Source organism: Boleophthalmus pectinirostris, unplaced genomic scaffold (genome assembly GCF_026225935.1).
Source record: "Boleophthalmus pectinirostris isolate CB_2022bp ecotype Guang Dong unplaced genomic scaffold, ASM2622593v1 HiC_scaffold_10, whole genome shotgun sequence".
In the NCBI taxonomy this organism is placed as follows: domain Eukaryota; kingdom Metazoa; phylum Chordata; class Actinopteri; order Gobiiformes; family Gobiidae; genus Boleophthalmus; species Boleophthalmus pectinirostris.
In genome coordinates, this window is record NW_026570971.1 from 5,800,252 (window position 1) to 5,865,976 (window position 65,725).

At 40.3% G+C, this 65,725-nt stretch overlaps 2 protein-coding genes across 2 annotated transcripts; both read left to right on the forward strand.

Annotated features, from left to right (window-relative positions):
* Positions 1-4,238: 4,238 nt before the first annotated feature.
* Positions 4,239-6,821, forward strand: bdkrb1 (bradykinin receptor B1). Its single transcript, XM_020928439.2, has 2 exons — positions 4,239-4,295; positions 5,721-6,821. The coding sequence occupies exons 1-2, from the start codon at positions 4,239-4,241 to the stop codon at positions 6,819-6,821; spliced, it is 1,158 nt and encodes a 385-aa protein (XP_020784098.1).
* A 25,538-nt stretch (positions 6,822-32,359) lies between these two features.
* On the forward strand, positions 32,360-53,176 carry LOC110163491 (B2 bradykinin receptor-like). Its single transcript, XM_055159328.1, has 2 exons — positions 32,360-32,425; positions 52,126-53,176. The coding sequence occupies exons 1-2, from the start codon at positions 32,400-32,402 to the stop codon at positions 53,141-53,143; spliced, it is 1,044 nt and encodes a 347-aa protein (XP_055015303.1). The 5' UTR covers positions 32,360-32,399; the 3' UTR covers positions 53,144-53,176.
* The last annotated feature ends 12,549 nt before the right edge of the window (positions 53,177-65,725 follow it).

Here is a 65,725-nt window from a genome sequence, read left to right on the forward strand (position 1 = left end):
GTTATGATTTCCTGGTCTTTGCTTCTCTACAGTAAACAGTTGCTTATTCATGGAGACTTGGGCTCAACAGAGAATTTGAAGAGAACAAGAATTTTCAGGACGTGGTTGGTACATTCATGTAGTTTTAAAAAGCATAACAATATCAAGTAATCCAAAGTAATCAGATTATGTTACTCATTTTAAGTAATTTAATGGATTATGTAACAAACTACATTTTGGGGTATGTAATCTGTAATCTGTAAGGGAATACATTTTAAAAGTCACCTTCCCAACACTGCGTATGGGGCTACTACCAAGTGAAGGATAAAATATAATGTTCATTTTAGGGTCCAGGGTGGTCTTCAGCGCATCATCTGGTGGAGTGGTGGCCCTGTGAACGAGCTGCTGCTTTGTTTTACTGTGTTTTTAGATTTTAACCCTCTCTAGGCAGGCGTTGTAGATTTGCAACAGCTAAATGCCAATTACCTACTAACTCCAAATCCATATTTTATGAGCCTTTTTTACTCAGGAGCCTTTTCTCCCATCCATGCTGATAAACATGGATGATGCAGACTGTATGAATGAATGTAAGAATGACTACACACAAGTGCAAAGTACTTTTATTGTTTACAAAAGATAAAAATTGTTGCTTGGAGCACCACACGAAAAAGTGATGTTGTTTTGCCGCTGTAAAGCTGTTACACTGTGCTTTATGTTTTCATTGTTATGAAAAATGATATACACATAAAGTTAGTGTTCATATCATTTTCAGTCTTCAGTTTTAATTTACCACACCGGACCAATGCTGCAAATCTAAAACATCCAAGAACGCACTGGATGTGAAGGTCTCTCAAAAAAAAAAGTCAGGATTGTTTATTACTACCGCATATGATCATTTTCCCCAAATATCAGATTTTTCCTGATACTAAAAATTATTTTAAGGACAAAGTCATCGTACAGCTGCTTTTGTGACTCTTTTAATCAGCAGTCATGTAAACAGTCCTTGTGCACATTCAGAATTACTGTTGAAGTTTCCTGTCTAGAAGTAATTCAGCGACCGACGCGTCAGTTTTTAGACCCTTCGTCTGCTTCGGTCGCGCCATCGCTGGACGAGATCTCCAAGAATCACCTCAGTTTGGTTTTGCTCCTTTTCTCCTTCTCTTCTTCTTTCAACGACCTCAAAAACGGACTTTCTTTTGCGGCGAACCGGTCGTGGATTCTCGTCCACCGTCGCGACAAACTTTGTGCGAAATGCGAGGAAGCGACAGTTCGAAAAAGCCTCTAAGAACCGCTGCGTAAACCACGTAATCCCTGCGCTCCGACGAGTCAGTTACACTAGGGAGTTTGATTGACAACCTAACAGCCAATAGAAAATGAGGAAGCCTCGTTTTCTATTGGCTGATGTTTATCTGGCCTCACTACGTCCACAGTTGATAGATTTTCGTTCTTTTTTTTTTTTGGTCATCATAATTACAAAGCTGCTGCGTCTCTGTAATGGTGTTTTAATCTTTCACTGACAGTTTGAAACAAAAAAAAATCCTCCATACAACCTTTAAGTTAATCTATAAGAAAACAAATGAGTAATGGTAGTAATAAATGATTTCATGTTTTGTAAATCACTTGTCTCTGTCTGTCAATTAACGAACCCGTGAGCCTTATTTTAGTTTAGCAAATTTAGTTTCTGGGCTGTCTCCAGTGGCGTTGTTGGTTTTGTTAAATTGTATTACGTTGGGTTTCTCTTTTACCCCCCTCCCATACACCCCTCCCACTACACTTACATCAGCAGGGAGGAGTTAACTAACTGAAACTAACACACACACTTGTTTACAGTTTCTGTTTGTTAGTTTGGCCTAATTAGTGGGGTCTAATTAGCAGAACAATTCATGTCCATAATGGAGCTTCCACACCTCTGAACCTGACCTGACTACATCTATTGTTCTCTTGTTTGTTTTGATTTAGGTTTGAGGATGGAGTTGTAAATAGGAGATAGATGGCGTGGTGTCTGAGGCAAAAATGGCTTCTTTTACTCCCCTCTCAAACCAATTCTTTTCTCTGACTAAAATCCGTACCTCGCTGTCCTCAAATGAGTGGCCCGTTTACTGATCACTCTGTTTGACATGAGCCTCACACCTGTCGTCCACCACCAGTGTATAAAACCTGTCTGTGCGCTCTGTGTGTGTTTGTATTAAACCTTCAGAAAACGCCTTTGTGGTCCTCACCTCTTTTTTACTTCTTTTCTTTTGAGGACATCACAATCGCATTAGACAAGCCAGATGCATTTGCTCTGAGTGTTTTAGCACAAGTGTTAGTTTTCAACACGTGTCCATATAAAAATATAAACTACACGCATAAAAACAGAGAATACAAGACAGATAAAATATATACAGTGCATTTTCAGTGGATGCAGTTTTGATTGGAAACATACAATAATTTTAATTTCCTTTTAAATTTGTTGTTATTGGTTTCCAATTTTAAATGAGCTGTTAAACCGTTCCACAGACTGGCCCCTTTAAAAGAGAAGAGGACTGACCAAGAGTTTGTCCTGTACCGAGGAACAACACAACTACCACGAGTAGCGCCTCTTGTGTTCGCTCTGTGTGAACATTTTATGGTCCTGGCAAATTCTGAGTGTAATGGTGTATCGCAGTTAAGACACTTAAAAAAGAATTTAAGATGATTAAAACTGATAACATTTTCAAAGTTAAAAAGTTGATGTTTCTTTATAATTTCACAGTGGTGCCAGTGTTTGGGCTTTTTGTCAAGGATCTTAAAGGTTGTATGGAGGATTTTTTATTTGTTTCAAATTGTCAATGAAAGTTTAAAATACCATTACAGAGACGCAGCAGCTTTGTCATTATGATGACCAAAAAACAAAGAAAGAAAATCTATCAACTGTGGACGTGTTGAGGCCAGATAAACATCAGCCAATAGAAAACGAGGCTCCCTCATTTTCTATTGGCTGTTAGGTCGTCAATCAATCTCCCTACGTTTCTAAGGTAACTATGCAGCAGTTCTTAGAGGCTTTTTCTAATTGTGGCTCTCTCAGTTCGCATAAAGTTTGTTGCAATGTCGGACGAGCATCGACGACCAGTTCGCTGCAAAAGAAAGTCGGTTTTTGAGGTCGCTGAAAGACGAAGAGAAGGAGAAAAGGAGCGAAGACGAACTGAGGTGATTCTTGGAGATTCCTTTCAGTGACTGCACGACTGAAGCAGACAAAGGGTCTAAAAACTGAGGTGTCGGTCTCTAAATTATTTCTAGAGGGAGCTGTGGAGGAGGAAGGTGGTGTCAAGGACCGTCGCTGGATTTTTCTTTCCTTAAAAAAATCCTCTATACCACCTTTGAGGGTCAGTTTGTAAAATGAACAAAGCGGTTTCAGTGTAGTTGAGGAGGCCTGGGACCATGAGGTGATACAATAAGACAGATGAGAGAAGATCATTGTGTTCATGAATAGTTTAGAGGTGTGGAGCGATAGATCTTTACGTATGAAACGAAAGCAACTGAGACTAGTCTTAATCTTCTTCGCCAAGTATTTTGTGTGACCGGTAAATTTTAAATTTTCATCTAGAATGAGGCCAAGGTATTTGACTTCACTGACTGCTTGAATTTTCTCATTGTGCATAGTCACTTCAAAGTCACAGGTTTTTGTTTGTGTACAGCAACTAGAAACAACTAGAACAGCAACTAGAAACTCATGACATCACTTCATCCTCCTCCTTTTGAGCATCAGGTCCCAAATATCCACATGTCCTTGTTGATGTTGGTTGGTTGTACCTTGCTCAAACAAAAATTAAAAAAATAAATGAAATGGGGAAAAAAAGGAATCATTTGAAAAAGGAATTATTATTTCTATGTAATCTTGAAGGAGAGTATGTTCATTCCAAACAATTTAATTCCGAAAATTTCATTTGGAATTAAAAAACATCATGTAAACGTGGCCATTTCAGTCGGTGTACTATTCGTTCTTTTGAATTTCAATTAAAATCGAAAAACAATAAAATGGGAAAACAGCTTGTTATTTTATTATCCCTTTTTACTGTCAAAAAAAAAAAAAGAAAAGATTTCGACCTCTATTTCCAATATTTAATTTAATGTTCATTTCAAATAAAAACCAATATGGATCATTTATTGTTTCTGGTTTATTTTTTCAGGAAATTCTGCTGCAGTTTCAACTGTGGGTCTACAATACAAACTATTTTTATAATAGTTCTGAGTCAACTGAACAAAAGAGTTAATCACCTCGCTGCTTCCTGTTTCTAATCATGGCGTTCAACGATGACTTTCTAAGACGTGAAAGTGAACTCGTTGCTATAAAAGAAGTGACATGTTTGTCCACAAAAATGCAACGATTTTTCAGTTAAATCCTTCCAGCAGCTGAACCTCTGGGGCAAATAAACCAGAAGAAACCCTGTTTTACTTGCAAAATGTGAGATTTATTAGGATAAACTGTGCAACATTTGTGCAGGATTTTTCTCCATGTTCTTGGGTCGCTCCGTCTCCTCCAACGCACCCGTCTCAAGTAACTGATGGGCAAAGGTCTCATTCTTTTATATGATTGGTGTTTTCTGAAATAAACTTTAAATTAAATATTGGAAATAGTGGTTAAAATCTTGACACTAAAATGGAAAAATGAAATAACAAACTGTTTTCCCATTTTATTGTTTTTTGTTCTTGATTGAAATTCAAAAGAACAAATGTTACACAAACCGAAATGACCATATATGATTTTTTTTTTTATTCCAAAATTAAATGTTCTGAATTAAGTAGTTCAGAATTAAAATATTCTCCCTTCGAGTTTACATGAAAATAATAATTCCCAAAGGAGTTTTAAGTTTTAAGTTTTAAGAGAGTCCTTGCCTCAAGTGGAGGAGTTCAAGTATCTCGGGGTCTTGTTCTCGAGTGAGGGGAGGACAGCGCGTGAGAGCGGCAGTTCTGAGGTTGTTGTATCAGACCGTTGTGGTGAAGAGGGAGCTGAGTCAAAAGGCAAAGCTCTCGATTTACCAGTCAGTCTTCGTTAATCCCCTCATCTGTGGTCATGAGCTCTGGGTAAAGGACGAGATTGTGGATACAAGCGGTCGAAATGAGTTTCCTCCGCAGGGTGGCTGGGCGCTCCCTTAGAGATAGGGTGAGGAACTCAGTCACACGGGAGGAGCTCGGAGTAGAGCCGCTGCTCCTCCACGTCAAGAGGAGCAGTTGAGGTGGCTCGGGCGTCTGTTCCTAATGCCTCCTGGACGCCTCCCTCAGGAGGTTTTGGGCATGTCCCATTGGGAGGAGGCAAGGAAGACCCAGGACACACCGGAGGGACTGTGTCTCTCGGCTGGCCTGGGAAGGCTTTGGTATTCTCCCATAGGAGCTGGAGGACGTGTCTGGGGTGAAGGAAGTCTGCGAAGTCCCTGTTTAGACCTTTACCCCTGCGACCCAGCCCCGAAAGAAAATGGAGAAGAAAATTCGATGAGAAGTTCTTTATGGTTTTTTTTTTCTCCATTTCATTATTTTTAATTTAATTTTTTTTTTTTTTTTTTTTTTTTTTTGAGCAAGGTACAACAAAACAACAACATGTACATATTTGGGACTTTTTCTTTTTTTTTTGACACTAAAGTGGAATAATGAAATAACAAACAGTTTTCCCATTTTATTGTTTTTCCTTCTTAATTGAAATTCAAAAGAACAACCCATTTCCTATCCTACCTCCATTTCCTTTCTGAATCTGTAATTTTATTGCTTTGTTTTTCTTTCTTCAACAGCTCATTGTGGAACCCTGGAAGCACTTACCCACCCTGACGCGCTGGACCAACAACACGACCGCCTCCACCCCGCCCGACCTCGCTCTCTCTGCGGACTGGGAGCTGATCTACGCCCTGGTCCCTCCGTACATCTTCACCATCTCCGCCCTGGGCCTCCTCTTCAACAGCTTCGTCCTGGCGGTCTTCCTCGCCACCAGAGACCACCTCACCGTCGCCGAGATCTACCTGAGCAACCTCGTGCTCGCCGACTTCCTCCTCATGTGCTGCTTGCCGTTCTGGGCCATGAACATCCTCGCCGAGTTCAACTGGCCCTACGGCGACGCTCTGTGCAAGACCGTCAACTCCATCATCGTGGTCAACTTGTACGTAAGCATCCTCACGCTGGTCATGATTAGCGTGGATCGTTATTTGGCGCTGGTGAAGACTATGAAAGCGCTGTGGCTACGACGAACGCTTTACGCCAAAATAATCTGCTTCGTGTTGTGGGCGGTCGCGGTTTTGCTCAGTCTTCCGATGCTGATCCACAGGAAGGTCATGTACGTCGAACAACTGGAGACACTTTCATGTGTCCTTGACTACGAACATGAAAGTTCTTGGAAGCTGGCCCATCAGATCCTCATGAACTTGGCCGGTTTCGCACTTCCACTTCTGGTCATTGTTTTTTGCAGCGCCAACATAATCAGATCGTTATCGAAGAGGAGGACGATGGCTTTCCAGGATGTCAGTGACAAGAAGGCCACCGCTTTGGTCTACGCGGTCACTCTGGTTTTTCTATTTTCCTGGAGTCCATTTCAGATCTTCACTTTCTTGGATGTTCTTTGCGATCTGAACGTGCTAGAAGAGGCGAAGTGGTACCACGCGCTGGATATAGGAGGGCAGGTGTCGGTGTATCTGGCGTTTCTCAACAGCGTGCTCAATCCGCTGCTCTACGTGTGCTCAGGGCAGTACTTCAGAAGGAAGGTTCGCGCCATCTGCAGGCGGAGCAGGAGAGGCAGGAGGGGGTCGGACATGACCGTGTACCAGAGGTCGGTCATATCCACGTACCTCAACAGAACGGAGCAGATCAAACCCGTGGTGCTGTACACAAAGGAACATCTGTGAAAAAGAAAGGAAAGAAAGTACTGATACTTTCAAGTACTGTTACTCAGAGGTGGGGACCTGCAAGTCGTGACTTGGACTTGAGTCAGACTTGAGTCACTTTTTTTGAGACTTGAGACTTGGCTTAATAAAGAAGACTAAGACTTGGGACTCGAGTTGGACTTGAAGGTCAGTGACTTGGGACTTGATTTGGACTTTAGGCCTATGACTTGAGAAGACTTGATGCTTCTCCTCAAAAAAGTGGCAAAGCCTGAACCCATCTCAGAAGCTCGGCAGGGCCGGGCCTGGTTAGGACTTGGAAGGGAGACCACTGGGAAAAATCAGGAGCCACCGGAGGCGCCATTCGTTAAAAGAAAAGAAAAAAAAACTGTTGGTGTGTCCTTAGGCAAGGCATTTCATCCACATTGCCTAGTATGAAAGTGGGGTGTGCGTGAGTGTCGGTGGTGGACGGAGGGGCCAATGGTGCAGATTGGCAGTCTCGCTTCCGTCACTCTGCCCCAGGGCAGCTGTGGCTTCAATGTTAGTTTACCATCACTGAGAGTGGAGTGAATGAATAATGCTCTGTAAAGCGTCTTTGAGTGTCCAAAAAAGCGCTGTATAAAAGTGAAGCATTATTATTATTATTGAAAAATATGTTTTTAGAAAATTCTTTTCTCTAAATTTTGCAGGAACAAACTGAAACATGTCCCTCCCACTTTTGTTACTCCAGATGTAACTGAAGTACTGTGATATGATATCCTCAAATGTACTGCAGTAATATACAGTACAATACAGTAATATACAGTAAAACACATTGAACTACATAGAACATGATCCTTACATTTCATGACAAAATAAAATAAGCACTTTTAAATATTAATTCTTTCTATTCTGACTGTAATGATTCACAATAAGATCTGGACAAGACATTTAAAAAGGAAAAAAAAATGCATTTCTACAACACTTATATAAATATATCATGACTTTTTAAGTACAATTTAGTTTAAAAATTCATATAAATTGCAGAAATCTAAGCTATATTTGGTACTTTGGTTTAAAGACTTGAAGCTCAAAGCAGACGACTTGGACTTGACTTGGACTTATGGGCCAGTGACTCGAGACTCAACTTGGACTTGCCTGTATTTGACTTGGGACTTGATTCGGACTTGAGGTCAAAGATTTGAGACCTGCAAAACACCGACTTGGTCCCTCCTTTGCTGTTACTCATGATGCGGAGCAGTGGTGGAAAGTGTCCTGGTCATTTGTACTCAAGTAAAAGTATTGTTACACAGCTGGACATGTTCTCAATTGAACGAACTGCCGCCAGTCAAAAGCTTCAACACTTTCATTTTAGTTTTTGTCTTTATTTTCTTCTTAGAATCTCACTGAAGCATCAAAACTATAAATGAACACAAATGGAAAGTAGGAAACAAATATAAACTCAAAATAATTCAGATTTTTTGATTTTTAAAAACCCAACATTTGCTTTGATCACTAAAAAATAAAATATAAAAAATTGCCTTTACCCTTTGCTTGGATCCCTGGTTTTCACTTTAGGCATTTCGTGACCCTGACAAGTCACAGCTGTGAAGTGAAAACCAAAACTTTATCAAGGCCAAAGGTTTGTGTTGCTAAAAAAAAATAGAGGATGCATCCAGACCAGGCGTCTCCAACCTTTTCCCTCTGGTGTGTGACCTTTACAAAACAAAAATGCCAGAGTGCTACTATTTTTAGAGGTTACAAGAAATGACGTATATTTAAGAGCCACGGCGAGCCTTAAATGACGTACAGTTAGATTCTTATAAAACAAAAACCATTATCCATTTATTAGTGTATAAAGTTAGACATCAAAATGATACTTGTACAATGGTCAAAGTCATTTAATTCATCAGATTTTACTCATTCAGGACAATACGTGTAATTCAGAAATACCTTGAAGACTACAGGTTGGAGACCCCTGATCTAAACTTTTGACTGGCAGTGTAAATACTGTAAAAGTAAAAAAAGTACACATGAAAATAATGTAAACAGAATTAGGTGGTTTTAAACTGTAATCAGTGTATTCAGCTTTGGGAGGATTTGGAGTTACTGTACTCAGTAAATACTATGATTTTAAATTACGATTACCCCCGGAGGAGCTGGAGGAAGTGTCTGGGGTGAGGGAAGTCTGGGTGTCCCTGCTTAGACTGCTGCCCCCTCGACCCGGCCCTGGATAAGCGGAAGAAAATGGATGGATGGATAAATACAATTACAAGTACAAGTTTAACCTCCTAGGACCTGAACTCTTGCATGACTTTATTGATTTCTCTTTGTGGTTTGGACCTGATGAGGCAAAGAACAAAGAATTATATTTTTACTTGATGTAGTTTCTGAGAAAAATGACGTCCACATATGATTTTTAAACATTTATTCATTTTGTTTTAATCATTTTAATGGAACATAATAAAGTCACAATTGAATACTGTTGTTCAAGTGACTTCAAAACTGTAATGTGTTTTTATGATTTGTTACTGTTATTTAAAAGTGATTTATTATATCACAATATTACTGTGTTTAAAATGTAAAATATTACACGACTATTACAGCACTTTAACTCACACCAAAATAACTGTGTTATTATGTCCACCCTACTGTTGGGTGTCATATTGTTTATAAAAAAATAAATAAAAAATCACTTTCAGTACAATCATAAATGCACCAACCCAGTAAAAATCAGTAATATTTGATGTTTTTTACTTAAAATGATGCAGAATCAGATTATTAACAATGATGATTATTAACGACCTTGTCCATTGTGTGACTGACGCCACCAAATGTTAACAAGACGTTTACGTAGCTCTTATTGCACGTGTTCTTTTTGGGATTCCGGCAAAAAGGGACCTAATGTGCTAAACTTTCCCTGGTCACCCATTCCCTCTCAGGCCACCCCACTCTCCCAGTCCACCCGTGTCCTCCCAGTCCACTTTTTCCTTCCCAGGCCACCCCACTCTTCCAAGCCTCCCGTGTCCTCCTAGGCCACCCCACTCACCCAGGCGATCCCACTCTCCCAGGCCACCCAAATCTCCCAGTTCACCAGTTTCCTCCCAGGCTACACCACTTTCCTTGGAAGCCCCACTGTCCCTCCGTTACCACTTGACCGGACCCAGAAGTAAACTGTGAAGGCACTCGAAAAAAGCGTATCACATTCTTCCAGACAAATTCTCTCCAGTTGATGGATGCTGTGCACTTCACATTGTTCTTCCCACTCTTCTAATCGTAACATAAACCTTCTTTCTTTCTCCCATTTTTCATTTTTCATTGTAACATCACTGACCCCACTACTCTGTATTTCTGTATAAAGTTTAGAAAAAACTTTTGATCAGAATCAGAATCAGAATTTGTCATTTCAGTATTGAAAAAAATAGACAGAAACGAAATACTGCACTCAGGTCCAGGTCAACAGCAGCACAGATAATAATAAGAATACATAGTTTAAAATATTGTATGTCAAATACAGATTTTAAAGGGCCCATCTCATGCAAAATCAACTTTTCAGAGCTTTCTACTTTCTAAGAGTGAGTGTGTGTATTTGTCGCCGAAGTGTTTTTTAGATTGATTCGGCATTTTTTAAAACAAATTGCAGCGTATTTCTGCCACCCTCCCACGTGACATCGAACTAAAACTGCTACAACGATGACGCAGCAGATACACCTATGACGCGTTTGACGTAGCAGAAAGCGCTTCACACCCGGCCCCCTCTCCCACTCCACCGCCTCCGCCCCGACTGCAGTGTCCACGATATAATAAGTTTATCTACTAGTGCAGAGGTGTTCACACTTTTTCAGCATGTGAGCTACTTACAAAATGACCAAGTCAAAATGATCTACCTAATACAAAGCCAAGCAAACTGCACTGAAACACTCTGTGCCCCTTTTTTGGACCCTCACCCACAGTTTGAGAACCTCTTCTTTAAGAGAACTTCCTCTGACACTTGTGAAAAAAGTGAAGGAAGATTTTTAAACCTGTTTTTTAAAGTTCCAAACTGGAGTTTCATTCTTTTCTGGTTTTGCAGTGATATTTACCAGCCTCTGCACGTTTACCAAACCAAACGCACATCGTGACAAACACAGATGCATTTGTGCACTTTTGTTAGACAAACTTCAGCCAAATGTGGCAGTAGGTCTGTTCTGTAGATCCGCTCTATGCTGTAGACCTGCTTTGTGCCAACACTGGAACACAAATTTAGACTCGTTTTTGCTTCACGTTTGGTCTTGTTCTTCTAATCAGCCGCACTGTGGGAGGGGCTTGTGTTCGCTGTACGCAGGAAGGAGCGAGAGCGTGAAAAGGCGAGGGGCGGCGTGCTGACGTGAGGCAGATGGACAGGTAGGATGTTTAGGAAGTTGAACCTGCCCTGTGATGCACGCTGGTACACGAGGGCACACGCTGTCGCAGACGAGCCGTGCATAGGGAGCGTGTGTGTTTGTGATGCGCCGTAGAGTCTCCGCGGGTTTCAAATGAGCGCACAGGCTGCACTGAGACGCCCACACGCTCCTGCACCCGCTACAAGTTTATTGACAACAGCAGTAATGAAATATGATCGCACTTGTTGAGTGTCAGACCTCGAGTGAGAGACAAGACCGAGTCCAAACGGCGTCGAGTCCGAGACGAGACACGGCGATCTACCCACACGACCTTGGCGATCAACTAGTAGATCGCGATCGACGTATTGGGCACCCCTGTACTAGTGTTTATTGATATTTTATCAATCAGTGATGTTCAGCTGATGTCAACGCAATGCTTGAGCTTCGTGCTCCTCAAAGTCCTCGTCCGATTCCGGGTCCAGCACATGCGGCTGAACACGCCGTATCACCATGATGAATAAAAGTTTATTCCGACCGCTATCAGGGTGCACGCCTGTCTCCCCCTCCCTCCCTGAGACGGGCGGAGGAAGGGCGGCTCACTCAGCGTTTGGAGGGCGGAGCCTGTGCTTTCTCAGGACGGGCGGGGGATGAGCAGTAGTCGGTCTTTCATAGTTCCTGGTCTGTGACACCTCCAAGAAATCATCAATCAAGATTTCATAACTATTGTGTAATGGATGTTCCAAAACCCAAATTGTGCTTGTTTATGTGCAGAAGATACAATGTGAAAAGAGTTATTTTGCATAAGATGGGCCCTTTAAAAACAGCGTTCAAGTCAGTGCTGTTTTGTAAGGGGCATTGGTGTCTGGGCTTTCTGACAGAATTGGCACAATCTTCTGCCTGATGGAAGAGCTGTAATAAGTCCATGTGCTGGATGGGTAGAGTTTTCCATGATGCGGTGAGCTTTTGTCCTGCGCCTGCTGATGCAAAAATATTAATATTTTATTACAAAGGTTAAAAAAATGAATTACAAATAAAAAAAAGGATCCTATATAAAAGCTGTTTAAAATGTATGATGATGTAGTCCTGGTTTAGTCCTGATGTAGTCCTGGTTTCGTCTTGATGTAGTCCTGGTTTAGTCCTGATGTAGTCCTGGTTAATCCTGATGTAGTCCTGGTTTAGTCCTGATGTAGTCCTGGTTTAGTCCTGATGTAGTCCTGGTTAATCCTGATGTAATCCTGGTTTAGTCTTGATTTAGTCCTGGTTTAGTCCTAATGTAGTCCTAGTTCAGTCCTGATTTAGTCCTGGTTTAGTCCTAATGTAATCCTGGTTTAGTCCTGATGTAGTCCTGGTTTAGTCCTGATGTAGTCCTGGTTTAGTCCTGATGTAGTCCTGGTTTAGTCCTGATGTAGTCCTGGTTTAGTCCTGATGTGTAGTCCTGGTCTTTAGTCCCTGATTTAGTCCTGGTTTAGTCCTAATGTAGTCCTGGTTTAGTCCTGATTTAGTCCTGGGTTTAGTCCTAATGTAATCCTGGTTTAGTCCTGATGTAGTCCTGGTTTAGTCCTGATGTAGTCCTGGTTTAGTCCTGATGTAGTCCTGGTTTAGTCCTGATGTAGTCCTGGTTTCGTCTTGATGTAGTCCTGGTTTAGTCCTGATGTAGTCCTGGTTTAGTCCTGATGTAGTCCTGGTTTAGTCCTGGTCCTGGTTTAGTCTTGATGTAGTCCTGGTTTAGTCCTGATGTAGTCCTGGTTTAGTCCTGATGTAGTCCTGGTTTAGTCCTGAGTCCTGATGTAGTCCTGTCCTGGTTTAGTCTTGATGTAGTCCTGGTTTAGTCCTGATTTAGTCCTGGTTTAGTCCTGTAGTCCTGGTTTAGTCCTGATGTATGTCCTGGTTTATAGTCCTGGTTTAGTCCTGATGTAGTCCTGGTTTAGTCCTGATTTAGTCCTGGTTTAGTCCTTGATGTAGTCCTGGTTAGTGTAGTCCTGGTTTAGTCCTGATGTAGTCCTGGTTTAGTCCTGATGTAGTCCTGGTTTAGTCCTGATGTAGTCCTGGTTTAGTCCTGATGTAGTCCTGGTAGTCCTGGTTTAGTCCTGATGTAGTCCTGGTTTAGTCCTACCGTAGTCCTGGTTTAATGTAGTCCTGGTTTAGTCCTGAGTCCTGATGTAGTCCTGGTTTAGTCCTGATGTAGTCCTGGTTTAGTCCTGTGAGTCCTGTAGTCCTGGTTTAGTCCTGATGTAGTCCTGAGTCCTGGTTTAGTCCTGAGTCCTGGTTTAGTGTAGTCCTGGTTTAGTCCTGATGTCCTGGTTTAGTCCTGGTTTAGTCTTGATGTAGTCCTGGTTTAGTTAGTCCTGGTTTATGTAGTCCTGGTTTAGTCCTGATGTAGTCCTGGTGTTAGTCCTGGTGATGTAGTCCTGGTTTAGTTAGTCCTGTAGTCCTGGTTTAGTCCTGATGTAGTCCTGGTTTAGTCCTGATGTAGTCCTGGTTTAGTCCTGATGTCCTGCCTGTTGTTAGTCCTGTCGTCCTGGTTAGTCCTGAGTGTAGTCCTGGTTTTCCTGAGTCCTGGTTTAGTCCTGATGTAGTCCTGGTTTAGTCCTGATGTAGTCCTGGTTTAGTCTTGATGTAGTCCTGGTTTAGTCCTGATGTAGTCCTGGTTTAGTCTTGATGTAGTCCTGGTTTAGTCTTGATGTAGTCCTGGTTTAGTCCTGATGTAGTCCTGGTTTAGTCCTGATGTAGTCCTGGTTTAGTCCTGATGTAGTCCTGGTTTAGTCTTGATGTAGTCCTGGTTTAGTCCTGATGTAGTCCTGGTTTAGTCTTGATGTAGTCCTGGTTTAGTCCTGATGTAGTCCTGGTTTAGTCTTGTTCAGATGGGCATGATTAACAGCCTTTCAGGGTCTTGATCCATCGCTGCCAAAACTTTTATGGCTACTTGAGAAAAAAAAAAAGGGAAAAAATCCCACAGGGGACCAAAAATAATCTTGGGATTTTTGCCAAATAAATATGCAAGGCAGTTTAACTAGTGCACATACACAAAATGTCACGTACTTAGACTCAGTAAACTTATTACGCAAGGGAAATAATGACATTATGTTATCTTCATTTATCCTTCTGAGACAAAATCAGTCTATAAAAGTTTAAAAGTCCAACAAGGATTTCCTCTTAACCAGCGTCATGGAACCGACACTGAATCCAGCTAATTTTTCAGTATTAGCTATTAGTAATTTTTTCATTGACCTTTTTATTTTCATACTTGGGGACAGTGGATTTATCTGACAGAAGAAAGGGCCGCAGAAAAGTTAATAGTAAATCAACAAAAAACAAAAAAAACATCATATTTTTGGACTATAAGAAGCAATATCAATAATATAATTAGGGGTGTCAAATTATCGCGTTAATTGCGATTAATTACAGTCATATTTAGCGCGTTATGTTTTTTAATTGCGTTAATCTCATTTTTAATCTCTAACTTTAGTGTTTCTGTATGTGAGTTGCTTTATTATAAAATCTGTTTTTATGTGTTGTTGGGACAACAACACACACACACACAAAAAACACATTTATACATTTTTTTATTTTGGTAATTCCACTCATTGCCGGAAACCCACACAAAACGCGCGCAGTAAGAGCGATGTAAACGTCATGTTAACGCTGGCGGCGTCAGTCGCACAATGGACGAGGTGGAAGAGCCAGTAGAACAGAGCAGCAGTGCACAGGGAAAAACACATTCGTGTCTTGGAAATTATTCTCCCGACGTGAAATATAAAAGAAAATAACAAATATAAAATCACCTGAAAACAACCTGCATAGACTCATGATGTCTGCACTACTGTCATATACACAAACACACACAAACACAAACACACACACACACACACACACACACACACACACACACACACACACACACACACACACACACACACACACACACACACACACACACAACACACACACACACACACACACACACACACACAAACACAAACACACACCTTCATCATCGTCATTAACCTGAGAACGCGTGGACCACGTTTCCTTCCGTAGTTACTGCGCGGACACTGACGTGCTCCCATGCGTTTTCTCGCGTTCGCTGCATAAACCGCGCTTCCTCCTGTGCGCCTCTAAACCAGAACTAACACCAAGACTAAAACCGGGACTAATCCAGTCCAGGACTAAACCAGGACTAAACCAGAACTAACACCAGAACTAAACCAGAACTAACACCAGGATTAACCCTTTCCAGGACTAAACTAGGACTAAAGCAGGTCTAAACCAGGACTAAAACCAGTGATCTCATATATAAAGCATTTCTATCAATAATATTTTTAATATGGTTAAGGAAAGACTGGACTTGTCTTTAAGTCGACAAAAGTTATTATGTTCAGATTTCCTCGTCTTTGCAAACAGTTTCTTATTCATGGAGACTTGGGCTCAACAGCCAATTTGGAGAGATTTGTTAAACAATAAATGACTTTATAAAGTCACTTTTTTTTTTGTTCTATATCAGTCTTTTGATCTGCCACAATAATGTAATAATGAATTTAAATGAAAATACCTCAAATTGAAGGCTTTTCTCAGCAATTTTTAGGTGAGATTAAAAAGAGATTAATTAGATTAATTAATTACAGATCATAATTAATTAATCTCTCAATTTTTTTAATCGCATGACAGCACTAAATATAATATCACTCTCCCAGGTCATCCCGCTCTCCCAGGCCACCCATTTCCTCTCAGGCCACCCCACTCTCCCAGTCCACCCGTGTCCTCCCAGTCCACTTTTTCCTTCCCAGGCCACCCCACTCTTCCAAGCCTCCCGTGTCCTCCTAGGCCACCCCACTCACCCAGGCGATCCCACTCTCCCAGGCCACCCAAATCTCCCAGTTCACCAGTTTCCTCCCAGGCTACACCACTTTCCTTGGAAGCCCCACTGTCCCTGGTCACCCATTTTCCCCCAGGCCACCCCGCTTTCCCAGGATGTCATTAATGGACTAAATGGATCATGGATTAATGGTCCCCAGTGTTATGTGAATGTGATGTGAATTGTTGCCAATGATGTACAAACACACTTCAGAAAACAGATGCAAAAACAATTTGTCTCCTTGTGTCAGTAATTCATTTTTGAATTATTTTGCCAACAATGGCCAATACAGAGAATGAAATACACGAAGATCAGAGCAAATGCAGAGGTCCTGGTGTTCCCCGTCGTCACGTAGCAGCCAGCATTTGTTAGGCTGTTAATGAACCAAATAATTTTATGGCAATAGGTCTATTCATTTGACTCAACTTCAAAAAGTCCCTGTTTTTAGCCTCGTGTGAGAAATACAGTCAGACTAGATCCAAACCAGAGTCCTGAACCAGCGGGAGCAGCTCCGGTTCGGCCCGGGAGTGATGTGAGGAGCCTCGGAGTGAGATGCGCTTTCCCCGGGAAGAACCAAATGCGAGGAAGACGGACGCTCAGAACAACACATAACCAAACTGGATTCACGCTTCTGTCCGGATGCTTTGCACCACCTCGGAACCAGCCGCGGTTCTTGAGCACAGAGGACCAGAGTAACCCATCCGTACCTGTAGTCCACACTGTATTTTCGCTTTCCCCGTACGGAACCAGCTCGCAGAGGACGGACCGTACCCGCTTGGACCCAGTCTACCGCGCTCTGGTCTTGCTTGCTCCCGTCCGGAACCAGCACATGGAGGACGGAACCTCTGGACCATCCGACCTCTGCTCTTGGAGGACGGTGAGCTGCGTACAAAGTTCTACATGTTGCTGTTTTATGAGTTCATGATGATCAATTTGAGATGAGGACGGCCCGTGGTCTTAACAGGAAACATCAGTATTGGTAAATGAAGGTATCGCTGTTCTCCTGGGAAACAGAGGCACGTCAGTCGGACCAAGTTTGGTTGGTTTGCCGGTGTGAAAGGATCACACTGGAGTGTATACGCTACATAACAACAGTTTTATTACCTGCTGCAGACCAAAGAATCGAACTAGCGGTGTGAAAACGCTCACATTCACATCGTAAAATAGCGTAATATGTGCCCTTAAACTTGGACTAGACCTGGACTAAACCAGCACCACAACAGAATTACACCAGGACTACATCAGGACTAAACCAGGACTACATCAGGACTAAACCAGGACTACATCAGGACTACATCAGGACTAAACCAGGACTACATCAGGACTAAACCAGGACTACAAAGACTAAACAGGACTACATAGGACTAAAGGACTAGGACTAAACCATTCAGGACTAAACCAGGACTACATCAAGACTAAACCAGGACTAAGGACTAAACCAGGACTACATCAGGACTAAACCAGGACTAAATCACGACTAAACCAGGACTACAGGACTAAACCAGGACTACATCAGGACTAAACCAGGACTACATCAGGACTAAACCAGGACTACATCAGGACTAAACCAGGACTACATCAGGACTACAGGACTAAACAGGACTAAACTAAACCAGGACTACATCAGGACTAACCAGGACTACATCAGGACTAGGACTACATCAGGACTAAAACAGGACTAGGACTAAGGACTAAACAAAGGACTACATCAGGACTAAACAGGACTACAGGACTACAGACTAAACCAGGACTAAACCAGGACTACATCACAGGACTACAGGACTAAACCAGGACTAAATCAGGACTAAACCAGGACTAAATCAGGACTAAACCAGGACTACATCAGGACTAAACCAGGACTACATCATCATACATTTTAAACAGTTTTTATCCAAGACTCCTTTTTTATTTATAATAAATTTTTTTAACCTTTGTAATACATATTTATATGTTTATTCTCTCTTGATTTTAACAATTTACAGACATTTTAAGTCAATTCGCTTTTAATTTTCATTTTTAATAATAACAATCAAACTTATGTGAATGAAACAAAACACAACTCCGGGTCCGTTTTTCAACTCTGGGAGATTCACCGATGCCGAGACTCATTTTGTGTTATTGGAAAAAATAAAACTCTGGACGATGTTTTCGCGGGGAATGAAAGTCCACACGGGAAACTAATGTGTGCGTCAGGCTGTGGTAATGCGGCTGTGGTCTGGAAGTGCAAACTCCAAAGGAAACATTCGTCCTTCTCCCAGTGAATTATGAATGCATTATGAAGTCATTCCAATTTGGTTCTTCCTCCAAATTAGTGCTAATGATTTCTAATGAAATTTGTGGATGAGGCGATTTGAACAAACGGAGAACGATTTATGTGTCTGAATATTCAATATTATTCTACAACAGAAAATAATTAGACTTGGTTTGGTTCTGTTCTGTAGTCCTGGTTTAGTCCTGGTTTAGTCCTGATGTAGTCCTGGTTTAGTCCTGATGTAGTCCTAATTTAGTCCAAATTTTATCCTGGTTTGGTCTTGCTGTAGTCCCGCTGTAATCCTGGTTTAGGCCTGATGTAGTCCTGGTTTAGTCCTGGTTTAGTCCTGATGTTGTCCTGGTTTAGTCCTGATGTAGTCCTGGTTTAGTCCTGGCTTAGTCCTGATGTAGTCTTGATGTAGTCCTGGTTTAGTCCTGATGTTGTCCTGGTTTAGTCCTGATGTAGTCCTGGTTTAGGCCTGATGTAGTCCTGGTTTAGTCCTGATGTAGTCCTGGTTTAGTCCTAATGTTGTTCTGGTTTAGTCCTGATGTAGTCCTGGTTTAGTCCTGATGTAGTCCTACTTTAGTCCAAATTTTGTCTTGGTTTGGTCTTGCCGTAGTCCCGCTGTAATCCTGGTTTAGTCCTGATGTAGTCCTGGTTTAGTCCTGATGTAGTCCTGGTTTAGTCCTGATGTAGTCCTGGTTTAGTCCTGATGTAGTCCTGGTTTAGTCCTGATGTAGTCCTGGTTTAGTCCTGATGTAGTCCTGGTTTAGTCCTGATGTTGTCCTGGTTTAGTCCTGGTTTAGTCCTGATGTTGTCCTGGTTTAGTCCTGATGTAGTCCTACTTTAGTCCAAATTTTGTCTTGGTTTGGTCTTGCCGTAGTCCCGCTGTAATCCTGGTTTAGTCCTGATGTAGTCCTGGTTTAGTCCTGATGTAGTCCAGGTTTAGTCCTGGTTTAGTTTAAATTCTAATAAGAATGAATAATAATAATAATAAATAAAGAAGAAACAAAATCGAATGCTGCTTGAATAAAAAAAAAAAAACACTTATTCCATTGGTGGATAATTTTACTTGTCAAGTTGAATCGACTCAAATAAAGTCAAACGTTCTTAATTTAAGTCATTTTAACTTACATAGATATTGTTGGGTTTTTTTTTTTTGTTGTTGTTTTTTTTGTTTTTTCAGTGCAAAGTTTAAAATGTGTCTCTGTGAAAAAACAACAAATGTCACAAAATGCTACTGAAAAAAAAAACAAAAAAAACTTAAGCTCAGAGTCTTTGACAAACTTTCCTGATCCACAAGGGAAATTATCTGGAGCTGATGGAGACTCACATGTGGCTCTGGTGACTAGTCTTAAGAGTCCACTTTACTGGACCCGCCCTCGTCAGGTGGACCTGCAGCAACGCCGGGTCGACCAGCACCCGGCACATCGGCCAAGGAGAGGAGTACGAGCGATCGGCCAAACAGGATCTGGGATTCATGGGCAGAATTTGCATTCACAGAAAAAACTACAGTTTAAGATGGGACATAGTTGAACAGAGTTGGGTACAGGCGAGTTTCAGCTGACGTCATTGTTATTAAAAGCCCGCGTTGCATGTTGGGAAATATTTTGGTTGGAGGCAAGAAACACGATAGCGTCAAACAAGTGCGTAACCTCGGGTATTTATCCCCGATAATGGTAAATTCCTGCTGCATTATCGGATGCACAAATAGAAGCACGGAAGAAGGAAAATGTCTTTTTCATATTCTGAGTGAAAAGAACCACTAACGGTGAATTAAACGACTTTCAAACATTCGCAGAACAAACGTAGAAGATCCTAACAAACCGTGGACTCCAACAAGTTCAACAACACATCGAGACTCTTGGAGGTTTTCATCTTTTCTGCTGTGAATGGCCCAGGAGCAGTGTTGGGGAGTAACAGATTACATGTACCGGAGTTACGTAATCAGAGTACAAATGAACTAATTAACAGTAACTGTATTCTGTTACAGTTACTGTTTGAATGAGCGGTAATTGGATTACAGTTACTTTGTTGAAATAAATGGATTATTACATGGTGGTATTTTCCTGTTTTCACATTTTGGGCTAAATCCCTCTTTTTTTTCAGTAATTCCACTCATTGCTGGACACTAAACCAGGACTTAACCAGGACTAAAACAAGGACTAAAACAGGACTAAAAGAGGACTAAAACAGGATTTAACAGGATTTAACAGGACTAAACCAAGCTGTGCAGACCATGTCTCCTCCTCCTCTTCTATCAATAATATTTTTAATTTGGTTCAGTAAAGTCTGGGCTTTGTATTGTCTTTTAGCAGACAAAACTTCTTATGTTACGATATCCTCGTCTTTGCTTCTCTACAGCAAACCAAGTAATCCAAAGTATTCAGATTACATTACTCACCTTAAGTAATTTAATGGATTCCGTTACAAACTACATTTTGGGATATGTAATCTGTAGGGGAATACATTTTAAAAGTCACCTTCCCAACACTGCCCAGGAGTTTCCACCAAGTCATTGTGGATATCGCCGAAGTAAATATTTGTCCAGGTAGTTGGCGATTCTGACCAGAAATTTGGTTTGTTCCACCTTTTGTTGAAAAGGGTGATTTGGCTCCGTCGATGCTTATGACCAATTTCTGGTCAAATCATCTTGGGTCCTCTGCCGTTAGAGTGGATAAATACCCGGGATCAATACCCTTTACATGCTTTCTCGCTCCGTCCATCATGTTGAATTAGTGTTTCTTGCCGCCGACCAAAGTAATTCCCAGCATGCAACGCGCGCTTTTGTCAACAATGAAACTGGCCTATATCACAAGTTTAATCAAGTTAAGTGGGCAACATGTGTGAGCGGCTCTGTTGAGGGTTTGGTAAAAGTGCAGTTTTAGGTCAGTGAAATGTCAGCTTCACCATCCACGTGCCACATGTCCAGGACAAGAATAATCAGCTCACTTTTACCGACATGGTACATTTTCAGCAAACTGTTGTACTAATGATAACAATACAGTCTATTTGGTTTTGTTCTTTATATGGGCCAGTGAATTTAGCAGATAAGGTCTTTCCTGGAAGAAAAAAAACTAGAACTTTATCAGCAACAGAACGTGCGTCCTTTATTGCTGTGTGTTGAGCAGCTCTGGCAATTTTATTTGCAGCTATAAAACGCTTCCAAAAGTGACTCACAATCTAGTACATTGTTTCACAAAGACTGGGTCCTGACCCTCAGGCAAGAGATTTTTTTGGGTCGCCTTGTCACAACCTGCATGTTGGTTTGTGATACACAGTTCTGACACTGATCTGCTGCTGCGTCTCCTCCTGCAGCTGGACTGAAACGAGCTACAAAAAAAAAAAAGACAGACCACCTATCTCATTAGAAATATTCAAATATTAAGACAGGGTTTGAATAGTTATATGAATATATAATCTTTTAGTAATTGTTTTGTTGACTATTTTGTTGAAATATTGCTGGTTCAATTGAATGTTGAAAAGAAAAATAAATGTTCTACATTTAATGTCCAAATAGGCGACTTATGGATCCTTTTATTGCTGCTTCAGTGTTTTTCATTGTATAAACCAGGGGTGTCCAAACTTTTTTCATCAAGGGCCACACATCTAAACACACACAAAGCAGAGGGCCGATCGAGGCCCATAGACCGGTACTCATTACAGTGAATAATTGAAATATGTGCGTATTTAACACATTAGAATGAGACATCAGTCCTTTATTTATGCTAAGATCCTCAAAACCACACACTAAATATTAATTACTGGCTTTATCAAGGTAGATTTTCAAAAAACTTGTAATGAAAAGTAAATTTTTAATTGATGCAAGGTAATTTGGGCCAATTCTCCTGGAAGCCTGAGGGCCAAGAAAAATTTGTCTGAGGGCCACATTCGGCCCACGGGCCATAGTTTGGACATGCCTGGTTTAAACCTTGAGTAATACTAATTGTTCAGAGACACGATCACTCAGTCGACAAAATATCCTCACCAGGCTCGGACTGGCAATCTGTACGACCGTGAAAATGCCCAGTGGGCAGGTCCACGTTTGGGCAGGTTTTCTGTGCTCCTGTCACGTTGGAGATTGTTCATGTTAAACTTTTCAGTTTACCACTTTTAGGGGTTGAAAAGGGTGATTTGTCGTCCGTCGATGCTTATGACCAATTTCTGGTCAAATGGTCTTGGGTCCTCTGCCGTTAGAGTGGATAAATAACCGGGATCAATACCCTTTACGTGCTTTCTCGCTCCGTCCGTCATGTTGAAGTCGTGTTTATTGCCTCCGACCAAAATAATTCCCAGCATGCAGCGCGCGCTTTTGTCAACAATGAAACTCGCCTATTTGTTGCGGCGTTTGCGTCTTTCATAGTTTTTCATCGGATTAGTGTGAACGAACACTGCATCCACAACGAAAACGACTCGAATACGAACTAGTGTGAACGGGCCCTTCGACAAGTTAAGTGTGTGAAGGTGTTGACATAATTTAATAGTTTTTTTTGGTTTTGTTTTAAGTATAGTCCGTGTTAAACCTGCATCACGTGTTTACATCTGGGATTCAGTTTTCAGCACTGTTCACACGTTTTTGTTGTTTTTTTTTTTTAGTAAAATCCGACAGCTCCATAAAGAAACTTGTCTATTTTAATGCAGTTTATGTAGTTGAAGTCGTAACGGGCCCACAGATATACAGAATGTGGCTGCATGTGGCCGCGGTGGTAGCCTGGAGTGATTTACCGCTCTTTCACTCTGACTGATGCTTCCCAGTGCATTAGCTTCTGTTTGTTTTGTCTCCCATTAATGTTCAGTTAAAGAGGATGGTGCATTATGACGTTACCAACATTATGAACTTGGTAAGACGAGAAACGAGAAACTTTTCCACGGAACAGCTAAAAGGTGCACAGCGCACAGGAGGTGATCCGTTTCTCATTCCGTGACTTAAACTGCGATGCCGGACTAAACCAGGACTGAACCAGGACTAAAACAGGACTAAAACAAGACTGAACCAGGACTGAAACAGGACTGAACCAGGACTAAAAAAGGACTGAACCAGGACTGAACCAGGACTAAAACAGGACTAAAACAAGACTAAACCAAGACTAAAACAGTACTGAACCAGGACTAAAAAAGGACTGAAACAGGACTGAACTAGGACTAAACAAGGACTAAAACAGGACTGAACCAGCACTAAACCAGGACTGAACCAGGTCTGAACCAGGTCTGAACCAAGAATAAACCAGGACTTAAACAGTACTGAACCAGGACCAAACAAGGATTAAACAGGACTAAACCAGGACTGAAACCAGGACTGAAACAGGACTGAACCAGGACTGAACAAGGACTAAAACAGGACTGAATCAAGACTAAACCAAGACTGAACCAAGACTGAACCAGGACTGAACCAGGACTAAAACAGGACTGAACAGGACTGAACAAACTAAGGACTAAACAGACTAAACCAGGACTAACCAGGACTAAAACACGGACTGAACAAGGACTAAACAAGGACTAAAACAGGACTGAACCAGGACTAAAACAGGACTGAACAAGGACTAAACCAGGACTAAAACAGGACTGAGCAAGGACTGAACCAGGACTAAAACAAGACTGAACCAGGACTGAACCAGGACTTAAACAGTACTGAACCAGGACTAAAAAAGGACTGAAACAGGACTGAACTAGGACTAAACAAGGACTAAACAAGGACTAAAACAGGACTGAACCAGGACTGAACCAGGATTAAAACAGGACTGAACCAGGAGTGTCGGGAAGAGCCCGGAGGTGCGCCCGTGTAGGTTGTCAGGTGATCAGGACTGAGACTGGGACCAGGACCAGGACTGAGACTGAAACCAGTTTAGTCCTGGTTCAGTCTGTATGCGGCACAAAAGTCCGGCATCGCAGTTTAAGTCACATAAACGGGAAACGGCCGTTATCCGTTTTTTCCATTATCGACTTAAAGACAAAATCCAAGACTGAAAAAAAAACCAAATCATTATCCGTTTTTTCATTTTGGTTTTGGAGACAAATAATGAAGAAAATAGTTTTTTTTTCTTTTTTTTTCGCTTTATTATTTTTGGTTTTATTTTGAAAAACAAATGGATCATACACGGATTGTAACTCTTCATATTGTTCTGTTTTCTGATCCATGTTATAAAGTTCCTCATCACAAACAGACCTGGAGTTGTGTTTTGTTTCATTCACACAAATCCTGCGAACTTAGTTCTTCTCTCAAACAGAAAACACCCTGTTCCAACTTGTGATGTCATGTAGTAAAAGAGGACACGCCCCACTGTGTTTTTAAACTTCTGCTCCTCAAAAACCAGAGGTGGGACCAAGTCGTTGTTTTACAAGTCTCAAGTCTTTGACCTCAAGTCCCAAGTCAAATACAAGGCAAATCCAAGTTAAGTCTCGAGTCACTGGGTCATAAGTCCAAGTCAAGTCCAAGTCATCCCTCTGTTTTACTGTATTGTACTTCATATTACTGTAGTACATTTGATGATACCACGTCGCAGTACTTCAGTTACTGTTGCCGTAGTAACAAACAGAAGTGGGAGGGACATGTTCCAGTTTGTTCTTTTAAAATTAAGCACCGCATTTATCAAGTATTTTCCAAAAACATATATTTTTTGAGCAGAAGCGAGTCAAGTCCCAAGTCTTAGGCTACGTTCAGACTGCAGGGCTTAACGCTCAATTCCGATTTTTTTGTGAAATCCGATGTTTTTGCGAGGTCGTTCACATTTCCAATTAAATGTGACTTGTATGTGACTCCAGTGTGAACATTAAACAGCCCAAAAGTGTCGACGTCAACCGCAGCGAGCGTGTTCTGTGTTTACGGAAGTTGTCCAAACACAGATGCGAGTATTGAGCACCTGGAGATTTTAAAGTTCCTCTCGTACCGGAGCCAGAACATGAACAACTTACTTGTTTTAAGGAGGAGATTGAGAAGGAGAAGGACGAGGTTTTTGGTCGTGGTGTTTTGTGGGGCAGCGGCAGCGACGTCCGTTGAAAGGAACGTGTGGATGTAGAGATGTAGCCAAGAGTGGTGAGTGGTGATGTGCTTCTCTTCAGTGACACAGAGTTCATTAACAATTTTCCCCTACTTCAGCACAGAATAGTGACGTTTGTGGCTTGTTGATAACATGTAGGTCGGATGAATGAGCTTTGGCCGTTCACACTGAAGTCACATGTCAGAAGATCAGATATGAATCGGTTTCAGGAGCACATATCCAAGTGTCCTGAGTCGCATTTGAAAAAATCGGATCTGTGTCGTTCAGACTGTCAATAAAAGATCAAATACAGGTCACATAGAGGCCAAAAAATCAGATTTGGGTCACTTCAGGCTGCAGTCTGAACGTAGCCTTAGTCTATTTTATAAAGTCAAGTCTCAAGCCCTAAAAATAGTGACTCAAGTCTGACTATAGTCCAAGTCACGACTTGCAAGTCCCGACCTCTGTCAAAACTAGACCTGGAGTTGTGTTTTTTTGTTTCATTCACACACACGTTTCAGTAACTCTTTGTTATTTGTCTGATTACATCTCAAAAACTCTAACTCAAGAGGTTTTTAAGTGAACAGCTCCGTTTACCTTTAGTTCAATCGAGAAGGACAATCCCAGGACTGAAATTTTCCAAATGATTCTAGTGAAGGTGTGTGGAGTTTAATAATGAAAATAATAATGATAATTAAAGCCGCGCGCGGCGATGGTGGCCCCCCACGCGACCTCCGGGGACTCGCGACCGCGCCGGCACGCCACCCTCTCTTCCCAACATCCGCCCAGGCCGACAGTTCGTGCGTTAGACACATTACATAATGCACCTTTAAATATTTTTAGGAGTTTTTGCGCCCCTGCTGGCCAACAGTGGAAAATGCACCATGTCCGTTATTTATTTTTGTGCTCATAATCATGCATAGAACTTATTCCCTGAATTTGGTACAAATCCAATAATGTTGACATGTCATGTGTATTGTAGGGGGCGCTATGGAGTTCACTTTTCATTTGTTTTATAGTGTATTATGTTTAGGCCGTGATCAGGCATTAGTGATTCAAATTTCAGCACAATGGGACTAAAACTGTGTCTGTAATCATTTCTTAACTGTTTTTTGGGGGAGTCTGTGCGCCCCTGCTGGCCAGTGGTGGAAAATGCATCATGTCCGTTATGGAGTTTTTGGCCTCTATTCATGCACAGAATGTAATCCTCAAATTTGGTACACATTCGATACTGTTGACGTTTCATGTCTATGCTAGGGGGCGCTATAGAGTTCACTTTTATTAAATTTCATATTTCATCACATTCAGGCCTGTTCACTTTATTTAAATTTCATATGTCATCACATTGAGGCCTGGATCACACAATTGTGATTTGAATTTGAGTTCTCTAGGACAATGCCTGTGGCCGTGACAGGTCACCGGAAAAACAGGAAATGAAGGGGTTTTTCGCCGGCGTGCTACGGGCGAACCGTAAGGAGTATCCCAAAAAAATTTGGCAAATTCAGTGAGTTCATGTCTGTAGATGTGACATGTCAAATTTGAGGTCATTTGGACCAAACCCCGGGGACTTGAATCTTTTTGTAGACACCCAAGTCAAAACGGTGGTGAATCTTTGATCCAATATGGCCGACTTCCTGTTCATCATAGGGGTGCAGAATGATTGGCTTTTTTGCTTGTGTCCTTGAGTTCTATCACTGCTCCGAATTTCGTGACCCTACGCCAAAATTTGCGTCTGAGCCTCCAATTCATTTCAAAATTTTGAAATTTCAAGGTGGCGCTGTTGAGTGGGGGGGCTTTGGGCATTGTCGCGATGCCCATTTTATAAAATTTTTCGCTGGACCGGTCGATATGGACCCCGGTTTGGGGACTTTTCGTCGACGTTCAGGCCCTCAAAATCGCGATCGTTTGCAAGGAAAAAAAATAATAAGAAGAAGAAACCGGCGAAGAACAATAATAATACATGGGACTTATATAGCACTTTTTGGACACTCAAAGATGCTTTATAAAGTTTTACAAAGAGTTTAAAAACACAGTGGAGCACTTTTTGTATTACAACATGACATCACAAGGTGGAAGGGAGTGTTTTCTGTTTGAGAAAAGAACTAAATACGCAGGGTTTGTGTTAAAAAAGACATATTGTGCGTGTGTGTCTGCAGTTATAATCGTCGACACCCGTGGATCATTACGTTATAATTCGCGCAATAAATCACAATCAGATTTGGATTTTTTTTTTCCAGTGACTCATGTGAAATGAAGGAGCTCATCGATCACGAAAAATGTCAAATTTCTCTTACCTCAGATGAACAGTTTAGTGCTTTTGCTCATTGACTCTGCAGAAATCCATCATGTGTTTCGTGTAAAGTATTGAAGAAGTATTCTGGATCTCAGGTGACTCAGGCGTGGAACAGTTTTCACATCTGGCTTGTTTAAAAAGTGTGTGAGGAAATATTTGAAATTTCATGTTAATGTTTGATAATCATTCAGTTGTGGATGTTTTATTGTGTTTTAATCCATGTTTGAATCAAATAAATTTAATCAAAGATGTTTAAAAAGGACCACGACCTGGCCCCGGATAAGTGGAAGAAAATAAGTGGAAGAAAATGGATGGATTTTTAAAAGGAATTTTTTATGTATTTTTTTTATGCACAGCGATAATGTTCAATTTTTAATGTATTCATAAGGTGGAGACTTTAAAATAAGCCATTTTGGGGTTTTTTCCTCTTCCAGCATTTATCTAGTGTGTTTTTTAATTGATTTGTTATACGTGCAAAAATAAATAAATTAGAATTCGTTCGCTCGACAGTTGGCGGATACTTTTTTTATTTAACTAATCGCGGCTATTTGGTCGACTCGTATGTAATGCACCAAATCCTGTAGGAAGAAGGACAATAACGTCTTTCCCTTTGGTAAAATTCACCAAACATTTTCTTTGTTCTGGCTTTAAATCCTCGATCTCGGGAATCGTTGCCAACACAGAATGTCTGTCTTCGTCTGCATCCATCTTTGTTTACTGTTGTATTGTTCCACAAAAGGGACCCAGAAAGACGCGACGAGTTTGACGTCATGGCTTCACAGCTCACAGCTGATTGGCCGGTGCACGGTCTACAACTTCTGGGGTTCTTGCAAATCGTCAAGTGTATTCTGATTCTTGACCTTTCATTTCTCTCCAGCAACTAGGTCAGGAATCAGAATACACTAGACCAGGGGTGTCCAAACTTTTCATCAAGAGCCACATATCTAAACACAGATGAAGCAGAGGGCTGATCGAGGACCGCAGACTGGTGCTCAGTACAGTGAATAATTAAATGTGTGCAGGTTTAACACGTTAGAATGAGCTATCAGTCTTTATTCATGCTAAGATCCTTAAAACCACACACTAAATATTAAATATGAGCTTTATCAAGGGGTCCAGTCAAGTGGTAACGGAGGGAAACAGCGGCAGATTTTTGACATTCAAATGTCTCTTATTCAGAAACTAGAGGGAACTATTGAAATAAGTAAAGTATCAGAATGTAGGAAAGAGTTACACTCCAACAGGGTCAAGTTAAACCTGTGATATTCTTTCAAGTTGTTGACAAAAAATTTAAAAACTCATGTCGGTAACGGAGGGAATGAAATATGCAGCACTTTTTGGGCAATAAATAAAAACAGTGATAACTCTTGGTTCTCACTTACATATCCTTAACAAACTGGTTTGAATATTTGCTTCATATAGTTTTCTACCATATGGTACAAGATTAGGTTGAAAAACCTCTTACTTTTTGAAAAATGAGATTTTTTATTAAGAAAGGTCATGGTAACGGAGGGAAAAGTAACGGAGGGAAAATTGTGCAAACAAGTAGAAGGTGCAGGATTTTGCATAATTTGTCGCTTTTTTCTTCTGAATACTTTAATATTACTTCAAAATGAAAGGAAACTATTTCTATAAAATATGTCAGTCCTTCCAAGCAAATTTTTATCATTTTAAAATAAATATTTTTTTGAAAAAATCATGTACCTTCATCAACAGTTCAAAGATGGAATAACACAAGATATGATGAAATACATCCATTTATTTACATGATTTGCAGGTCTTTGAAATTTGGGAAATAATTTTTGTTCCATGTTTCATACATGGTCTGTTTAAAACATATGTAACTTTAGAACCAAAAATGGTACAGAAAAAAGGTCAACAGTTTCATAAACTAGAGTACATATGTATCTGTTCAATACATTTTTATATCAGATGCATTAACTTGAATTTTTGGCCTTGCTGTTTACTTCTGCTTGACCGGGCACAAAGGTAGATTTTAAAAAAACTTGCAGTAAAAAGTAAAATTTTGTTGATGCATGGTAACTTGGGCCAATTCACCTGGAAGCCTGAGGGCCAAGAAAAATTTGTCTGAGGGCCGCATTTGGCCCACGAGCCATAGTTTGGTCATGCCCGCACTAGACGGTTCGCAAAAACCCCGGAAGTGCGAGTTCGGGCACCAGCCAATCAGCGAAGAGACATTCATTCTGTTTTGTCAACGATTCCCGAGATCGAGGATTTAAAGCTGGAATACAGTGTTCCCTCGTTTATCGTGGGGGTTACGTTCTAAAAATAACGCGCGATAGGTGAAATCTGTGAAGTAGTCAACTTTATATTTTACAATTATTATATCTGTTTTAACCCTTGTATTATGTTACGGGTCAATTTGACCCATTTCAGTTTTTGTTTTGACCAAAGTACTGTTTATCCATTTTTTTTCTTCCTACAATTTTGTGACTTTTTCTCATCTTGGGTCATGAACTCGTGTGTGAAATCTGGACTCTTCGATGTGTAGTACAATGTCTGTGCAGAGTTTTATACAAAGATGATGTTGTGGGTCATTTTGACCCAGACACTATAATGTGGGTAAATAGCTGTTCAGATCGAAAAATAAACATCTCTTTGATGATCTCTTTTTTGATTTACTTTGTTTAGATTGTCTTGAGACTCAGGTGCAAGTAGAGGCAGAACTTTCTCGCCCTTGTCCTTGTCACTCACTGTCTCTGTTCTCATTTCATTTCTTGGCAAACACACCAAAAATGAGCTCCAGAAGTTCTACAGTTCTAGAAACTTTGGCACAGATATTGAACTGGGATGGTGAAGCAGAGGAAGAGATTTCAGAGGCAGAGGATCTTTCAGAGAAGGAGGACAATGTTATTGATGATCCAGATTGTCAATTTTCCTCTGATGAGGAGTATTCAGAGGACGAGTCTGCCATTGTCTCTCCATCAGATGAAGACCAAGGAATGCAGCAATCATCATCCACAGAGGACACATGGGCATCTAAAGATGGTAGGATAAAATGGTCAACATCACCCCACCAAAGTCGAGGTAGACGGTCATCTTTCAATGTCATCAAAATGACTCCCGGTCCCACAAGATTTGCTGTCACATAAGTTGATGATATTCAGTCAGCATTTCAGCTCTTCATATCCCCACCAATAGAGAAGATAATACTGGATATGACCAATTTGGCATTGGAATTCTGATATTAGCTGGAGTGTACAGGTCAAAAGGAGAAGCAACTGCAAGTCTGTGGAATGAAGAAAATGGAAGGCCAATCTTTCGAGCTGCAATGTCTCTGGAGACATTCCACATGATGTCTCGTGTGATCCGATTTGACAATCGCGACACTGGAGCAGGCTGACGGGAAAGAGACAAATTAGCTGCGATCAGAGATGTATGGGATAAATGGGTGAACATTGTTGAACATTGAAAATGAAGCAAGTCGAATGACACACAAAAAAAAAAAAGTGTGAAGAGGGAACACTTTAAATTGTTCTTAAATAGTTCTGTTGAAATTAAAAAGTTATTGTTTGTCTCTTTTCTAAATGTTCATATAATCTAAAATAAAGATGTTATTGGTTTAACCTTTTTTTTTTTACTCTTTTGCATGGATTTACAATGTACGGGTCAAAACGACCCGCAACATAATCAATGTAATTTTTTATCAACATAATACAAGGGTTAAGTCTGTAAAACCCCTCACCACACACTTTATACACTTTTCTCACACAGGACAGTTACAACCTGTTTTACATCCTTCTTAAAACTTACTGCTGCTGTCGTCCTTTTGTTATTTTCCTCCTTCTTTATGTAATGGAGCCTACAGCGCAGAGTCCTGCACATTTTTGGAGACCCGCACACACGCAGTACAGCACCACACCCGCCCGCTGACCTGAGATTATATCAAACTTTTGCGCTGCCTACGCCACGGACTGAACCAAGACTAATCCAGGACTAACCCAGGACTGATTCCAGGAAGAGGAGGACTAAACCAGGACTGAACTAGGACTAAAACAGGAGTAAAACAAGACTAAACCAGGACTAAACCAGAACTGAAACAGGACTCACTGGCGGGACGGGCTCGGAGGTGACCGCAGGAGAAAGGACCGACGGAGAGCTCCGCACCTCACGAAGGTACAAGCGGCAATTTCCAAATCGCGCTTTCCAGACAAACTGCTCTCCGCTCTGTCCCTCAAGTCTGAGATTAGTCCTGGTTTAGACCTGGTTTAGTCCTGCCCCACCCGTGTGTAATTACTACCCGCCCGTAATACGCAATACACGTTCATACACGGGGAAAAAAAAAAAAAAAAAAAACAGGCAAAATTTTACTAAAAGAAACTGCGAGACTGCGAAAGGTGAGAATGTTTGGTGAATTTTATCAAGAGGAAAGACATTATTGCCCTTCTTCCTACAGGATTTGGCACATTACATACGTCACAACCAAATAGCAGCGATTGGTTAAATAAAAAAAGTACCCGCCTACCGTCAAGCGAGCAAATCCTAATGAAGTGAAACCGGCTGATGAATCAGGCCAGTTTACACGTGTGTGAATGAAACAAAACACAACTCCAGGTCTGCTTTAGATAAGAAAACAACACTGCAACATAGATGAGAAAATAGCATTATACAAACCCTTGAAAAATCTTGACACACACACAAAATACCATAAATATTTGGAAGAGACTCATAGAAGAAGGAGCGGTTGTGATTGAATAATAAGGAGCAGCTCACACATGGGACAGGGAGAGGGTGGTGCAGAGGGAGGACCTTTTCCAGGGACGTCTGTGCTGCTCTGGAACTAATAAGAGGCAGAGAGAACAGACCGGAGCAGAGACGCCAGAATCCCAGCTGGAAAACACCTCGGAATCCCAGCTGGAAAACACCTGAGGATGTCAAACATGGACATGCCAACCAGGTATGCAGGTTTTTCTGTTACAGTGACCGGTTTTCATGCTTTGTTTTGTTTTTTTTGTTTTTATTCTAACTTGGTTTGGTGGATATTACCTGTGGTCATAATTTTACATCGGAAAAAAAAGAAAAAAGAAGAAGCATTGTGTTTTAAAGCATAATCCCGGACAGTTTATGCAAGAAGGCGTTTTTCTTAAACCATAATTTAACAAAACAAAGGCGCTGACATTTATGCCAACCAGGTATGCAGGTTTTTCTGTTTCAGTGACAGGTTTTCATGTTTTGTTTTGTTTTTTATTCTGACTTGGTTTGGTGGATATTACCTGTGGTCATAGTTTTACATTGGAAAAAAAAGAAAAAAAAGAAGCGTTGAGTTTTAAAGCTTAATCTCAGACAGTTTACGCAAGAAGGCATTTTTCTTAAACCATAATTTAACCAATAATAATACGGCAATTAAGTTAAACTGCGGCATTCTCATCCATGTTTTCTATTAGCAATAATGAATAACGGCGCCCAGACCATGAAACAGATCAATGAATCAGTTTGAATAACTTTCCCTAAAAGTAAAAACAGGCAGGACACAGCTGAGAGTTTTGCTATATTTTTGTTTTTGCTCACAACTTTCAGCATGCAGTGTGCGGTCTCCTCGCTGCAGCGTTTGATTTTTTCCTCATGTTTGTGGTCCGCACTTTCTCTCTGCAACGTGAGACGGATTTTATGTGTAATGCAGAGTGTTTTTTGTTTTTTTTTTTAAGCACTAAAACATCTGTAATTAGAATCAAAGTTAGGTAGATAAAGTTTAATGTCACACTGTGGAGCATTTCTTGCCCTTTGGTTCCTTTGGAAATGAGTCTATATTAGAATATTAGAATATTAGAGATGTTTTGTTGGTTCTGTAAATGTTTTACAGGGGTATTTTACTTCAGACTAAACACTCTCAGGCTCAAATAAAGTTTTAGTATCAGGAAAAATCTGATATTTGGGGAAAATTATAATATGTGCTAGTAATATACAATAATGACTTTTTTATCCTTTGTAAACAAAAAAAGTACTTTGCACTTCTGGCAGGCCGTTTTCGTGCAGTCTGCATCGCCCATGTTTATCAGCATGGATGGGAGAAAAGGCTCCTGAGTAAAAAAAAGCTCATAAAATATGGATTTGGAGTAAGTAGGTAATTGGAATTTAGCTCTTGCAAATCTGCAACGCCTGCCTGGAGAGGGTTAACAGCTGTATTAAGTGACACATATTTACTGTAATTTTCTGACTATAAGTGTCTCTGGAGTATGAGTCGCACCAGCCAAAAAATGGGTAAGGAAGAAGAAAAAAACCCGTATAAGTCGCACTTTTTGGGGGAAATTTATTTCATAAAATCGGGGATCAGGAAGTGACAATAACTTGAAAGGCAATTTATTAGCCTGATTCATCAGCCGGTTTCACTTCGTAGAAATCGTCTGACCTCGCAGTGTTAGATTTCATTTGCTCGACGGTAGGCGGGTACTTTTTTTATTTAACTAATCGCTGCTATTTGGTCATGACGTATGTAATGCGCCGCGAACGGGGCTAACTGGTATATTAAGCTTTTCCCAAATCCCGTAGGAAGAAGGACAATAACGTCTTTCCCCTTGATAAAATTCACCAAACATTCTCTTTGTTCCGGCTTTAAATCCACGATTGTCGATTGATCCGTTGCCAACACAGAATGTCTGACTCTTTGCTGATTGGCTGGTGCCCAAACTTCCGGGTTTTTGCAAACTGTCTAGTGTATTTTGATTCCTGATCTTGTCGCTGGAGAGAATTGAAATTGAGCAGAGGCACTAGGTGAGCCAGTGTGGCCAGCAAGTTCTATTAATAACAACGGTAACACTTTATAATAACTACACCTTATTTAGCCTTAATAAAGCATGAACAAAGACTTAATTAGTAATGAACAAAGACTTAATTAATAATGATTCATGCTTAGTAACTACTTAATTACTACCTTAATTAGCACTTGCACTTAATTTGCCTGTGCTGTAAATAGTTACTCATAATTATTTCATAATTAATTACTCATGAACTAACCATTTGAGCATTTATTAATCATTAGTAAGCTATGAGAGAATGATTTACTAATAATGCATTGCAATGATAATTCAGGCAGCTGTTATCTGTTAGTTAAGTCTTTTTGAGAGATTTTCTAAAGTGAAGACAAATTATGCTTTATTAAACATTTACTAAGCATGAATCATTATTAATTAAGTCTTTGTTCATGTTTTATTAAGGCTAAATAAGGTCTAGTTATTATAAAGTGTTACCATAACAACAGAATAAAGAACAACAGGCTGTATAGGTGTTCATATGTTAACGTCACACATGAACAGTTCTTCAGATAAACTATAGCATAAACAACAGAACATAAGTTTACCAAACTGTCCTTCTCACTCCAAATCACTAAATCCACTGAATTCTTTATCCTCTGTGTCACTTCTGAGCAACTCCGCACAACTTTGGGTGTTACTAAAGTCCAGGTTTTGTTTATTCATCCAGTGACTTCCAAGAAAGCTGCATGGTGAATCCTCCCAGTTACTGTGAAGCTTTGTTCTCCATTCCCACTTTCCATCACTCCCTCACAAGTTTCTCGCTCACTCCAAACTTTCTTTTTCAGCTGCATATTTCACTACTTGCAGCAGGACTGAGGCTCATTCTGCAGGAAACATGCACAGAAAACTGATACACAAACCTACAGCCTCTCACCGCTTCAGTCTGAAAATTTTAATATACAAGTCGCACCGGAGTATAAGTCGCAGGAAACACCCAAACCATGAAAAAAAGTGAGACTTATAGTTAGAAAAATACGGTAGATCACTATGTTACCTTTTATTGTTGAGTCACTCCCCCTTCAGAGCGCTATCACAACACAAGCATTCCTCTAATGACGCTACAACACATCACATCAGGTTTGTCAAGTCGTATTTAGGGTGACCAGATTTGCAAAATAAAAAACTGGGACATCTCATCTAGGCTGTTTTTAAAGACAATACAGTAATGCTGTCTGTGCCTCGTTTCCTGTTTTCTCTGTCCTCCCTTCCTGATCCAGCGTTTGAACTTGCTGTTTTCCGATCCAATGACCCGAGCCCCGTCCCGATCCATAATGTGTTTTTTTTTCTTTTACAGTGTCTGATATGATGGATGGATTTGAGGCTTTATTGTTCTGCTTTATTGTTCCTTTTTTCTAATGCCCAGCCCCGTTTCCCCTGTGTATGATTTATTGCATAGGATTTCACAAAACGTTCACAAAACTCCGCCAACAGCTATTACACCCCAAAGATAAAATTCCACAAGAACAAAAATGCAGATCATGCGAAATCCCGATTGTTAAGCGAGAGGTGCAGAAGACAAACAGACTAGGGATGGGCATGATTAGTCGATTAATCGATAATTGATCAGTAAGAATTTCATCGATTACGTTAATTTTAATCGACAAACCGAATGTAGGTTGCTGTGTGTAGCGTGACCAAACAGGGGTCTGTACATGTGTCTCTGCACTCAGAAGGAGCGAGACACAAACAGTGGGTCAGTCTGCAACGTACTGAAGTGCAAATGCGAACGATGTGCAAGGATGACTTGCACAAGAAATTACACGCTTTTCATTCTGTTCGGGACACGAGGCCATGTGCACAGTGTTTCGGTGTCCAGTGGGGAAAAGTTTTGCCAGGTGAGAGTCGCGCAATGTCGATGACGAGTCCCCACCTCCCTCCCCCCGTACGGTGTCCTGGTTTTGACAAACACAAATATAGTCACACTAACCTGTATTCACCTGAGTCATGTCTTTTAATCTGACAGAAATTGAACCGCATCAGGGCACAAGAGCTGTAGTTTTACCTTTTCTTATTTTATGCAAATTAGCAATGCGGTTTTAAGTTTTGTTTCTGTGAGAGTTGCGCAAAACTGAATTAACATTATAATCTAAAACGGGCTGACGTGGCTCTAGAGTGTTTACGGTTTATATGTCGTAACATTGAATTTATTTATGCAGATTAGTAGTGCAGATAGTAATAATAATGATGATAATTTTAATATAAAAACGTTAATGATTAATCGATAATCGATCGTTAATTCTTCTGACGATCGATTAAGAAAATTTCATCGAATGCCCATCCCTAAAACAGACTGAGCTGCACTTTCTTGTTCTTTTTTTTTTTATATAACTTTATTTATTCACATTTTCATTTTCATTTTAGAACAAACACTCCCAAACAACAAAAGTAAAAAGAAAATTAGATAAATAATAAAAATAGTCATAATAATATACATATACATATATATATATATATATATATACACACATACATACATACATATACACATATACATATACATACGCATACATTAAATAAACAGAATTTAAATTCACATTCTATATGACTTAAAATAAAAAATAAAAAAATAATTAAAAAATTAAATAAAAATAAACAAACAAAGACAAAAATATAAAACACACAAGCACACATGGGGCACACTCATACAAAAAAAATCACAGAGTATAAAAATGTCTACAGCTACATAATATGACAACATTGTCACCTTTTTCTTGGGGGGCCACTACAGATTCAAATGCTCTAGAATGGGTCTCCATACCTTCTGAAATGTTTGAGGGTTGCCTGACACCTCATACCTCAGTCTTTCAATATGCAGCACTCCCATCATTTCTCTAAGCCAGGCTTCAAATTTGGGCAGAGAATCTGATTTCCAGAGTTTCAAAATACATCGTTTAGCAATCACCATGCCGTAAGTTACTACTATGGTGACATCATGACCCGTATTTTCCAAGATGGCAGAGAACCCCAAAAGAGCTGTTTCAGGGTCAGGGTCCATAGTTACCTTGAATACACGGGAGAACCATTTAAATATTGAGCTCCAAAAATCTTGGATTTTTAGGCATAGCCAGAATTGATGTGCCAGAGAACCATTAACTGTCTCGCACCTATCACAGAGAGGTGATGTTTGAGGAAAAATGTGTTTAACTTTACTTTTGAATAATGCAGCCTATGTATGACTTTAAATTGTATCAGCTGCAGTCTGGCATTAATAGAACAGTGATGAAGATCATTTAACGCCCGTTTCCATATGTCATCTTTGATTTTAATATTAAGATCCTCCTCCCACTTTTGTTTAATTGTCATTGCAGGTTGAGCAATATTATGTTGAAACAGTTTAACTAATGATGAGATTATACTCTTAGCTTCTGAAGGGCCCAATAAAATCTTGAACAGAGGAACACAGGAAGGGAGTCAAAAGTCGGGATGTTCTGTCTTACATAATTCCTTAACTGTAGGAATCTAAAAAAATGAGTTTTAGGCAATATATGCTTCATTTGTAATTGATCGAATGAACAAAATTGTTTGTTTATATACAGATCTTTTATGAATTTCACACCCTTACGACTCCATTCCCTAAAAACCCCATCCATGAGTGAAGGCTGGAAAGCGCGGTTATGCCATATAGGAGCATGTACCCAAGTATTTGGAAGTCCACAAAATTTTCGTATCTGTAACCAGATTTTCTCAGAGTTTAATAGAATAAAGTGTCCCCCTCTTCGAGAGGCCATTGGCCTAGGTGATGAAAACAGAATTGATCTCAAAGATGTTTTTGAAACTAAACTATGCTCAATTAACCATGAGGGAGTTTCGTCTATTGGCTCCTGGTCTTGAACTAATTGCCAATATACCATTACCCTCACATTGGCAGCCCAATAATAATGCAAAAAACAAGGTAGACCAAAACCACCACATTCCTTTGGCTTTTGGAGATGTTGTTTTGATATCCTGTGTGTCTAATAACCCCAAATAAAAGGCAAGACAACAGAATCAATAAGTTTAAAGTAAGATTTGGGTATGTAAACTGGAATATTCTGAAATAAATAAAGAAATCTTGGCAGGGAGACCATTTTAATTGTATTTACGCAGCCAATCAATGACAGAGGTAATGTCCTCCATTTTTCTATATTCTGTTTTAGGGTATTTAATCGCTCAGTGAAATTTGATTTAAAAAGAGAATGTGGGTTTTTTGTGATCTTAATGCCTAGATATTTAACTGTATCTGAGATTTTAAACTGAGTTGAAGCTACAAATGCAGGGTCCAAATCAGCTGTAAGTGTCATAATATCACTCTTCCGCCAGTTAATAGTGTATCCTGACACATTGCCAAAAGCGTTTATTAAATCCAATAAATGAGGGATGGATAACTCAGGGTCTGACACAAAAACTGCAATGTCATCAGCGTAGAGCGATATCTTATGATCAACTCCACCAGTTATTATTATAGGTCTGATCAGTGGGCTTTCTCTGATGCTGATTGCTAATGGCTCAATGGCTAATGCAAATAACAGCGGGGAAAGGGGACACCCCTGACGAGTGCCCCTTTCAAGTACGATGGGTTGTGACCTGTCCTGATTAGTAACCACAGAAGCCGTAGGTTTTCGATATGCCAAGCGTACCCAAGAAACAAAGGAATCACCCAGACCAAACCTTTCCAAAACTTTGAACAGATACCCCCACTCCACTTGATCAAAAGCCTTTTCGGCATCTAGGTATAAAATTGCTTGTTTTGAGTGTGCAGCGAACTTGTAATATGTAATATTTAACCCCCTTCTACCTTCTAGTATTATAAAACGAATACCTGTTAGGGATGAACCCAGACTGATCCTTATGCACGAGGGACTCAATACAGTCATTTAACCTGTTAGCAAGTATTTTAGTAAAAATCTTACAATCAAGGTTTAGCATAGATATTGGGCGATATGATGCTGGATTGGAATCATCTCTATCAGGTTTTAGTAGAAGGGCAATATTCGCATTATATAATGTAGAAGGAAACATTTTGGCTTCAGTGGAATGTGACAACATTCTGAGCAGGAGAGGGGATATTTGCTTAGCAAATTTTTTGTAAAATTCTGTGCCAAAACCATCTGGCCCAGGTGCCTTCCCATTGGTAAATGACCTAATTGAGTCTAGCACCTCATTTATAGTTATCGGCTGATTCAAAGTCTCACGTGAAGTGTCATTCAATCTTGGAATGGGGACATCATTGAGCCAGTCGTCCACGTCTCCACTCGCCTTTGAACTATATAACTCCTTATAAAAATCCATAAAACATTTATTTATTATTTTAGGGAGAGTGACAATATCCCCAGTGTTAGATTTAATCCTGTGTATTGCCCTGCTATTCTGTTGCCCCCGGAGTTGACGAGCTAAGAGCGTATGTGGTTTGTCTCCAAGCTCAAAATAACGCAAACGGAGCCGAGACATCTGATCACTGACTTGTTTAGTTAAAATAGTATTGTATTCATATTTAAGATTTAGAATCTCCTGTAGAATTTGATTATCACTGTTCTGGCTCTTAAGTGTTTCTAATTGTAATAACTTATCATCAATTTCTCTTAACCGTGAATTTCTTAACTTCTTTTGTGAAGCTTCATATGATATAATATGTCCTCTCATGACCACCTTAAAGGTTTCCCATAAAATGGAGTCTGATGTATCTTAAGTATCATTAGTGAGTAAAAATTCCTCCAATTTACTAGATAAATATTTACAAAAAGCAGCATCATTAAGTAGGTACGGCCGCAGCCTCCAAGTAATGTCTTGTTTTGGTAGATTAAGGTCAAGAATAATACTAGTAGGGGCATGATTGGAAATCACAATATTATGATATTTACTATCAATTACATTGGGCAGAAGTTTAGAATCTAATAGAAACAGATCAATTCGCGTATAAGAATTATGTAGTTTGGAGAAAAAAGAATACTCTCTATCCGTTGGATGTTGTAAACGCCAGATATCCACTAAATTTGTTGAAGATATAAGACTATTCACAGTTACTGTAGCGTTTGATGGTGCAGGTTGTTTCCTCGAGGATCTGTCTAAATGCCAGTCTAGAACCACATTAAAATCTCCAGCAACAATAAGAGTAGTACTAGTCAAAGATTTTGCGAAAAAAACCTGCATCATCAACATTCGGACCATAAATGTTGACCAGAGTAACATGCATAGACCAACCTACCGACAACAATCAAAAATCTGCCATTAACATCGCTGATTGTCTTAATGTGCTCAAAAGAAATGTGTTTTTTTTATAACAATGGCTACTCCGCGTGCTTTACTTGAAAAAGTTGACTGAAATATTTGTCCTGCCCAACTGCACTTTAAACGTGTCTGATCAGATGGTCTAATATGGGTTTCTTGTAAAAAGGATACATCTGAAGACAAAGATTTCAAATGAGCAAAGACCTTGGCCCGTTTAATATGATGACCCATTCCCCGTACGTTCCAGCTAACCATAGTGACCCCTCTACCCTTATTACTAACCGTTGTCATAATGAAAAGCTGTAATTATTCCCTGAAAGGTGGACAAATAGGGTACCCCACAAACACACACAAAAAAAGAACAAATGTACAGAACGTGTACAAAACCCCTCTCCCTCCCCATCCCCACTGTCCCAAACAGAGTAGGGAAAAAAACCCAGCCTAACATACTCCTAAAGGGAGATTTCAGCAATACGACCTACGAGGTTGTTAAAAGGAAAAAGAGAAAAAAAACACAAACCATACTGTGCTCCCTCCGATAAGTTCAATTCAAATAAAACACCAATGACTTTATCATTAGTATTACCCAGTAGATACCAGTGAACAACTGAAAATTATACAAATTGAACAGAACCTCACAAGCATAATATAAAAGAAATATTTTTAAAATTTTTACCTGAATTTCCTGCAACAATTTGCCCTGAAAGTGTCTAAAAAAAAAGAGATAAGAGATTAAGCAGCTGTTCTCTTCAGTCTTCCTCACGTAATGCTAGATTGTCCACAAAGAGTTTCACCTCCTCCGGTGTGTCAAACGTGGATGTTACGTTGCCATGGGTAACCCGCAGCCGAGCTGGATAGATGAATCCCGTGCGATGGCCGGCCACTTTCAACTTTTTCCGCGTGTCCTCGAAGAGTTGACGATGACGCACAATCTCAGCTGGAAAGTCCGGGAAAATGTGAATGCGTTGTCCCTGATACATCAATGGAGAGCGTTCCATTGCCAGTCGCATTATCAATTCCTTGATACGGTTGTTATGAATCCTGGCGATGAGAATGCGGGGCCTGTTAGCAATGTTAGCTGGCTGGCTACCCAGCCTGTGTGCCCGGTCCACTTCTATGGGTTTAGAAAAATGTTCTCGTCCAAAGAGAGTAAGCATCAAGTTCGACACAAAATCAATCTTTATGTTTTGTTGTCTGGAGCGAGCCTCCAGATCAATTACTTTTTCCTGTAGGGTCTTGTTAGCAACCTCCAGCCGCTTAGCTTGTTGCTCCAGCTTGTCTAGCCTAGTATCATGGTTAGTGCACATATCTTCCACCTCAGAGATTCGCCCCTCATGCTCAGTCAAAACAGCCTGACTTTCCTTCAAAGACGTAACCAAAGAGTTGAATCTGTCGTCCATTTTCCGGCTCAGCTCCCTGATGGCAGCTAGCACAGCCGCAGTGTCTGTAGAGGGGCTAGCATCCAGCTCTGCTAGCATGTCGCTTTCACGTGTATCTTCCGCGGCGTCTTTGCTCAATTTTTTCGTTAATACCTGCTTCTTTGGTGTCATTTTCAATAACAGTTAAGAGTCAGTCCCCTAAACTCCGGTCTTTGACAGATGCCTTTTCAGTAAAGGTGTTTTTTAGTCATAAAACTCGATTATCGGACGGGAGCCCTGCTAACACACGTCTACTCTCTCATGCGCGCCGACACGTCCCCGCACTTTCTTGTTCTTGTGGTTTTACAGCAACATCACGTCTTGGTCTCTTTGCAGTGGAAGGTGTTTCTTGGCAAACAGTTGGTGCCTTTCGCTTTGGCATTAACTTTTTAAATTCATAACCAAGTTGAGCGAGGGATGGATTTTGGTTTGATATAAAATGTTCGCTGCAAACTCGGGATGATTTCTTAGGCAGCCAAGGTTTCTTTTTTGGTCCTTCCTGTGAATCAGTTCTGCACATCGCCTTCGTCTTTCACTATTTTTCAATTCCGCTGGGAAGAGAAACAGTTTGAACGGAGGTTTACGGTCACACACATCTGATTCCCTTTTGCAGTTATAGAGTTCACAAACGTCTGAAGCCAGTTTCTTGAGCCATTTTCCACTGTTAGGGCATCCAACAACCACACAACTACGATGTCTGAATTCCAAAAATAAAATATGACAATATCAGAACCAGAAAAAAAAAAAGCAATATGATTCAGAAGACTTGAAAAGATCTACAATTGACAATAGACGCATCCCACTGTGAAATCAAGCATGGCGGTTTGATGCTTACTTTGTCGGAGGATCCTTCCCAGTATGAATTGCACGATGACCGGAAGTGCAGAAATTCGGGATGCATGTATTGCAGTGAAAACTTTGTGTCCTTACTGTGAGCGGGCTTACAAACCTGACTGGAGGAGGGAGTCCTTTGGTTCTTTTGGTTATAATATTCCACAGTGGGGCATAAAATGGATTTATGTCCATAGAGAATGTGATTTTAACATTCTCTTTCCATGGAATCATGTAGGTGAGGTGGCACCTCCAGAAAGATACATACTGTACCATTAAGTCATCCAATCTACTTTATTTCTACTTCATTTATAGCACATTTCATAAACACCGTAGTTTCCAAAATGCTGCACAGACAAATTAATACAATAAAAGTACAGTACAAAGTAAAGTAGTAAAGTAAATCATATAAAAAGTGTTAAAATGCATAAAACTAAAAATGATAAAACAATGAATAAAATAAATAAAAGTCACAGAGGACCACACGACTCACGCGGTGTTAAAAGCCAGAGAGTAAAAAACTAAAAGACGAGACTCAAAACATTCCACAAAGTGATTTCTCTGCCCCTGCTTTTTGTTATTTTTTTATGTCTTGACTTAAAGTTGCACTGTGTAACTTTTTGGTTGGGCGCCCACTTGTTTCTATGGATGCGTCATTGCTCTGCCTGTAAAGTTCCACAGTGTGACATTAAACAGCTCTACTTCACATTTATTCAATTACAGGTGGTTTTATCGCTCAAAAGTACCTTGAAAAACAGATATTCTGACTGTGAGTGGTGTCGCCTCTCCACAGATCTGACTTCCTGACAAAGCAATAACATATCCAGTAGTTACACAATGCACCTTTAATATTTAAATACGGAGCTGTTTGGTGCGTGTGTAAAACAGTAATTGGCAAACTCAAGGCAAGTTTATTTGTATAGCACAATTCATACACAAAGTAATTCAAAGTGCTTTACAGAATAAGAAATACATTAAAATCATAATAAAAACCAATCAAAACATATTAAACTTAAAAAGAGAGACATAAATTGGAGAGAAGAGTGCGGAATGAAAACCTTTCCGTTATATGCACAGTTAAACAGAAATGTTTTGAGCCTGGATTTAAACAGCGTCACAGAAGAGGAAAAGAGGAATTGCTCTTATCCCCACACTGCTGATCTTATCCACATCACAGTTCTGTGTTTGAAGTGCACTGTTCCTCCAGGGCATCAACATAAACTCAATTGTATCTACACAGCCTTCAGTAGCTGCAGCTTTTAAAACCCAGGCTGCTGTGACGGAGTCCCTTTAATCCAATGAACAGTCAACATGTGCTGCTGCTGAGTGACAAACGTAAGTGCACAGTGGGACGCAGACGTGTGTTGGACAGTGTCAGGCAGATAGTCTCCTATGATTCTTAGTGAACGATGTGTCTGACTGGATGAAAAAAGGCTGTGTTCGTTATTACTATAGCTGTAAATTGGCTTGACAGTAGCTGTAAAGTACTGTGCGTGTCCAGCATTGCACTAATCAATGATTTATCTCCAAATGAGTTTTCCTCAGTCAAGAGGAACAGGAAGCTTCACTTGTGTTAAGTGTTAAAACGGAACTGAGTAACTTCCTTGGTAATGGTAAATACTCTCCCACCGCTCAGCTGAGCACTTACATTTGTTTTCACAAAACTGCTGAACACAGTACAACAAAATATCTCAAGTGGGTAATGTTATTTTTCTCTTTAAATAAGTTATATCATTTGAAATTCCCCTCGAAATTCCAAACACAAATGCGTTACTAAACATTCAGGCTGATTTTACGTCTGGGCTAAAGTTGTTTGTTGCAATAGAAACACAGAACAAACTCAGCATTAGCAGAACACCCCTCTGTCACAGAAAGAACACATTTAATCCCCTGGGTCATGTCCTTTAGTCCAACAGAAGATGAACCGCATCAGCGCACAACAGCGAGATGTTTTTTAAGCGCTTAATTTATGCAAATGAGCCATGTGGTTTTAAGTTTCATTTCTGTAAAACATAAACAAATATGCTCCAAGCTGTGTGGATAGGGAAGGCCTGTGGACACAGAAACCACGTGTCTGGATGCAGATCGTTTCCAGTACAGTGATACGGTGATTCATTTCAGTGTAAACAAAGCCATAGTCAGACATCGCGTCGGGGCTAAATGTACTAAAGTTAACAATTACTCAAGTTACAGAAGTATAACAGTGATATGAGCACTGCATAAGAAACTTATATGTTCGGCAACAATATCTCCGGATCTGCGTCTCTCCTTCTCTTTCCTTGAGCTGTTATTCCTCAAACACTTTCCTCACTCCAATTGCGTCTTCGGACCAAGGTTTCCCGCTGTCTCTTACCTGGGTGTGCCATGACGGACACCTCACAAATAAACACTAGATATTTATTCTTGCAGTGAACTGTGGATAGCTCCAGTAAAGCGTGTGTCGCAGCTCGGTTACCTGTGTGTATGTTGAAATGCCGTTAAACCATTTTGCTCTCGAGAGAACGACAACAGAGCCCTGAGAGCTGCCAACGGGTCGGTGGCAGCCAGGTCGCATGTCTGTTTTTTTCCACCCAGAGACAGCAGGGGGCGCCAGTGTACCCTTCAAACACCCCAAAATGTCAATATGTAACCATCAGAGGGGCTTTGAAATACATTAATTAAGGTAGTTCTGCTTTAAAACCTCAGCCTAAGCCCTTCGGTGTGGAGAAGAGCTCATCAGTGATGTGCATCAGGTTCCAAAACTATGTCAAAACATAGCTCCTAACTCAGTTATTTTCTGTCATGTCCCCCTAGGAAGAAGAAAACCTTTCATGCCCCTGCACTCTCCACCGGGACTATAAATAATATCATTTGTATTCACAAATCGGGATGATCTTTGGTAATATTCAACATGTTTCCACTGAAAGCTGCCAATATTTTTAGACACATTGGTCTTTCCTCGTTTCCCACCGTAGTCACAGTGAAGCCAAGCGCTACATACACTTCATCAAATTTCCTCGTCTTAGCGTTTGAGAGACTGTCGTTTGTTTCATTATCTCCGTGTTTCTCCACCTTTCTTTCATCCCTGTTAAATATTTTTCCACGGTGTCTCTTGAGAGTTTGTTCACTGCACTTCATATCTCCACCTCTGTGCTGTGTGTGCGAACACTCGGTGCAAAAAACCCCAACACTTTACTGCCAATTGTTGCACAGACAACAACGGTACAGACTTAAAAAGTACCTCAGTTAAGGTTAGGGTAGTATTTGTTCATCTACCTGAAGGGCGGTGGTTCCAATCCCACCTTGCCCTCAGTGGCTCATTCCAAATACGTCAAATCTTAGCTCCTAACTCAGTTATTTTCTGTCATGCCCTCCCTAGGAAGAAGAAAATCTTTTATGCCCCTCCACTCTCCGCTGTTACTATAAATAGTATCATTTGTATTTATAAAGTTGGATGATATTTGGTAATATTCAACATGTTTCCAGTGAAAATACTCAAGTGGCTTATCAGCATGATTGGGGAGGAATGTCTTTAAGTGATGCTTTAATTTATATTTTTAGACACATTGGTCTTTCCTCGTTTCCCACCGTAGTCACAGTGAAGCCAAGCGCTACATACACTTCATCAAATTTCAACACGTTTCCAGTGAAAGTACTCAAGTGACTTATCAGCATGATTGGGGAGGAATGTCTTTAAGTGATGCCTTTATTTATTTGGCTTCCTGCTGTTCGCAGCCAATATTTTTAGACACAGTAAACAAACTGGTATTTCCTCGTTTCCCACCTTAGTCACAGTCAAGCCGAGCGCTACAAACACGGTTATTTTTCCTCGTCTTAGCGTTTGAGAGACTGTCGTTTGTTTCATTATCTCCGTGTTTCTCCACCTTTCTTTTCATCTCTGTTCAATATTTTTCCACGGTGTCTCTTGAGGGTTTGTTCACTGCACTTCATATCTCCATCTCTGTGCTGTGTCCGAACGCTCGGTGCAAAAAAAACAAAAAAAAAACGATACTATTCTGCCAACTACTGTAGTGGACACTTTATTCTAGTATGCCAAAAAAAAAAAAAGCAAAACAAAGTAACTGTAATCCAATTACCACTCACTGAAACAGTAACTGTAACCGAATACAGTTACTCATAATTTCTACTCTGATTACGTAACTGTGGTACATGTAATCTGTTACTCCCCAACACTGCCTCTGAACTACTTCTGTCCTCGAAAACCTGGTGTTTCTTCCTCCTTAATCACTTCTTCTTCTTTTCCCAGTAACAATAAAAAAAAATATATAGTGTTCAATGGAAATCTGTCCAAATACAAAAGTTTGAGTGGACTTTTCATCACGTTAGCTGCAGATGACTTGGCAAAGTTTTAGCTCAAAGCTCTGAGGTTCACCCAGTTAAAAACAAACTTATTTGACAGTTTTGGGGGAGTTATGGTTGTATTTTACGTTTACATTTGTGTTAGTGATGATTTCCTAAAGTTAAAACCATATGCTCGCACGATTCTCCGTTCTCCAACTGCAATGGAATGTTTTTCACTCTGTATTTTTCGCTCTCACTCAGTTCTTCATGCATCACGTCATGGTGGCACGCATTGTTTCCTCCCCAGAATGCACTGTGCAAGCCACTTCCATGCCACATAGACCTCCCTAAAACTGATTCTGAATGATTTTTGAACAAATTCTGTAGCTTGTGGTTGCACTGCACAAATTATGTTCATGGCAGGTAAGAAAATAGTTAATATTTCTTCCCAAATTATCAGTTATCATAGGGAACAAGAAAAAATATTTAAAGTATGATTTCATAGTAAACTTCTACGAGCAAATGAGCAGTGTTGGGAGTAATGTATTATAAAAGTAATGTATTACAGTAATGCGTTGATTTTTGCTGTAACGCAGTAATGTTCGGCATTACAGGGGGAAAAATTTTAATATTTTACTCGGTACAAATGTGAGTAACACGTGTTACAATGCTTTTTTAACCTGGATTGAAGTGGTGGGTTTTTCTTCATAGAAATTTGCTAAAATCACCGTGAAATCAGCAGCGGTGAAACGCCGGAGACACGGCCGGATAAACCTTCAGTTAACCGCGGGTGAAAGGACCGACCCAGAACTCTACGCTGTTTAGACCTGGTTTTTGACCTGGTTTAGACCTGGGTCACTTCTGGTTTAGACCTGGTTTACAGTCGTCCCTCGCTCTAACGCGATTCACTTTTCGTGGTTTCGCTGATTTTTAGAATTTTTTTTTTGTGCAATTTTGCATGCCTTTTGTTTTTAGTGTATGAACACGTATTGCGTTCCTCCCGCTGTGTCCTGATTGGCTAAGGGACTCCTGTCTCCTGAACAGTACAGTACAGAATGTGTTCAGCTGCCAAATTTAAATAAATGTTCAATCTCTAGCAGTGTGCTTCTGAAGTGCTGTATGTCTGCAAGTTTTCTCTCCGACAAAATCCACAACGTCGACGAAACTCACACCCAAAAGGCAGAGGACGATGCAAACCATCGCACAAAAAGTTGAACTTCTGGACACGTTGAAGGAAGGTAGAAGTTACGCGCTGTAGCAGAGTTTTGTACCGGGTCATGTACCCGCAAATAGTTGCTGAAATCAGGACCGTGAGCCCGAGCAGCAGGGTCCATAAAGCGCGATCGGGCAACAGCAGCTCTTACCTCCATGAGGTGCGGAGCAGAGCCGCTCCTTTCTCCTGCGGTCACCTTCGAGCCCGTCCTGACAGTGAGTCCTGTTTTAGTCCTAGTTCAGTTCTGGTTTAGTCCTCCTCTTCAGTCCTGGAATCAGTCTGAGGTTAGTCCTGTTATAGTCCTGGTTTAGTCCTGGTTCAGCTCTGGTTTAGTCCTGGTTTAGACCTTGTTTAGTCCTGGTTCAGTCCATATACGGCTCAAAAGTTCAGCTTTTTCGCAGTTATTTTGGTGAGAGTAACTTAAAGTAATGCAATAGTAAAGTAATGTCTTACATTTTAAATGCAGTAATATTGTAATGTAACGAATTACTTTGAAATGACAGTAATAAGTAATAAATAACACATTACAGTTTTAAAGTAACTTGCCCAACAGTGCAAATGAGGATTATATTGGTATTTCAGACTGAAAAAATATGTGCTGCTTCAGGAAGATCGGTAAAATGACATAAACAAGGCCTGACGTCTGGTCACGCTACATTCACATTTTGTTTAATTGCAGTGTTGAAAAGGTGACTTTTAAAATGTAATCCCCTACAGATTACAGATTACATACCCCAAAATGTAGTTTGTAACATACTCCATTAAATTACTTAAAGTGAGTAATGTAATCTGAATACTTTGGATTACTTGATTGAGAAGCAAAGACTAGGAGATCATAACATAAGATGTTTTGCCTGATAAAAGACAATGAAAGGGCTGAGTCTTTACTTAACCGTATTAAAAATATTATTGATAGACGATGAGGAGACACAGTCCACCAGTGTTGTGCATGAACGAGTTCAAAAGAACGCATTCATTTTTCAGTGAACTTTGAACTGAACGCAACACTTTTGTAAATCAAGAACTTGAACGTGAATTTGTTCAAATTATGTGTGATGAACGACGTACGTCACTGTTGGGCTTCAGTTAAACGTCGGAATTAGTTTTCAGCTCGCACTTCACCTCGCGAAACCACAGCCGCGTGTCAACGCGAAGGCGACTCCACCGGCAGCTTTAGTGGAACGTACGGGCTCTTGTGTCTCTCAATGGGAAAGTCAATCAAACTTGACTGGGCGCGTTTAGCTGCTTGTATTTACCTTCTGTACAGGCTGACCACGGCAAACGCAAGGATTTCAAAAGTAAATTTCAAAGCACTAATTAACAGTCTATGTGGATCTGGGCTCTTTCACATGATACACAACTGCCCAGGGAGCACAATGTGCTGATGGTAAATGCACAAATACAATCAATAATAGATACATGCTCTCTGTGGATTTTGACGGGGATACGCGCCTACGCTCGTGTAGAGCGTCAAAAAATAGGATGGATCCTATTTTCTGAAATCTACACGCACAGGACATGCTGCTCGCGCGTATTATTTTACTTGGTACATATGTCAGTAACGCGCGTCACAATGCTTTTTTTAACCTGGATTGAAATGGTGGGTTTTTCGTTTTTCTTCATACAAATTTGCTAAAATCACCGCGATATCAGCAGCGGTGAAACGCCGGAGGTTCGCCTGCGTAGACCGTGATCCTGAGCGAAAGGACCGACGCAGAAGTCCACGCTCCACCGAGATAAACGCAGCTGACGCCCGATCACACTCGGGGTTCACTCAGGGGCGGTCCGAGATTCCAAGTTCTAGTCCAGGATTAGTCCTGGTTTGGTCCTGGTTTAGTCCTGGTTCAGTTCTGGTTCAATCCTGGTTTAGACCTGGTTCAGTCCTGGTTCAGTTCTGGTTTATTCCTGGTTTAGTCCTGGTTTAGTCCTGGTTTGGACCTGGTTCAGTTCTGGTTTAGTCCTGGTTTGGACCTGGTTCAGTTCTGGTTTAGTCCTGGTTTAGTCCTGGTTCAGTCCATATACGGCGCAAAAGTTCAGCATCTTAACAGTTCTTTTGGTGAGAATAAATTAAAAGTGCTGCAATAGTCATGTAATGTTTTACATTTTAAATACAGTAATATTGTAATGTAACAAATGACTTTGAAATGACAGTAAGAAGTTATAAATAACACATTACAGTTTTAAAGTCACTTGTCCAACAGTGTATCTTGTAAAGTTGTTGTAAACTAGAAGTCAGTTTGAAAAATAAAAGCAGCCTTTCATTTACAGTCGCGCCATCACTGGAATGAATCTCCAAGAATCACCTTAGTTTGGCTTCGCTGCTTTTCCCCTTGTCTTCTTCTTTCAGCGACCTCAAAAATGGACTTTCTTTTGCGGCGAACTGCTCCTGGATTCTTGTCGCCATTGCAACAAACTTTGTGCGAACTGCGAGGAAGATATAGGTCAAAAAAAGCCGCTAAGAACTGTTGCGTTGGTGGAGTAAACAGCGTCTGTGCGTCTTGCGACAGGCGTACGTAAACCACGTAATGGCAGCGCGCAGGCAAGTCAGTTACGCTAGAAACGTAGGGAGTTTGATTGACAGCCTGTCAGCTCACAGATAACGAGGCAGTGTCGTTATCTATTGGCAAATGTTTAGCCCCACCACGTCCAGAGTTGATGAATTTTTATTCTCTTTTTTTTGGTCATCATAATTACAAGGCTACTGCATCTCTATAATCTATCATTGACAATTTGAAACAAAAAAAAATCCTCCATACAACCTTTAAAGTGTTTGCATTAACCCACTCTACATGATAGTGGTGTTTTCATTTCACTATTTTTCATGTAATCGTAACCGTTCATTCATTCATTTGGCTGGAGCTGAACGCGACGGGTGACACCACACTCACGTCTTTACACAGACTCTGGGTGTATGTGGTTTCTTGATGCTTTGAGTGCCTTGAAGGTAACAATATAAATTGTGATCATTTACCTGAGAAAATTCAAATAAATAGATATTTTACAGACCCATTAACTTCTTATTTATCACATTTTACCACAATGCACGATGTAAAGGGCATTTACCTTGACAAGAATAAATTAAAAGCAAGTAAGACCTAAGAAATTTAATATAATAAAAATCACACTGTGGTGGTTTACACCAGTGTTTCCCAAACTTTTTTTCTGGGGACCTATATTTTCAAAGTCACAAACCTTTGCGACCCAAGTCAATAGATATTATTCATAAATCACAAAATAAAGTTAGATTTGACCATTACTGAACATTAATGAAGATATTTTATTGTTGACTGAGTGATCGTGTCTCTGAACAATTAGTTTTACTCAAGTTTTAAACTATTAAAAATAGTAATTGAAGCAGCAATAAAAATATCCATAAGTTGCCTATTTGGACATTAAATGTGGAACATTTCTTTTTCTTTTCAACATTCAATTGAACCAGCAATATTGGAACAAAACAGTCAGTAAAATAATTACAAAAAGAAACTATACAAAACACATTCAACATTACAGTCTACATGCAGATGGTGACAAGGCGACCCACCTGAGGGTCACGACCCAGTCTTTGGGAAACAATGATTTACACAGTCTATCATGACTGCAGTTTGACCGGTAGCTGTGGCAGCTTGTTGATAAGCGCCCAGCCCCCTGCCAAACCAGCGAGGGGGATGGAGTGAGAACCTTCACGAACTTCACTCCTGGTGGGTTCTGTGATTCCAGATTTGTAATGGTTGCCGATTAGCCACGTTAACTGCTATAGCAGCTTGTCTGCATCCATGACAAATTGCAATGTAACTAACTGTAAATACTCTTAACATTTTGAAGATAGCTTTGTTGTAATTTCTTTTTAAATGGATTGTTTTTCTGTGTTGGCTCACATCCAAATGTCTCCTTGTTCTTGCAGTTTTCCCAACACCTCTTTTCCCAACACCGTGGAAAAGGACTGTAACCACAGCTTTCTCAACAACTGGAACAACTGGGTCCCTCCGTACATCTACGTCATCACCGCTCTGGGCATCCCCCTCAACCTGCTGGTGCTCCTGGTCTTCCTGCTCCACAAGAAGAAATGCTCCGCCACCGAGATCTACCTGTGCAACATGGCCGCCGCCGATCTCCTCCTGATGGTCTTCTTGCCTTTCTGGGGCGTATACCAGGCCAATTATCACGTCTGGACTTTCGGTGGACCTACGTGCACAGTTGTCAGTCTTCTAATGGTCATGAACTACAACTGCAGCATCTATTTCCTTGTCCTGGTTTGCGCTGACCGTTTTTTAGCGTTGGTTTACCCGCTGACACAGTGCAAACTGCGTAGACGTAAATACGCAATGTTGGGTTGTTTTTTGGCTTGGTGCTTGGGTCTGCTGCTAAACATCCCGACTCTTATGTGCAAAAGAGCCATATTATATGACAACAAAACCTTTAGTGACGGTATAGAGGAATACACATGCCAGTGGAATTGTTCCCCGGATTTTTATTTCACACATGAGGTGATACAAACCATTGTGGCGTTTGTTATTCCATCTCTCATCATTTTATTCTGCACTGTTAAAATCCTCCAAGTGCTGAGAGCAAGGCCTAGCAACGAAGACAGCACACTACAAAAGGAACACAAAGCCACCGTTTTAATTCTTAGCGTGTTGTTGGCGTTTTTCATCTGCTGGTTGCCGTTTAGCTTAACTAGAATGATAGAGCAAGCGGTAAGATACAAACTCATTCGGGAAACGTGCAGCCTAATACAGCACTTGTATATCTGCAGACTTCTCTTCGTCAACTTTGGGTTCTTCAACAGCGTTCTTAATCCCATCCTGTACGTCATCGTGGGTAAGAATTTTCGGAAGAAAATGAGAGAGGTGGTGGGAGGCCGTGAGTCATTTAAAATTCCCAGCACTTTGTTCACCACATCCACTGTCAGAGGATCTTAGAATCTGTAGTTTCTGTCCAGCCGTCCGTCTTGGGGCTCCCCACTGGTGTGAGAGGTGCGGTATAGGGTAGCCGTGGCGTCTTAAAAGTCTTAAAAAGGTCTTAAATTTCATGTTCCTAAATTATGGCCTAGATAGTAATAGAGACGTCCCAGTGGATTTATCCAAAACTTCCAAGCTCTCCTTATTTTTGATCAATGTTTTGATCAATTACCCGTCAACAGTTAAGAGACGGAGTGTCATTTGTTGAGCTAAAACACAGAAAATTGTAATTGAAAATGGTACCGACAGAAGTTTGTGTATGATTTATGATTTTACTAAAAAGCTTGCCTAGTTTGCATTGTGTTTTAATTGTTGTAAAGTATAGTTTTACCTCCTGGTTGGACACGGGGAGCAGATATGACAAACGTAGAGGTAATTCCATAACTATTATCAGCTACACAGTTACTAATGACCACAACAGACTACGTATAATTGTATTTAAAATATAACCGTCAAGTAATTAAAACATTTCTCATTGCTTTTTAAATGCTTTTTTGTAACTTTTGTACTTTTCGTCGCCACTTTTTCCCTACAAGCTGCCACATAACCGATGTAAAACGATGTAAAACTTAAACGATATGAAACTCTTATTGTGTTTGTTAGTTGGCCGCTGTGTTGGAGCTCCAGGGAGGGCGCTTGGTATAAAACATAAATAGAGTTGGCGTGGTGACTGCTGCTGAAGGAGCGGATTTAGCTGTGTTGACATAAGACTCCAGTACTTTGTTCGTCTTTGTCTGTATATGTTAATCTCATTAGTGTTAGAATGGAGGCATGAAGCCAACATATCCTGTTTCATTAACAGTTTGTTTTTATAGGCTCAAAAACAGTCCATAAATTTCCAGTCTGGACTCTCTGCCATTCACATGTATCTATGAGAATGTTATGGCATTAATTGGAATATTCCCTAAAATCTCAGCATCTCACCTGGAGGCGGGAACATTCTATGGGAATCTACTTTTAAATTGTGTTTTCAGTTTTACCTGAGCTGCTGCTTTCAGGCTTTTTGACAAAACAAAGTTTCAATTAGACCTACAATTATATGAAAAACACATCCAACTTTTCTTTGATTTTCCACTGATGCATCAGAGGCACCATTTTCCCCCAAACACACTTCAGACAAATAACACACTCAACGTGTTGAGTTTTGACAATACTTTTGTCACAGTCTGGTCAAGATTGGTAAAACTGAGCTGTGAGATTTACAGGGTTCCCAAAAGTCATAGAAATTATTATTATAGTTATTTTCCAGGCCTGGAAAAGTTATGGCATTTTAGTATCTCTTTCACATAACTACAGCATTCTGTTAAGTTCTCATTAGGCTATTATGATTATTTCTGAATGTCTGCACCTTTTATTTAAAAGAGACGACAATAAATGCACTGACAGGATTTTGAATGTTAAAAAACTATAATCCCAAACCAGATTGTTCTGTCTCTGGAGCCGTTTTCCATCGGATTAGTGTGGACAAACATTGCATCCGCAACGAAAACGACTCGAATACACACTAGTGTGGATTGTGTCTCAAAGCGAGTGGTTTTACTGTAGACAGGAAACAGCTGGCGTGATCGCACTCACAACTTTATATCCTGTGGTCCGCAGACAGATCCCGCTGCAGTCTTTGCGATCAGAGATTTTTCCTCATGTCTGTGGTGTGTGCTTTTTGTCGCACGTTTAAAAATCGCTTAAGGCCGAAAAATCCCGTAGTGTGGTGACCTTTACTCTTCCCTTTAGTCCTCCAGGTTCTGCCCAGTCTAGCAGCTCGATTTGAAATGTGGTTGTGGGTGGAGTTTAGGGATTTATTCTGTGTTCCATTTATTCTCTGAGGTCGGAACTCAGTATAACTCAGAGAAACAGCAATAAATCCTCGGAAAGTGTTCAAATCTGTCAAAACCCTGGTCAGTTTTTTTTTAAGTCAGTGTATTAACCCTGACACTGTGACGGAGTCGACCCATCAGCTGCACGGGGAGGCCAGGGGGCCAAAATACACTCGCACACGCACACGCTCGCACCGATGTTTCACTTACCTGCTCGTTTACCGCCATTCCTTAAGGTTTCCACACATCTCCATTTGCTGCACAAACATTCCTTTCTCCATAGCCATTCTTCAGTTTCAAACTTTCCTCCATTTCTGCCGCTCCTCAGCGTGTGTGTCTGTCGGCCAATCCCGATCGTTATTATCTTCCGTGTTATATTGAGTCACGTAGGGCAAGTGTGACGTCACCAAGAACGTAAGGTGACTTTCCGGTTTTCTTTATTCAATAATATTATTTTCTTTCCTGTCTATGTTTAAAGGTTATTATTTGGATATTTTTGTTTCTGGTAATGTTTATGATTTTTTTGTATTAAAAGGGGGATCCAGTTATTTCTATTTGTAGAGAAAAAGCCATTTTTGTTTGTTAATTGATTTGGGGGAGGAGCCTCGTACTATAAAAGGGAGACTCCCACCTGCACAGAGGCAGTGTGTGTTTTGAGAAGGAGAGCTGTTGCACCGCAGGCACCAGCTCAAGAACTTTTGAAGGACCACAACCTGTAAATACCTATTTTTCCAATTTTTTCACAGTTTTTGCGCACTTCTGTAAATAAATTCACAAACACTATTTTTGACTGAGCCATATTATTTCTCTTTGTTAAAAAGAACCCACGACAATTAACCCTGACACTTTTATTTCGCTGCCATGTGTGGACTATTCCAAGCGACGCAATAACATCACAACGGAGACAAGCAGGTAGTGGACCCCCTACTGAAACAAAACACCAGAGCTCTCATGTAGTCTTTGTGCTGCGTTTAGTGTCTGAAGGAGGAAACGGCGGTCGAGTTAACAGTATACATCGTTATACATTATCATATTATGGTATAATGTTAAGTGGGAATTATGAGCCCCCATACCACAGTAAAAGGAAATCTGATTGGTTTCATAATGTATCCGGGCATGTTGGTTCATTTGTGCAGTGGAAAAGTACAAACAATTACATTAGTAGAATTTAAAACCAAAATGTTATTGTACATATATTTGTGCTTGTCACTTATAGAGGGGGTATAGGGCTTGGTTTCTTTTTAGCTTCCTACTATATTATAACATTTCCGAGTGAAAAACGCGCCTGAAGAGGTTTTAGACGGACTTCATGCGCGTTTGAGTAATCTAGCGATCTCTCCTGGGCCCTATTCAAACCCTCTTTATGTTTAGCTGTGAGATTGCGTACGAGGCTCTGCCCACAAGCCTCAGCAATAATTCACAAGCGACAATTTGTCATAAATATACAAAAACATGATACAAAACTGTGCAGAGCAGCTTGAGCATTAGCGGGATGTACGGTGACTGTGTTGTGTGTGTTGTGAAGCATTTAGTATATTCAAAACAATAAAAGGTAAAATTGTGATCTAAGTATGTTGTGTGTTAGCAGTTAATACCCCAGTGAAGTCAAATTCCCCCTCTTTAAATCAGTATTCATATTTACCGTATTTTTCTGAACTATAAGTTGCACTTTTTTTATGGTTTGCATGTTTCCTGTGACTTACACTCCGGTGCGACTTATATATTAAAATATTCAAACTGACTGCTGCAAGTAGTGAAATGTGCAGCAGAAAATGGTAATCGAGGAGCAGAACGATAGTTTAGAACACAGGTGTCAAACATAAGGCCCGGGGGCCAGATCCGGCCCTCCAAGACCTTTAATCTGGCCCTCGGCTGATTTTCAACTTAAATATTTTAATTAAAATATTGGTAATTTTCTGTGGTGCTTAGCATAGCAGCGTCTCCAGCGCCTCTGTACGTGGTCCCTCCCACCAGAGCAGCACAAATGAAGACAAACTCTCTTAAAGGACGATCGTTTTGACTGTTGACCGTGACACCCTCATCAGAAAAATGTCAAAAATGAGAAAAGTGAACGCCAAGTGCAGGATTTTCCAAGAAAAATTTACTTATTCCTATTTGCATACAAGTTCATGTTAAAATATTGTGTTGAAATTGCATTTTTCTTAAAGTTTCAGGTTGTTCATAATATTATAATATTTTGTAAAAGAAAGAGAACATCAATTTAAAAAGATTTCTGTAATAGATTTGCATTTCTCTGCACAAATATTTGAATTTATTTTTATTTTTGAGGTATATAGTCCATGAGTTTTCTGATCCAGCCCCTTTGAGATCAAAGTAGGTTGGATATGGCCCCCGGACCAAAATGAGTTTGACACCCCTGGTTTAGAATGAGCAAGAAACTTGTGAGGGACTGGTAGAAAGCGGGGATTCAAAGCAACTGGGAGGATGCACTATGTAACTCTCCTGGAAGTCACTGGATGGATGGACAAAGCCTGGACGTCAGTGACAACGAGAGTCACGCGGAGTTGCTCAGAAATGACACAGGATGAAGAATTCAACGAATTCAGTGGATTTAGTGATTTGGAGTGAGATCGAGAGTTTGTTAAACGTCTGTTCTGTTGTTTATGCTATAGTTATCTGAAGAACTGTTCATATGTTACGTTAAAATATTAAGGACTATTCAGCCTGTTGTTCTTTATTCTGTTGTTATTATTATAAGATAAGATAAGGTAAGATAAGATAAGGTATGCCTTTATTAGTCCCACAGTGGGGAATTCCAGTGTTGCAATGCGCAATTCAAGAACAGCAGGGAAAAGGTAACATGCAATAAAACAGATAATAGACAATGGCTTAAAAATAGTTTAAAAATAGACAAAAAAATAATTGCACATAGATATAGTTGAATGACACATGTTCAGTGTTAACAGTGTTTGTTGTACAGTCTGACAGCAGCAGGAAGGAAAGACCTGCCAAACCTCTCCTTCACACAGCGAGGGTGAACTTGCCTTTCAAGATAAAATGTCGGTTCCTGGTCCCTGATTTTATAAAATAAATTTCCCCCAAAAAGCAGGTTTTTTTGGCTGGTGCGACTTATAGTCCGAAAAATACGGTATTTATAATGAGCCTTTATAATTTTTATAATTGTTATTCTGTCCTACAAAGGCAGAACGCTGTAACATCATGCTTGGTCAAAAATGAGTTCATGTTAAAGTTATGTTCATTTTGATTGTATTTGAGATCTCATTTATCATGTGAATAAATGTCATGAGAAAAATACTGAGCTCAGAATTGACCTTTGATTGTTATTTGTCAGTTCCAGTTTTCTGCCTTTGAATCATGAGTCAAAAATTAAGAAGTTGTGCAGAGACAAAATGCAGAAACTGACATGATCATTATTATTTGCTTGATTTTCACCAGACTTCCATCCATTATAAGAAAAACACCTCACCGAGCTCGAGTCATCATGGAGTTTGTTTGAAATGATACAGAACAGTTTTAGATTTCAAGTTCAGTGCAGCGACACTTACACAGTTAAACAGTTTGACACACAAGTGACTTATAGTATCAATAAATACACAAAACAGTTTTACATTAAAGATAATTTAAGCATAATTGAATACAAAGTTTTATTTATTTAATGTGTTAAGACTCTGTGCCAAGGCCGTAACAAAAAGAAGGAGGCGAGAGGTTGGATTTTAAAATAAAATATATTTATGAACTAAATCACAAACAAAACATGCACTGTTACTGCCTTTCAGAGGTGGGACCAAGTCTCAAGTAAGTCTCAAGACTTTGACCTCAAGTCCGAGTCAAGTCCCAAGTCAAATACAGGCAGGTCGAGTCTCGAGTCACTGGCCCATAAGTCCAAGTCAAGTCCAGGTCTCAAGTGCTTTGAGCTTCAAGTCATTTCAAGTCTTTACACTAAAGTACCAAATATAGGCAAGTTTCATTGTTGACAAAAGCGCGCGTTGCATGCTGGGAATTATTTTGGTCGGCGGCAATAAACACTAATTCAACATGACTGACGGAGCGAGAAAGCACGTAAAGGGTCTTGATCCCAGTTATTTATCCACTCTAACAGCAGAGGACCCAAGACCATTTGACCAGAAATTGGTCATAAGCATCAACGGACGACAAATCACCCTTTTCAACCCCGACAAAAGGTGGAACAAACCAAATTTCTGGTCAGAATCGCCAACTACCTGGACAAATATTCACTTGGGCGATATCCACAATGACTTGGTGGAAACTCCTGGGCCATTCACAGCAGAAAAGATGAAAACCTCCAAGAGTCTCGATGTGTTGTTGAACTTGTTGGAGTCCACGGTTTGTTAGGATCTTCTACGTTTGCTCTGCGGATGTTTGAAAGCCGTTTAATTCTCCGTTAGTGGATCTTTTCACTCGGAATACGAAAAAGACATTTTCCTTCTTCCGTGCTTCTATTTGTGCATCCGATAATGCAGCAGGAATTTACCATTATCGGGGAAAATACGCGAGGTTACGCACTGTGTTTGACGCTATCGTGTTTCATGCCTCCGACCAAAATATTTCCCAGCAGCAACGCGGTCTTTTAATAACAATGATGTTGGTGAAACTCGCCTATAGCTTTGATTTTTGCAATTTCTTTGACTTTTAAGATAAATTATACTTAAAAAATCATTGTATATTTATATATGAGTATTTACGAGTACACAGTAAAAACTGGAGAGTTAAAATTTCAGGGTAAAATATTTCAGAGTTGTTTTTAACACAAAAAGTGTTAGTTTAACTATTTGAAAGTTAAATGGGGATTCGATTTGGAGTCATTTGCCAGAGTTGATATGGCTGAAGTGAATTCAACTTCCTTTAGTGTTAATTTGGCACTTCTCACCCACCACTTCAAACTCCGGCGAGAGAAGATCAGTTTGAACCAGTTTTGTACATAATTTCATCTCAAATTAACTAGTATAAAGTGTAAAAATAAAACACCTCTATGTGTTGTTTAGATAAATCAGAATAACCCTTCAAAGTGTTATTCGTTCAAATAACTCTTGATTTTGGGGTTAAACAGGAACTTTGGTCCAGTGTTACTTAATTAACATTTCCAAAATGTTAAATTAACTCTAGAACAGACTGGACTCATATAAACCCTGAGAAAATGTTAAATTGATTCTGTGAGAGTCAAATTTAACACTCTACTTTTTGCCGTGTATGTATGAGTACATTTTTGCTTTTTAAATGTCTTGACAAGATCTTAGAGTGAAACATTACGGTCAGAATAGAAAGAATTCAGATTTAAAAGTGCTTCCCAAGTCACAAGGCTCAAGTCTGAATCAAGTTCCCAAGTCACTGACCTTCAAGTCCAAGTCGAGTCCCAAGTCTTAGTCCTTTTTATCGAGTCAAGTCTCAAATTCTAAAAATAGTGACTCAAATTTGACTTGAGTCCAAATCACAAGTTGCAAGTCCCCACCTCCGCTGCCTTTTGCCTTTGTACAACTCTTTATTTTTGGCTCATGAAAACAGGAACTGAAAAATAAAGGTCAAAGGCTCAGTATTTTTCACGCACAAATATTTCTTCATTAGAGCGACTAGTTGTGAAATTTTGGGAGCCCTACCTATTAAACTTTTGTCTGGACAGAACAGAAACTTTGAAGTCATTTTTCTCAGTTTCACGCTCTGGATAGTTAAGCTCTTTGTGGGGCAGAATAGAAAAATATCAGGTCAGTATTTCCATCATGTAATAGTTTATGTATGTATGTGATTTCACCAGTTGTTTTAAATAAATGTCTAAAAGGGCGCAGAGTATTTGTGACAGTGTGAATAATCTTTGCTAAATATTTAATACGTTTCTGCATGATTTTGTTTTATCTCAAAGACAAGAAAGTATAACATCTGCACCGACTTACAACATCACAGATTAGATTAAGTCCAGTAGAATGAAAATAATGTCACAAAATATTATCACTGATCGGTCGTGTGTTTCTTTGCCTTTCACTGGTGTACAGCTGTATTTAAGATCATTATGTCGTGTTTAATAAAGTCCTCCTTTTGCTGTGAACTTCTTTGTTGTATTTCTGGTTAAAAAACTGTTATGCAACCTTCACTCTGTCACTGTTTAAGACAGGGGTGTCCAAACTTTTTTCATCAAAGGGCCACATATCTAAACGCAGACGAAGCAGAGGGCCGATCCAGGGCTGTAGACTGGAGCTCAGTACAGTGAATAACTGAAATATGTGCAGGTTTAACACGTTAGAATGAGCCATTAGTCTTTATTCACGCTAAGATCCTTAAAACCACACACTAAATTTTAAATATGAGCTTTATCAAGGTAGATATTCAAAAAAACCTTTTTAATTGATGCAAGGTAATTTGGGCCAATTAACCTGGAACTCTAAGGACCAAGAAAAATTTGTCTGAGGGCTGCATTTGGCCCCCGGGCCATAGTTTGGACATGCCTGGTTTAAGAAAAAAATGGTATAATCAAATCTCAACTAACCTGGTGTCTCCAGAGCTTTCACTTGCAGATAGAGACACATCCAAGTCTGTCTCATTCTCAGTTTATGTTCAGGCCTCATGTGAATGCTCAGAATCTCCAGAATTTCCTCCCTGAGCTGCAGAGGCTGCACTAGCACTGACTCAGGATCGGTGCAGGTGCTGGGGTTTAGGTAGAGACAGTTCAGATCAGAGAGAGGCATTTGTTTTCTGGAGACGCAGGTCATGTTCATGAAATCTAAAATCTAAATCTTACACACAGTTCCTTTAAACGACAGCCCTCAATCCCTGTCATAAGGGCTGGAAATCACTAAGAAGTTGGTGATACGGTGCATTTCTCGATACATAGGCCACGATACGACGCATATCTCGATACACAGGCCACGATACGACGCATATCTCGATACACAGACCACGATACGACGCATATCTCGATACACAGGCCACGATACGACGCATATCTCGATACATAGACCACGATACGACGCATATCTCGATACACAGACCACGATACGACGCATATCTCGATACACAGGACCACGATACGACGCATATCTCGATACACAGGCCACGATACGACGCATATCTCGATACACAGACCACGATACGACGCATATCTCGATACACAGACCACGATACGACGCATATCTCGATACATAGGCCACGATACGATGCATATCTCGATACACAGACCACGATACGACGCATATCTCGATACACAGACCACGATACGACGCATATCTCGATACATAGGCCATGATACGATGCATATCTCGATACAGGATCTTTTGATTAAGATAAATTTCAAATCAACCACTTCTTCTGCCAATTTAAAATGAAACACAAACATTTTACTCATCAAAACAGTGAAAATGTCAAATGTGTCACATTAACTATTTTCCTTACTCTAAACCAGGGGTGTCAAATTCACAGAGGCTAAAACTAAAAACTTTCTCTTCTTTCGAGATATGTAATGTTAAACCTTTTCTTATTAAAATAAATGTTTAATAATAGTTTTGCTTAAACAGTCAATCCAGAACGAGCAAAATATAAAATAACAACACTTTAAATAAATGATGTCTCTATAGTCTTATCTGTAGCCGGTGGGCAGCTCTAATACAGATTTGATATGATCTCGTGGGCCAAATGTAATTATATCTTGGAACCTATTTAGCCCCGGGCCTGAGTCTGACATGTCTGATCTAAACAAACAACAAAACTGTAGCTCTGTAACAAAATAATATCAAAATAATATCGAGACAGCAGCCTACGATATTGATACTGTATGATATTTTAATATTTTTGCACTTTAGCACTACCTGTCATTACTATGTTTCACTGACAAACAATTCAATTAAATCAAGCAGCTGTTTAAATGTAGGTTTGAACCAACACACTCTTAAATCATGTGCACGTGTTCATTGTTTTTATGGAGTTTTTGTAATGACTCGTGTTCACCACAGAGGGACAGTGTGGACTTGGCTTTCAGGAGCTGTTCTTCTCTGACATCTGTGCTGCTCTTTGGTGACATCTTGTGGTGAGACATTGCATGTAGTAAACCTGCAGTGTCTATATACTCTTTGTGTTATTTGGACGGTGTTGGGGTTGAGTAATAATCACATTTAAATAAAAGAACATTCATGTGTCACATTCAATGTTTTCAATCAGAGGTGGGGACTTGCAAGTCGTGACTTGATTCGAGTCAGACCTGAGTCAGTATTTTTAGCACTTGAGACTTGACATGATTTCAGGTTTGCAATTATTACAAAATTCAGCAGCGCGTGTCCTGACGAGGACCAGAGGTGGGACCACATTACACCGGTTTTAAAATCACTGCATTGGCTCCCTGTGTGTTTCAGGATCGATTTTAAAGTTCTTTTACTGGTTTTTAAATGTCTTAATGGTCTTGGGCCTTCTTATCTTTCAGAACTGCTTTTACCTTACGAACCCTCGCGGACCCTGCGCTCCTCCGGCAGCAGCTCCTGGTCATTCCCTAAAGTCAGGACACACACTCAGGGAGAGGCGTCTTTTCAGTACTATGGCCCTCGTCTATGGAACTGCAGCCGGAGGAGCTCAGGGCTGCAGAGAACGTTCATGTTTTTAAGAGCAGGCTCAAGACCCACCTTTTTAGCTTAGCTTTTGATTGAAATCTTATACTTTTACTTGTTTTTATTGTACACATTTTATTATATTTATTTATTTTAGGCATATTTTTTAGGATTTCCAGTGTTTCCTCTGTAGGAGCCTCTGCATCGGGAGTGGAGGTCAGCTGTGGCTGCTGGGTCTGTCATGTGGGCTCCTGGCGGAGGGATGGTGCTTGGGCCTCAGGTGCCTGGGCTTCATCTCTCCCCTGGACCCTGTGGTGGTTCCTGGTGGTGGTGGACGTCTCTCTGCTCCCGGTGCTCCCGCTGGTGCAGACGGCTCCTCTGATGGTGCTTTCTCAAACTGGTTCGCCTGTATTCAGCCTCACATTTTATTGTGTCCGGTTATGTATTTTAGCGTGTGAGTGTGAGTGTGTGTGTGTGTGTGTGTGTGTGCATGTTTGTGTGTTTGTGAGTGTGTGTGTTTGGGTTGTTTGACTATGTGGGGTTGGGGGTGCGGGGGTTGGGTGGTTGGAAATGCGGGACTGTTTTAATCACTGTAAAGCACTTTGTGTTGCATTTTGTATGAAAAGTGCTTTATAAATAAAGTTTGATTTGATTTGATTTGATGATAAAATTAACTAAGACTTGGGACTCGACTTGGACTTGAAAATCAGTGACTTGGGAGAGACCAGTGAGCCCAACTTCTGCCTAGAAGTTTCCTCTGAACTGAAAATATGTGGTGTTTAAACAACTTTCTAGGCAGATTTCAGGTGAAAGTTTAGTTCTCTCTTCTACAGGGTTCCCACAGTCATGGAAATCCTGGAAAAGTCATAGAAATTGAAAATTTAATTTTCCAGGCCTAGAAAAGTCGTGGAATTTTGTAAACTCAGTGAAAGTTTTAGAAAGCTCATGGAATTTTAGTAACTCTTTCACACAACTACAGATTTCTGTTAAGTTCTCATTTGGCTATTATGATTATTTTCATTTTTTGTTTAAAAGAGACGACAATAAATGCACTGACAGGATTTTGAATGTTAAAAAACTATAATCCCAAACCATAAGGTGAGTGGAAAGATTTAACATTTCATATTTAGCCCTTAAAGTCTGATCAATTCTACACATGTAGGTGTTGTAAAGTTATGGAAAATTCACTTTAGGTCATGAAAAAGTCATGGAGTCATTTTGAAAAAGAGTGGGAATCCTGCTTCTAGCTTTCTATTCTGCAGTGGTCTCCTCTGTGCTGCCTCCACCGCTACTGAAGTAGGGATACAAGTGAAAAGGAAACCATTGTCTCGTCTGGGTCAAACTGGAGATGTTTGACTTTGCTCATAAATTCTGGAGGATGGTCTTCAGGTGTCGGGCCACATTGTACATGATGGACTCTGTGCTGTACTCCTTTTGTCGATTTTCGTGAGGCCACAGATGCAAACAATGGAGTTATCAGGACCAACGACTTGCTCCTTCTCCAGTTTCTGTGATCTAAGATCTTCTTCTTGCACCCATCGGTAGAGTCTCGTTTCTGGAATTGGCAAGTTGTGGTGTTCACTTTAGCCCCGTAATCAATCTTTGTCAGCTGCAGTGTTGATGCTGTGGTCCTTCTCTGGAGCAGCAGTAGCTCACAAAGACAGAAGCTGGAGATCTTTGACTGAAAGTAACAGGTGCAGTGGGAAGCGCCAAACCTACACCCTCCAGGGTAACATTATGTGGTAAGACTGGTTTGTTTGGTTACAATGTTAACCTCTCGATTGCCACAATTAGATGAAAGGAAAGCTATGTAAGCAGAGTTCTTCTCTTAAGAACTTACCGCTGAAGGCTATGCAATTATTTACTTACTTTGTTTACAGGATAACATCATGCAAAGATGCCATTAGGCCGATCTACTGTCTTTAAATATGAGTGTAAAGAGCCAGAATAACAATAAATACTAACCCAATATAAAACCCAGCAGAAACAGACCTAAGTTTTATAATCAATTTGAAGATTTATAGTGAATTATCGGCTCGTCCAACTCCCATTTTATTGGTAATATATCAGCTGCAGTTCCGTTGGGAAGGGAAACAGACAGATCTGATTACGCAGTTCACCCGCCGAGGATCCATAACTAAAATATGACAATATAAGAACCAGAAACAAAAGTGATATGGTTCAAAAGACTTGAAAAGATCAACTTTGAC

What these genes read in the sequence shown, in the direction of transcription:
- bdkrb1 (XM_020928439.2), top strand. Translation starts at nt 4,239, where the DNA reads ATGGCGTTCAACGATGACTTTCTAAGACGTGAAAGTGAACTCGTTGCT. An exon ending in AACTCGTTGCTATAAAAGAA is followed by an intron (nt 4,296 to 5,720) that starts GTGACATGTTTG and finishes TTTCTTCAACAG; the next exon opens with CTCATTGTGGAACCCTGGAA.
- LOC110163491 (XM_055159328.1), top strand. Translation starts at nt 32,400, where the DNA reads ATGTCAAACATGGACATGCCAACCAG. An exon ending in AACATGGACATGCCAACCAG is followed by an intron (nt 32,426 to 52,125) that starts GTATGCAGGTTT and finishes TTGTTCTTGCAG; the next exon opens with TTTTCCCAACACCTCTTTTC.